The 72,089-nt window shown below is 49.5% G+C and overlaps 1 protein-coding gene across 3 annotated transcripts; it reads right to left on the bottom strand.

The window, feature by feature from the left end:
- Nucleotides 1-28,692: 28,692 nt before the first annotated feature.
- Nucleotides 28,693-54,454, bottom strand: LOC142303832 (uncharacterized). Of its 3 annotated transcripts, none has more exons than XM_075345607.1 (2): nucleotides 54,244-54,454; nucleotides 28,693-41,484 (listed from the first exon to the last, which is right to left on the bottom strand). In XM_075345607.1, the coding sequence occupies exon 2, from the start codon at nucleotides 39,463-39,465 to the stop codon at nucleotides 38,416-38,418; it is 1,050 nt and encodes a 349-aa protein (XP_075201722.1). In that variant the 5' UTR covers nucleotides 39,466-41,484; nucleotides 54,244-54,454; the 3' UTR covers nucleotides 28,693-38,415. The 3 variants fall into 3 exon arrangements, with proteins under 3 accessions (XP_075201722.1, XP_075201720.1, XP_075201721.1); XM_075345605.1 differs by lacking the exon at nucleotides 54,244-54,454 and adding an exon at nucleotides 52,902-53,656; XM_075345606.1 differs by lacking the exon at nucleotides 54,244-54,454 and adding an exon at nucleotides 53,270-53,656.
- Nucleotides 54,455-72,089: the final 17,635 nt, after the last annotated feature.

The raw sequence follows: 72,089 nt of genomic DNA, 5'->3' as shown, positions 1-72,089 counted from the left end.
GTCAATGTGCTGCCCCGTGCTTGGCTGCAACCGAGCCGCTCGGGTCCGGACCTTCAGTGGGTGGCTTGAGGGTCTCCGGACCCGGGGGTCCTGCAGTCACTCCGACCAAAAAGGGGTTGGCGGTTTGGGGACGTAGGTGTACGGGCGGAGCCGTGTTTTAAGTTCGTGACGGTCCCCACGGGATGTGGTGAAGGTGGACACTACCGCTGCAGTTACGGGGCACCCGGGGGAGATGGTATGCAGCAAGTTGTTAACCCCTCCGTGGGCAGGGATGGTGGCCCCGGGACCCGTTGGGGGTGTTTTGGCAGTGCAGAGAGATGGGCGGCCGGAGGGCACTGGTGTACTCACTATTAGAACGAAACACTAGAGTCTCTGGTAAACCAAGACGATGGTGGTCGGTGCCCGCAGCCGGCTGCAGTCGGGTTCCCCCACCCGGTTGGTGGTCTCTGCCTTTCTCCTGCACCTGTTTGTGATGTTGGACTACCTGCACTTGCAGCATCAGGAGTCCGCTCCCCGGCTTGTGGATGTCGGAAGAGACCGTTTGCCCGCAGACGCTGGCCCGTGGGATCTCTGAGCTTTGGCGGTGGCTTTCTATCCCCCTCGTTGGGCTGTTGTCTTCTATGGGACTTTGGGTGGGAAAGAAAGGACCTAAAGTCCAGACCGCAATCAGTTAATTAACTCAGTTCAGTAGTTTCTGGACCTTGTTTCAGGGTCTGAGTACCCCCTCTTGTGCTCCGGTTTCCAAGTCGGTTCCCCGGGTCGGTACCGGCGGGCCACTACCCTGTCCCAGTCCACCACGGTTCCACTGAGCCGTCTTCCCGGCTCCTGCAGGCAGAGGCCTCCGTATGCTTCCTAGCCAAAGGTGCCCGGGCTCCAACCCCGACACCTGTCAGTCTGTCACAGACCTGTCACACAGGCCTGACCTCCTCCACTGCACTCTCAAACTTCACTCCCTGTGAACTCAACTGCACTGTTTTTCCTGCCTCAGGCTCTCTGAACTCCTTGGTGGGCATGTCCAACCGCCTGGCTCTGCCCCCTGGTGTGTCCATCCAGCCCTCAGGTAGGTGACTAGGGTTTTATGTGGTTGGCTGATGTTACCTAGTGAGGGGACTGGTGTTGTGCGGGGCTCTACCTGTGACTACCTGGCTAGTCCAGGGCGTCACATCAACCTCTGCTCCATTTAGGCAGGGCTGAAGGAAAGCCTGTTCAAGCAATCCCTGTTACTCCCAGCAGTTGGATCCCCAGAGTATGTTATCTCATACGGACAGGATAAGGAATAACTTTCACATTTGGGAAAACCCTTAAAATGGTCTATATTCACTAAAGTGGTTGTCCACTAATTGGACAACCCCTTCTCAATCCGAGTGTTTACACCAGTTAAAATAAAAACACTTATATTTACCTCCTTTGCCGGCACTGTTCCAACAGTGTCATTGTGACGCCCTGGACCAGCCAGGTAGTCACAGGTAGACCCCCTGCACAAACACCAGCCCCTAAAAAGGTGTAACCAGCCAACCTAAAAACCCTGAGTTACCCCTCTCAGGTCTTGACTTTCACACCAGGGGGGCGGAGCCAGGCGGTTGGCCACGCCCTCCGAGGAGTTCGGATAGCCTGAGGCGGGAAAAACACAAACAGATCAGTTAGGGAGTAGAGGAGAGTAGTAGCACTGTGTCAACGTCTGTCAGGGATCTGGGTAGGAGCCCAGATACCCTGTGACCAGGAGGCAGACGGTGGTTGCCGCCTGCAGGAGCCGGGAAGATGGCTGGTGGAACCGTAAGGGACCAGGACAGGGTAGTGGTCCACCGGTACCGAACCGGGGAGCCAACTGGAAACCGAAGCACCAGGAGGGGTACTCAGACCCAGAACGAGATCCAGAAGCCACTGGACCACGTCGAATTCACTGATTGAGGTCTGGACCTTAGATCCTTTCCCGTCCCAAGACCCGAAAGACGGCAACAGCCCACCGAGGGGGATAGAAAGCCACCGCACAGGCAGAGAAATCCCACGGGCAAGCGCCTGCGGGCAAACAGGTTCCCCGACACACATAAAGCCAGGAGCGGACTACCGTTGCTGAAGCATAGGCAGTCAATTTCTACCACAGAGGTGCAGGAGAAAGGTGGGAACCACCAACCTGAGAAAGGGGTAATCGCAATAGGAGAGAAGCTCTGCGTCACCGATATATAGGTGCTCAGGGAAAAATATGTCCCATCAAAAGAGTATCCCGGCACACTATTACTCCCCAATAAAGAAAATCATGCAACTGTTCATAAAGCCAAAAATATTTATTTATATTTTTAATTATTTATGTGCTGCAAAAAATGAATTGTTGATTCGTCCAATTTAGTCGACGTTTCGGCTTTAGGCCTTCGTCAGACTGGACTTTATCTGAACATGAACAAAAACATAATCAATTTCATATATACACACAGTTGACAACATGAAAAACAGTTACCAACATCATGTTACAATGTTAATACATGAACGGCATCATAGTTGAGTAGAGACATGTTATATCATATTACAGTACAGTATTGTGGTCTAGGGGATACAATCACCCTCTGTTAATATAATAAAATGCATTTAGCTCGTATACTGCATAGTGGTAAAGACGTGCTCTGAATATCATGGGAAATATCTTTATTGGTGCCCATGTGACAGTGGTAAACTAGGAATGGAAGACCGACCAAAGAAAGAAGAGAAAAAAAGAAAAAAAGGAGAAAAAAGAGAGATAAGAAACTGAAGTGGAGAATCAGTGAAAAAAGATTTAATATTCAAAACGCCTGAAAGGACTATGTACACGTAAGTCAAGGGGGGTCTCGTATGTAACTCACCAATATGGAAATGTCACTATGCAGTCCTAACAAGGCGTTAGCCAGAAAATAAATGGCAAGGAAATTACGTCAAAAGTGACATTAGCTGTAACAGAGAAAAAGGTGTAAGGCCAGATTCATATATACATGAATTAATACGAAGACAGTTAGTGACTAACAGGTACCTGTCATTAAATAGTATGTTCTTGATAATTTATGTTAGCCTTGGATATCCCAAACACGTGTGCCATGTGCCAAATAGAAGACGCAATCACCCCTAATAGGTGGGTAACTGGTTCCTGTGCCTCAATGACAAGAGAACTTCATAAACATAGATGTAAAAACGTCATGTCAAAAGTGAATCCATACTGACTTATACGGGTATACATGTGTATGAGTTGAAATAGGGTGGATAACCCACCTGTAATTACGTGAAAGACGATACTGGTTATTGCTGAGGTGCAGAACAATATCTGATATATGTAGGCTTCTAGGATAAAAAGAAGCAAAACGTGTAATACCATATTCAGTACCATAACATAACGTTGTAAGTGAATAAGGAACGTCAAGTATATTACCTAATGGTCAGGCCGACTATATGTAATGTCTCCGGACAAAAACGGAAATGCCATGGGCTATAACCTTTGGGTCACAAAAAGGGCGTTAAGGAGGTTGCAGGAAAACATCCCATACAACAGCTAAAAGAGGGATTAGGTAAACGCCTTATAAAAAGAATCAAGTTAATTACCTGTTCCTATATCTCTAAGGTGAATGAGTGTTACTACTCAATAGAAAAAGGCAGGTGACTTGTGTATGATATCGCCGGTAGAACCGGAACAATGGCCGTACCTTTGAAACAAAAAGAAGGGGATAAAAGAAAACACATGAGAATCATAGATGACAGAAAGAGAAGAAGGTCGGTAACCATTACTTACTGCGCTGGTGTTAGACGTGCGGTCTGTGAGTGAGCGGTTCTGCACTGGGGATTGCTCAGACGTGCGGGCATTATAAAGGAAGTGTGGGCGTGTGTTAGCATGACAACTTCCTGTCTGTGGAATATAGGAGGTCCGGCCGGTGGAACGCACGCCGCGCGCATGCGCGCACACCGCACGTCACTCCGGCCCGGCCCCCTATCAGTGCGTCACATTGGTAAGCCACTTCCTGGCTGTGGAACACAGGAGGTAGTGCCGGTGGAACGCACACCGCGCCTGCGCAGTGCGCGTCCACGGCCCAGCCCCTTGTTAGTGCGTTATAGGACCTGGCAGAGCGTGCCTGTTTGTTTACCATTATGAGCAAACCACTGTAACACGTGTAGCAGTGTGAGTGGAGAATATCCTAATCCAGAGTGCCATAGGAGATATGGGATAGGTGCATTTATCCATGGGAGTGCTGAAAAGTGCTCATTCTCAGGAAATGCTAACGTTTCTGCAAAAAAGAAAAATACAAGTCAGTGTGACAATAATGTCCGTTTAAATTGGTCAGATACAAACAAGAACATATGTTAAAGGGGAAATCAACCCTTAACACTGGTTATGCCCTATATATGCATATATTTATATATTGTGCCCCCGGTATAATGAAGGAGAGCAGCATAGGTCTGCGACCAATGATCAATACCGATATTAGATCAATTGATAACATATGATGTTATATTAAAACAAGGTCTCATATCTGCGGTTTAGACCATATGGTTCTAACGTACCCAAGGTATGGATCCACCTAGCCTCCCTATCGCGGAGGCGTTTGACCCTATCGCCGCCTCTCCGTATAGCGTCAACCTGATCGATGACCTGGAACTTCAATTGGGATATCCGATGTCCCGCTGTCAGGAAATGATTAGGTATAGGTAGAAGGGAGTTACCACACCTAATGTCTGATTTATGCCGACTGATACGGTCTCGGATATGTTGGGTGGTCTCCCCCACATACCCGAGACCGCAAGGACACTTGATGTAATATACTACAAATGTGCTATCGCAAGTATGGAAACCCTTAATTTTAAAGAGTTTTCCTGTCCTAGTATGCGAAAAGGTATCACCTTTCGTAACATTGGCACATTGTGCGCATCCCAAGCATGGGAAAGTACCTCTCTGCTGTGTATCCAGAAAGGTCTGTCGTGATACCACTTTTGTAGAACCTATATCGGCTCGTACTAATTGGTTCCTTAAATTAGATGATTTCCGATAGCAGAAGAGAGGGAAATTATGAAAGGCCTCGATTTTGGGGTATGCTGTTTTAAGGAGAGGCCAATGTTGGCAGATGATTTTCCTCAAGAGGGGTTGAAAGGGATGATAGGTAGTCACGCATGGTACCCGATTATGTGTTGTACAGATTCGTTTGTTAGTATTCTCTTTGTTATCGGCTATCTCTTGTGGGTAACCTCTCTGTCGAAATTTGAGGCTCATCTCTTCGTGTCGTATCAGTCTTGTCTCTGGCTGGCTTACCAGTCTGTCAACTCGTGTGTGTTGCGATATGGGTAATGCTCTTTTGACATGTTTAGGGTGGTTGCTGGTGTAAAAGAGAAGACTGTTCCTGTCCGTAGTTTTAACAAAGATGTCAGTAACCAAAAGGCCAGTGTCCTCCTTTATCACCAAACAATCCAAGTAATTGATTCGAGTCTGGTCCTGATGGATGGTAAAGGTCAGTCCAGGCATAAAACCGTTTAGATCTATGAAAAATTGTTGGAGGCTACTGTGGTCCCCTTCCCATACCATGAAAATATCATCTATGTATCTGCGCCAAACTAGGGCATGTTTGTTGATGAGTTGGTTAGAGTGAATGAATGTATCTTCGAAAAAGGCCATAAAAATATTGGCGTACGGGGGCGCCATGTTGGATCCCATGGCGGTCCCTTTGCGCTGCATATAAAATTGATCCTGAAACATGAAGTAATTTTTCTCTAAGACTATTTCAAGAAGATCAAAACAAAATCGTTTGTTGTCAGTAGGTAAATTGGTATACTCACTTAGAAACCAGTGTACTGCATCTATACCATCTTTGTGTGAAATACTGATGTATAGACTGTTGACGTCTAATGTGACCAGAGTTGCAGACGTGGGGATATCATGCAAGTCCTTAATGATGTCAAGAAAATGTGAAGTATCTTTTACATGTGATGGTATGAGAGGTATGAATGGAGTCAATATTTTTTCAATAGTCTTAGCTAAGGGGGAAAGTACTGAGTCAGTTGACGCAACTATGGGTCTACCAGGAGGATGGGTTAGGCTCTTATGAATCTTAGGTAAAGTGTAAAACACCGGGATAGTAGGGTGTGGATTGATAAGAAAATTAGCCAATTTCTGCTCTATCACCCCTAGCTGTAAGTAACGTGATACGGTGGCTTTTATAAGAGAAGAGATGTGCAGTGTTGGGTCTCTCGTAATAGGCTCGTAGGTACTCGTATCAGCTAATTGTCCCAGAATTTCTGTGATGTAATAGTCCCGGTCTAGGATAACTGTCGCCCCACCCTTGTCAGCTGGCTTAATGATGATCGTTGTATTTTCTTTAAGATTCTGTATGGCCCTAGACTCCTCAATACTCAGATTATGGTTTAATTGAAAATCATCTTTGTGTATACTATCATTGAGTTTCTCCACCCCACTATTAACCAACGAAATAAAGGTCTCAACTGGGTGGTAGTGTCTAGGTGGCATATATGTACTAGCAATGGCTAGACCCAAATTCTTGGGGTCAAAGCAGACACTGCCACTCAATGGAGGCTCAGGTCTTATACTTTCACCATCAAAATGCACTTTCAGTCTAAGAGACCTGAAAAATTGGTTAAGTTCCTGTTCAACTAAGAAAGTATCATACCGTGAAGTTGGACTAAATGACAACCCTTTCTGCAATACTAAATGCTCTGCGGGCGATAGGTTGTAAGAGGAGATATTGAGGACAAGGTTGGTATTACCTGCGATCGAGTCCATATCCTGCCTTCCCTGTTGTTGGGATATCCTCCTCTTCTCCCGCCTTGTCTTCTTACTGGTGGTCTGCGTTGTTCTAAAAAACTGGGTTGTTGGCGGGTTGTACCATATTCGCCTTCTGAATCGCTGGTTGAAGCATACCCTCCATATCTGTGTGAGCGTTGGAATCTGAATCCTTCCCCAGATCGCCATCGGTATACCATGCCTTTGGCGTAGTCTTCTTGGTCACGGAAAAATTTTTGTCGCTTTTTAGTTTCCAAATTGCTGCGGAAATTTGTTATGAAGTCATTGGCCTTACTTTTCAGTTGTTCCAAATCCGATGCTGATAAAGTTTGTTTGAGTTGTTCCTCAGTGGATTTTATGTTCTCAGAGACTTGCTGAATTTCTTTCTGCAGAAATTCAATTGTTAATGTGATTATATCAATTGAGCACTTATTTAAAATGGCTTCGAATTTATCACAAAAAAGCGGATTTTCTGAGAAGAGGGTTGGTCTGAGGGAGACCCTCAGGCCTCTAGGTATCCTTTTCGTGCGGTGGTATTCCGCAAGGGTCACTAGATGGAGGTCAAGTGCAGCTTGTCTTTGGAGTTCCTTTTCGTAGTCTCTACCTCGTAGCTCCTCAGGTGGTATCATCAAAAACTTGTTGGAGGTAGTTACTTTAGAGACTATGCTCGAGGTTTCTTCGTCATTATAAGAAAAAGTCGAAAAATTTGATTGTGACATTTGAAAAAAGATGCTGGAGTGGGAGATCAGGAGCAAGAGCCAAAAAAATAATAATCGCAATAGGAGAGAAGCTCTGCGTCACCGATATATAGGTGCTCAGGGAAAAATATGTCCCATCAAAAGAGTATCCCGGCACACTATTACTCCCCAATAAAGAAAATCATGCAACTGTTCATAAAGCCAAAAATATTTATTTATATTTTTAATTATTTATGTGCTGCAAAAAATGAATTGTTGATTCGTCCAATTTAGTCGACGTTTCGGCTTTAGGCCTTCGTCAGACTGGACTTTATCTGAACATGAACAAAAACATAATCAATTTCATATATACACACAGTTGACAACATGAAAAACAGTTACCAACATCATGTTACAATGTTAATACATGAACGGCATCATAGTTGAGTAGAGACATGTTATATCATATTACAGTACAGTATTGTGGTCTAGGGGATACAATCACCCTCTGTTAATATAATAAAATGCATTTAGCTCGTATACTGCATAGTGGTAAAGACGTGCTCTGAATATCATGGGAAATATCTTTATTGGTGCCCATGTGACAGTGGTAAACTAGGAATGGAAGACCGACCAAAGAAAGAAGAGAAAAAAAGAAAAAAAGGAGAAAAAAGAGAGATAAGAAACTGAAGTGGAGAATCAGTGAAAAAAGATTTAATATTCAAAACGCCTGAAAGGACTATGTACACGTAAGTCAAGGGGGGTCTCGTATGTAACTCACCAATATGGAAATGTCACTATGCAGTCCTAACAAGGCGTTAGCCAGAAAATAAATGGCAAGGAAATTACGTCAAAAGTGACATTAGCTGTAACAGAGAAAAAGGTGTAAGGCCAGATTCATATATACATGAATTAATACGAAGACAGTTAGTGACTAACAGGTACCTGTCATTAAATAGTATGTTCTTGATAATTTATGTTAGCCTTGGATATCCCAAACACGTGTGCCATGTGCCAAATAGAAGACGTAATCACCCCTAATAGGTGGGTAACTGGTTCCTGTGCCTCAATGACAAGAGAACTTCATAAACATAGATGTAAAAACGTCATGTCAAAAGTGAATCCATACTGACTTATACGGGTATACATGTGTATGAGTTGAAATAGGGTGGATAACCCACCTGTAATTACGTGAAAGACGATACTGGTTATTGCTGAGGTGCAGAACAATATCTGATATATGTAGGCTTCTAGGATAAAAAGAAGCAAAACGTGTAATACCATATTCAGTACCATAACATAACGTTGTAAGTGAATAAGGAACGTCAAGTATATTACCTAATGGTCAGGCCGACTATATGTAATGTCTCCGGACAAAAACGGAAATGCCATGGGCTATAACCTTTGGGTCACAAAAAGGGCGTTAAGGAGGTTGCAGGAAAACATCCCATACAACAGCTAAAAGAGGGATTAGGTAAACGCCTTATAAAAAGAATCAAGTTAATTACCTGTTCCTATATCTCTAAGGTGAATGAGTGTTACTACTCAATAGAAAAAGGCAGGTGACTTGTGTATGATATCGCCGGTAGAACCGGAACAATGGCCGTACCTTTGAAACAAAAAGAAGGGGATAAAAGAAAACACATGAGAATCATAGATGACAGAAAGAGAAGAAGGTCGGTAACCATTACTTACTGCGCTGGTGTTAGACGTGCGGTCTGTGAGTGAGCGGTTCTGCACTGGGGATTGCTCAGACGTGCGGGCATTATAAAGGAAGTGTGGGCGTGTGTTAGCATGACAACTTCCTGTCTGTGGAATATAGGAGGTCCGGCCGGTGGAACGCACGCCGCGCGCATGCGCGCACACCGCACGTCACTCCGGCCCGGCCCCCTATCAGTGCGTCACATTGGTAAGCCACTTCCTGGCTGTGGAACACAGGAGGTAGTGCCGGTGGAACGCACACCGCGCCTGCGCAGTGCGCGTCCACGGCCCAGCCCCTTGTTAGTGCGTTATAGGACCTGGCAGAGCGTGCCTGTTTGTTTACCATTATGAGCAAACCACTGTAACACGTGTAGCAGTGTGAGTGGAGAATATCCTAATCCAGAGTGCCATAGGAGATATGGGATAGGTGCATTTATCCATGGGAGTGCTGAAAAGTGCTCATTCTCAGGAAATGCTAACGTTTCTGCAAAAAAGAAAAATACAAGTCAGTGTGACAATAATGTCCGTTTAAATTGGTCAGATACAAACAAGAACATATGTTAAAGGGGAAATCAACCCTTAACACTGGTTATGCCCTATATATGCATATATTTATATATTGTGCCCCCGGTACAATGAAGGAGAGCAGCATAGGTCTGCGACCAATGATCAATACCGATATTAGATCAATTGATAACATATGATGTTATATTAAAACAAGGTCTCATATCTGCGGTTTAGACCATATGGTTCTAACGTACCCAAGGTATGGATCCACCTAGCCTCCCTATCGCGGAGGCGTTTGACCCTATCGCCGCCTCTCCGTATAGCGTCAACCTGATCGATGACCTGGAACTTCAATTGGGATATCCGATGTCCCGCTGTCAGGAAATGATTAGGTATAGGTAGAAGGGAGTTACCACACCTAATGTCTGATTTATGCCGACTGATACGGTCTCGGATATGTTGGGTGGTCTCCCCCACATACCCGAGACCGCAAGGACACTTGATGTAATATACTACAAATGTGCTATCGCAAGTATGGAAACCCTTAATTTTAAAGAGTTTTCCTGTCCTAGTATGCGAAAAGGTATCACCTTTCGTAACATTGGCACATTGTGCGCATCCCAAGCATGGGAAAGTACCTCTCTGCTGTGTATCCAGAAAGGTCTGTCGTGATACCACTTTTGTAGAACCTATATCGGCTCGTACTAATTGGTTCCTTAAATTAGATGATTTCCGATAGCAGAAGAGAGGGAAATTATGAAAGGCCTCGATTTTGGGGTATGCTGTTTTAAGGAGAGGCCAATGTTGGCAGATGATTTTCCTCAAGAGGGGTTGAAAGGGATGATAGGTAGTCACGCATGGTACCCGATTATGTGTTGTACAGATTCGTTTGTTAGTATTCTCTTTGTTATCGGCTATCTCTTGTGGGTAACCTCTCTGTCGAAATTTGAGGCTCATCTCTTCGTGTCGTATCAGTCTTGTCTCTGGCTGGCTTACCAGTCTGTCAACTCGTGTGTGTTGCGATATGGGTAATGCTCTTTTGACATGTTTAGGGTGGTTGCTGGTGTAAAAGAGAAGACTGTTCCTGTCCGTAGTTTTAACAAAGATGTCAGTAACCAAAAGGCCAGTGTCCTCCTTTATCACCAAACAATCCAAGTAATTGATTCGAGTCTGGTCCTGATGGATGGTAAAGGTCAGTCCAGGCATAAAACCGTTTAGATCTATGAAAAATTGTTGGAGGCTACTGTGGTCCCCTTCCCATACCATGAAAATATCATCTATGTATCTGCGCCAAACTAGGGCATGTTTGTTGATGAGTTGGTTAGAGTGAATGAATTTATCTTCGAAAAAGGCCATAAAAATATTGGCGTACGGGGGCGCCATGTTGGATCCCATGGCGGTCCCTTTGCGCTGCATATAAAATTGATCCTGAAACATGAAGTAATTTTTCTCTAAGACTATTTCAAGAAGATCAAAACAAAATCGTTTGTTGTCAGTAGGTAAATTGGTATACTCACTTAGAAACCAGTGTACTGCATCTATACCATCTTTGTGTGAAATACTGGTGTATAGACTGTTGACGTCTAATGTGACCAGAGTTGCAGACGTGGGGATATCATGCAAGTCCTTAATGATGTCAAGAAAATGTGAAGTATCTTTTACATGTGATGGTATGAGAGGTATGAATGGAGTCAATATTTTTTCAATAGTCTTAGCTAAGGGGGAAAGTACTGAGTCAGTTGACGCAACTATGGGTCTACCAGGAGGATGGGTTAGGCTCTTATGAATCTTAGGTAAAGTGTAAAACACCGGGATAGTAGGGTGTGGATTGATAAGAAAATTAGCCAATTTCTGCTCTATCACCCCTAGCTGTAAGTAACGTGATACGGTGGCTTTTATAAGAGAAGAGATGTGCAGTGTTGGGTCTCTCGTAATAGGCTCGTAGGTACTCGTATCAGCTAATTGTCCCAGAATTTCTGTGATGTAATAGTCCCGGTCTAGGATAACTGTCGCCCCACCCTTGTCAGCTGGCTTAATGATGATCGTTGTATTTTCTTTAAGATTCTGTATGGCCCTAGACTCCTCAATACTCAGATTATGGTTTAATTGAAAATCACCTTTGTGTATACTATCATTGAGTTTCTCCACCCCACTATTAACCAACGAAATAAAGGTCTCAACTGGGTGGTAGTGTCTAGGTGGCATATATGTACTAGCAATGGCTAGACCCAAATTCTTGGGGTCAAAGCAGACACTGCCACTCAATGGAGGCTCAGGTCTTATACTTTCACCATCAAAATGCACTTTCAGTCTAAGAGACCTGAAAAATTGGTTAAGTTCCTGTTCAACTAAGAAAGTATCATACCGTGAAGTTGGACTAAATGACAACCCTTTCTGCAATACTAAATGCTCTGCGGGCGATAGGTTGTAAGAGGAGATATTGAGGACAAGGTTGGTATTACCTGCGATCGAGTCCATATCCTGCCTTCCCTGTTGTTGGGATATCCTCCTCTTCCCCCGCCTTGTCTTCTTACTGGTGGTCTGCGTTGTTCTAAAAAACTGGGTTGTTGGCGGGTTGTACCATATTCGCCTTCTGAATCGCTGGTTGAAGCATACCCTCCATATCTGTGTGAGCGTTGGAATCTGAATCCTTCCCCAGATCGCCATCGGTATACCATGCCTTTGGCGTAGTCTTCTTGGTCACGGAAAAATTTTTGTCGCTTTTTAGTTTCCAAATTGCTGCGGAAATTTGTTATGAAGTCATTGGCCTTACTTTTCAGTTGTTCCAAATCCGATGCTGATAAAGTTTGTTTGAGTTGTTCCTCAGTGGATTTTATGTTCTCAGAGACTTGCTGAATTTCTTTCTGCAGAAATTCAATTGTTAATGTGATTATATCAATTGAGCACTTATTTAAAATGGCTTCGAATTTATCACAAAAAAGCGGATTTTCTGAGAAGAGGGTTGGTCTGAGGGAGACCCTCAGGCCTCTAGGTATCCTTTTCGTGCGGTGGTATTCCGCAAGGGTCACTAGATGGAGGTCAAGTGCAGCTTGTCTTTGGAGTTCCTTTTCGTAGTCTCTACCTCGTAGCTCCTCAGGTGGTATCATCAAAAACTTGTTGGAGGTAGTTACTTTAGAGACTATGCTCGAGGTTTCTTCGTCATTATAAGAAAAAGTCGAAAAATTTGATTGTGACATTTGAAAAAAGATGCTGGAGTGGGAGATCAGGAGCAAGAGCCAAAAAAATAATAATCGCAATAGGAGAGAAGCTCTGCGTCACCGATATATAGGTGCTCAGGGAAAAATATGTCCCATCAAAAGAGTATCCCGGCACACTATTACTCCCCAATAAAGAAAATCATGCAACTGTTCATAAAGCCAAAAATATTTATTTATATTTTTAATTATTTATGTGCTGCAAAAAATGAATTGTTGATTCGTCCAATTTAGTCGACGTTTCGGCTTTAGGCCTTCGTCAGACTGGACTTTATCTGAACATGAACAAAAACATAATCAATTTCATATATACACACAGTTGACAACATGAAAAACAGTTACCAACATCATGTTACAATGTTAATACATGAACGGCATCATAGTTGAGTAGAGACATGTTATATCATATTACAGTACAGTATTGTGGTCTAGGGGATACAATCACCCTCTGTTAATATAATAAAATGCATTTAGCTCGTATACTGCATAGTGGTAAAGACGTGCTCTGAATATCATGGGAAATATCTTTATTGGTGCCCATGTGACAGTGGTAAACTAGGAATGGAAGACCGACCAAAGAAAGAAGAGAAAAAAAGAAAAAAAGGAGAAAAAAGAGAGATAAGAAACTGAAGTGGAGAATCAGTGAAAAAAGATTTAATATTCAAAACGCCTGAAAGGACTATGTACACGTAAGTCAAGGGGGGTCTCGTATGTAACTCACCAATATGGAAATGTCACTATGCAGTCCTAACAAGGCGTTAGCCAGAAAATAAATGGCAAGGAAATTACGTCAAAAGTGACATTAGCTGTAACAGAGAAAAAGGTGTAAGGCCAGATTCATATATACATGAATTAATACGAAGACAGTTAGTGACTAACAGGTACCTGTCATTAAATAGTATGTTCTTGATAATTTATGTTAGCCTTGGATATCCCAAACACGTGTGCCATGTGCCAAATAGAAGACGTAATCACCCCTAATAGGTGGGTAACTGGTTCCTGTGCCTCAATGACAAGAGAACTTCATAAACATAGATGTAAAAACGTCATGTCAAAAGTGAATCCATACTGACTTATACGGGTATACATGTGTATGAGTTGAAATAGGGTGGATAACCCACCTGTAATTACGTGAAAGACGATACTGGTTATTGCTGAGGTGCAGAACAATATCTGATATATGTAGGCTTCTAGGATAAAAAGAAGCAAAACGTGTAATACCATATTCAGTACCATAACATAACGTTGTAAGTGAATAAGGAACGTCAAGTATATTACCTAATGGTCAGGCCGACTATATGTAATGTCTCCGGACAAAAACGGAAATGCCATGGGCTATAACCTTTGGGTCACAAAAAGGGCGTTAAGGAGGTTGCAGGAAAACATCCCATACAACAGCTAAAAGAGGGATTAGGTAAACGCCTTATAAAAAGAATCAAGTTAATTACCTGTTCCTATATCTCTAAGGTGAATGAGTGTTACTACTCAATAGAAAAAGGCAGGTGACTTGTGTATGATATCGCCGGTAGAACCGGAACAATGGCCGTACCTTTGAAACAAAAAGAAGGGGATAAAAGAAAACACATGAGAATCATAGATGACAGAAAGAGAAGAAGGTCGGTAACCATTACTTACTGCGCTGGTGTTAGACGTGCGGTCTGTGAGTGAGCGGTTCTGCACTGGGGATTGCTCAGACGTGCGGGCATTATAAAGGAAGTGTGGGCGTGTGTTAGCATGACAACTTCCTGTCTGTGGAATATAGGAGGTCCGGCCGGTGGAACGCACGCCGCGCGCATGCGCGCACACCGCACGTCACTCCGGCCCGGCCCCCTATCAGTGCGTCACATTGGTAAGCCACTTCCTGGCTGTGGAACACAGGAGGTAGTGCCGGTGGAACGCACACCGCGCCTGCGCAGTGCGCGTCCACGGCCCAGCCCCTTGTTAGTGCGTTATAGGACCTGGCAGAGCGTGCCTGTTTGTTTACCATTATGAGCAAACCACTGTAACACGTGTAGCAGTGTGAGTGGAGAATATCCTAATCCAGAGTGCCATAGGAGATATGGGATAGGTGCATTTATCCATGGGAGTGCTGAAAAGTGCTCATTCTCAGGAAATGCTAACGTTTCTGCAAAAAAGAAAAATACAAGTCAGTGTGACAATAATATCAGTCGGCATAAATCAGACATTAGGTGTGGTAACTCCCTTCTACCTATACCTAATCATTTCCTGACAGCGGGACATCGGATATCCCAATTGAAGTTCCAGGTCATCGATCAGGTTGACGCTATACGGAGAGGCGGCGATAGGGTCAAACGCCTCCGCGATAGGGAGGCTAGGTGGATCCATACCTTGGGTACGTTAGAACCATATGGTCTAAACCGCAGATATGAGACCTTGTTTTAATATAACATCATATGTTATCAATTGATCTAATATCGGTATTGATCATTGGTCGCAGACCTATGCTGCTCTCCTTCATTGTACCGGGGGCACAATATATAAATATATGCATATATAGGGCATAACCAGTGTTAAGGGTTGATTTCCCCTTTAACATATGTTCTTGTTTGTATCTGACCAATTTAAACGGACATTATTGTCACACTGACTTGTATTTTTCTTTTTTGCAGAAACGTTAGCATTTCCTGAGAATGAGCACTTTTCAGCACTCCCATGGATAAATGCACCTATCCCATATCTCCTATGGCACTCTGGATTAGGATATTCTCCACTCACACTGCTACACGTGTTACAGTGGTTTGCTCATAATGGTAAACAAACAGGCACGCTCTGCCAGGTCCTATAACGCACTAACAAGGGGCTGGGCCGTGGACGCGCACTGCGCAGGCGCGGTGTGCGTTCCACCGGCACTACCTCCTGTGTTCCACAGCCAGGAAGTGGCTTACCAATGTGACGCACTGATAGGGGGCCGGGCCGGAGTGACGTGCGGTGTGCGCGCATGCGCGCGGCGTGCGTTCCACCGGCCGGACCTCCTATATTCCACAGACAGGAAGTTGTCATGCTAACACACGCCCACACTTCCTTTATAATGCCCGCACGTCTGAGCAATCCCCAGTGCAGAACCGCTCACTCACAGACCGCACGTCTAACACCAGCGCAGTAAGTAATGGTTACCGACCTTCTTCTCTTTCTGTCATCTATGATTCTCATGTGTTTTCTTTTATCCCCTTCTTTTTGTTTCAAAGGTACGGCCATTGTTCCGGTTCTACCGGCGATATCATACACAAGTCACCTGCCTTTTTCTATTGAGTAGTAACACTCATTCACCTTAGAGATATAGGAACAGGTAATTAACTTGATTCTTTTTATAAGGCGTTTACCTAATCCCTCTTTTAGCTGTTGTATGGGATGTTTTCCTGCAACCTCCTTAACGCCCTTTTTGTGACCCAAAGGTTATAGCCCATGGCATTTCCGTTTTTGTCCGGAGACATTACATATAGTCGGCCTGACCATTAGGTAATATACTTGACGTTCCTTATTCACTTACAACGTTATGTTATGGTACTGAATATGGTATTACACGTTTTGCTTCTTTTTATCCTAGAAGCCTACATATATCAGATATTGTTCTGCACCTCAGCAATAACCAGTATCGTCTTTCACGTAATTACAGGTGGGTTATCCACCCTATTTCAACTCATACACATGTATACCCGTATAAGTCAGTATGGATTCACTTTTGACATGACGTTTTTACATCTATGTTTATGAAGTTCTCTTGTCATTGAGGCACAGGAACCAGTTACCCACCTATTAGGGGTGATTACGTCTTCTATTTGGCACATGGCACACGTGTTTGGGATATCCAAGGCTAACATAAATTATCAAGAACATACTATTTAATGACAGGTACCTGTTAGTCACTAACTGTCTTTGTATTAATTCATGTATATATGAATCTGGCCTTACACCTTTTTCTCTGTTACAGCTAATGTCACTTTTGACGTAATTTCCTTGCCATTTATTTTCTGGCTAACGCCTTGTTAGGACTGCATAGTGACATTTCCATATTGGTGAGTTACATACGAGACCCCCCTTGACTTACGTGTACATAGTCCTTTCAGGCGTTTTGAATATTAAATCTTTTTTCACTGATTCTCCACTTCAGTTTCTTATCTCTCTTTTTTCTCCTTTTTTTCTTTTTTTCTCTTCTTTCTTTGGTCGGTCTTCCATTCCTAGTTTACCACTGTCACATGGGCACCAATAAAGATATTTCCCATGATATTCAGAGCACGTCTTTACCACTATGCAGTATACGAGCTAAATGCATTTTATTATATTAACAGAGGGTGATTGTATCCCCTAGACCACAATACTGTACTGTAATATGATATAACATGTCTCTACTCAACTATGATGCCGTTCATGTATTAACATTGTAACATGATGTTGGTAACTGTTTTTCATGTTGTCAACTGTGTGTATATATGAAATTGATTATGTTTTTGTTCATGTTCAGATAAAGTCCAGTCTGACGAAGGCCTAAAGCCGAAACGTCGACTAAATTGGACGAATCAACAATTCATTTTTTGCAGCACATAAATAATTAAAAATATAAATAAATATTTTTGGCTTTATGAACAGTTGCATGATTTTCTTTATTGGGGAGTAATAGTGTGCCGGGATACTCTTTTGATGAGAAAGGGGTAAAGCGCAGCTGGCTGCGGGCACCGACCACCATCCTTTTTAGTTTACCAGAGACTCTGGTGTATCTGTCATAGTGAGTACAACAGTGCCCTCGGGCCGCATACCGCACCACACCATCTTGCCCGCACTTCACAACCACCGGGCCCCGGCACCATCGCCCCCTGCCCATGGAGTGGTCAACACCAGGCTGGATAACACCGTCACCGGGAGCCTAGTTAACGGCAGCGGTGGTGTCCACATACACCACAACCCGTGGGTGGCGTCATGAACTTACATCTCTAAACGCCACGGCCTCAGCCGTGAACCTTCCCCACTGAAATACCTACACGTAGCGCCAGCTTCCCTTCATAGCGACGTGACCCCCGGGTCCGGGAGGAGCTCGAGCCACCCACCGACGAGCACACATCCGAGTGGCTCGGCAGCCGGCCGAGCCCCGGGGCGGTACACATCGACTCTTCTGGCGTCGCGAACAGGATTGAACCCATCCACTAACCGGGGAAAGTGCGCCTTGAAGCAGAAGCCAGCGGTGACCCGTTGAAAAATTTCCGAATCCGCCATCTTGTCACTATCCCTTGGCGCAAGGTTTCCCGCCAGACCTGTCTTCCCCGCGAAAAGAGCGCGAGAGTTGAAGCCCCGCCCCCTGGGAACAGAGTGGTGCAGAAGTTTGTGCAGCTAAAAAGTGAAGCTGAACAGGAAAAAAGCGGAGTGCCCCGAAAAGACCAAGGGTGGGAGGGTGAAGATCCCGTGCCATGTGACCGAGTGGATAAAGGGCAGGGACTCCAGGACTCTGCTAACCGTTGTGTTCCTGGACCCCGAGTGTGCACCATGTCCGCCCCGTCTGGCAAGCCTGAGATCCCGGAGCCCGCGCCTGGAACAGCGGCGTGGTAGGAAGCCCGGACCGTGGCAATATGTCACTGCACCCAGGCCCAGGTGCGTCTCCTGATGGAGCGATGGACAGCCGAGGTGGAAGAGCTGGCTGCGGTCGCGCGGGGCGTGCGAGGTGGAGGCAGCCGTAGAGGAGCGGGTATGCGACCCATGCCCCTGTGTCCTGGAGGGACCGGCCGCTGTGGCTGAGGGAACCGGTCTGACACGATCCCCTATACTGCCTCCCCCGTTGTCCGTGTCGATCACCGCTGCTCCCCCGCCCGGTCCGCTGCTACCAGCATCAGCAGCGGGGACCGCCTCACCGGCCTGCGAGGATCCGCTTGCGGGAGAAGCCGCCGGCGGGGAAGGAGAAGCTACAGTTCCCGCGTGGGCCGCGGGGACGGCGGGCCCGGAGGTCCCAGTGGAGGCTCCCCGTGCGACAGCTGGTGGCGACCTGCCTGCCGCAGAGAGGATGTCGGCCCCAGCGGTCTGTCCGGCAGCAACGGAGGTAGAGCCCGGCTTGGAGTTGGATGGTGGTGGCTCAGGAGATGACACGGAGTCTATCCCGGAGGAAGAGAGGGGTCCCGGCGCGGATGCCCCGGAGGCCACGTATATCCTGCAGTGCGGTGGTAATGGGTACCGGATGACCCTTTCTAAGCACGCCTGCTGTGTGTTGGAGATGTACGAGGCTGAGGCAGAATCTACTTCCGAGGATGAGGCCCTGTCTGACGTCGGGGGTTTAGTGGTGTCCATCTCCCGGCATTGTGAGTTGCCTGGGCACTTCGCCAGTGCGTGCCCTAGGAGGGCTCGCCTCATGCCTGAGTAAAAGGTAGCGGATCCCGGCTACCCCAGTTGTTTTCCCCGTTGGGACTATGCTGCCTGTCCCCGTTGGGACTTTGCTGTTTTACCCCGTTCCAACATAGACAAGGCCGTGAACTTGCAGGCCACCCAATAACTTTTGGGCTTGTAAATAATTCCCGGACCACCCTTCAGATCCCACAGCCTCCGGAGAGGCAGACTGGAGGAAGGACCAGCGGCAGAGGAGGCTGAGGTCCAGTCACCAATGTAACCGGTGAAAACCCTCCGGGTTCAGGGGTCCCCTGGACATGGGGCCTCTGAGAGACTGCCGGGTAAGGAACTTTTTACCCGACCCGCAAGGGCAATACCCTGGCCTTGACCCATTCCTGGACTGGGGAAAAGGGGTGCTGTCTGCTTCCAAAAGGCAGCATCAAGGCTAGGTTTGCTTGGGTGGGGAACTGGAAGGACCCGTTCCCGTTAAATAAAACTGTTTTTCTATGCAACGTTTAAATATGTGCCTCCCGCAAGGGATGATTCTACAAAAGCATGTTTGAATTGTAAAAAGTTTAGTATACTTGTATTTATGTTTTTCCCGTTTTATCTTTACAGCAAACAAAAATAAACCGGTGATGGTTGGGCAGCCCGCGGACGGTCTGCATTAAACCAAGGGGGAATGTGACGCCCTGGACCAGCCAGGTAGTCACAGGTAGACCCCCTGCACAAACACCAGCCCCTAAAAAGGTGTAACCAGCCAACCTAAAAACCCTGAGTCACCCCTTTCAGGTCTTGACGTTCACACCAGGGGGGCGGAGCCAGGCGGTTGGCCACGCCCTCCGAGGAGTTCGGATAGCCTGAGGCGGGAAAAACACAAACAGATAAGTTAGGGAGTAGAGGAGAGTAGTAGCACTGTGTCAACGTCTGTCAGGGATCTGGGTAGGAGCCCAGATACCCTGTGACCAGGAGGCAGACGGTGGTTGCCGCCTGCAGGAGCTGGGAAGACGGCTGGTGGAACCGTAAGGGACCGGGACAGGGTAGTGGCCCGCCGGTACCGAACCGGGGAGCCAACTGGAAACCGGAGCACCAGGAGGGGTACTCAGACCCAGAACGAGATCCAAAAGCCACTGGACCACGTCGAATTCACTGATTGAGGTCTGGACCTTAGGTCCTTTCCCATCCCAAGACCCGAAAGACAGCAACAGCCCACCGAGGGGGATAGAAAGCCACCGCACAGGCAGAGAAATCCCACGGGCCAGCGCCTGCGGGCAAACAGGTTCCCCAACACACATAAAGCCGGGGAGCAGACTACCGTTGCTGAAGCATAGGCAGTCAAGTTCTACCGCAGAGGTGCAGGAGAAAGGTGGGACACCCACCAACATGAGAAATGGGCAAAGCGCAGCCGGCTGTGGGCACCGACCACCATCCTTTTTGGTTTACCAGAGACTCCGGTGTATCTGTAATAGTGAGTACAACAGTGCCCTCGGGCCGCGCACCGCACCACACCATCTTGCCCGCACCTCACAACCACCGGGCCCCGGGACCATCGCCCCCTGCCCACGGAGGGGTCAACACCAGGCTGCATAATACCGTCCCCGGGAGCCTAGTTAACGGCAGCAGTGGTGTCCACATTCACCACAACCCATGGGTGGCATCACAAACTTACATCCCTAAACGCCACGGCCTCGCCCATGAACCTTCCACACCAAAATCCCTACACGTAGCGCCAGCTTCCCTTCAGAGCGACGTGACCCCCGGGTCCAGGAGAAGCTCGAGCCACCCACCGACGAGCGCAGATCCGAGTGGCTCGGCAGCCGGCCGAACCCCGGGGCGGTACATCACCATTCGCTCTCCCTGGGCTCATGTGAGGCTGTTACATCACACAAAGCCCTGTGCCCAATCAATGTTGGCTTCACTGTCTCCACCTTCGGACAAATCGAACATCAAGAGGATGCTAGAGCTGCAGCAGCTCTCTCACTTCCTAATGATGTTTGATATGTCTGAAGGCAGCGAGAGTACAGCCAGCACTGATTGGGTACAGGGCTCGCGTGACGTAATCTCACATGATCCCCGGGAGAGTGACTGCTGATACTGCTGGAAGCTGAAGGAGCGATGGCAAAGCAGGTGAATATGTGTTTTTATTTTTCAGAAGCAAACACTCAGATTGAGAAAGGACTGTCCTAGTACTGGACAACCCCTTTAAGAAACGTCCAGTTCAAATTATTACACATAACTGAATTTATAGACATCCATGGTTTGATTTCATTGCCTGTGTGGATTGGATAGGTTGTTACTGACATCTAGTGAGAAATTCATGTCAATAGCACCTTTAGAAATATGGTTACTTAGAAAATTGGTGGATATGTTTTATACTTATTTCGCCCCCTGTATCTCTTTGTGTTGCTATATTAGTAAGTAGTCTTGTTGGTCTATTAGCTCTGGATGATTCTGAGATCATCGCTTTTTTAAAGTGACAATGAAATAAAACAGAATACATGTGTGCATAAAAAGTGGTTCAACTGGAGAGGTTTAGGTGTGAATATTTTCTAGAAGTACATAGGTTTCATGCCGCATACTTCCCCAGCCTGTAAATCCCCGCAATGACAATGCTTTTGTTACAGCGACGGCTGATGGCCGGAGATGTGGATGAGATGATTGACAAGTGGCAGTACTTCATTTACTGCTCTCCATGGTGACCGCCAGAAACAGTTTCTTGGCCTGAAAACATGAAAATCATAGTTATGGTTTCAGTAGACAGACAGTCTTATAACTATTGAGTGAACCGGGCTGCAGGTCCAGCGCTACTCATGTTTACCATATAAACTTGCATAATGCAGCCATATTAGCAGCCATTTAATGGGGTCTATTTCATTCTTTTAAGTGTAAGTTGCAGAAACTTTGCAACTTACAAATGTATAACAGAAACTCTAGTTGGATTTGTCGCCTTTCCCCAAGGATTGGGCATTAATGTTGCTGTTCTAGTCCCCTAAAGCACTGCTTCAGCATATTTCTTTTATTGTACCACTCTATGGTGCTTTAAATCTAAGTCCCCTGCCCCTTGTTATAAACTCACCTTCCGCCAGCTTCACCTTCTAACCCTGTCTCTCTGGTCGGCCTCCAGGGATTTGTGACTTGCTGGCAGCAGAAGTGTTTCATGGAGCGCGCTGGAGGTCAAAACTCTATGAGAGCCTCATTCAGGCTCTCATAGACATGCATTAAATATAATGGTGGACAAAAGAAAAACGGGTATATGCCGCGCTTAAGAACCACTGAGTTCTCACTGAGTTCTCTGAGAAATCAGTTGATTTCTTTTTTTCCCTGAAGAAGGAGACGGTCTGTTTGTCTCTGAAACGCGTAGGAATGCTGTAAATAAAAGAGAAATATTATATCACTTCCAACTCAGTGGTTCTTAAGCGCGGCATATACCCGTTTTTCTTTTGTCCACCATTATATTTATATCGTGCCTACGGGGCCGCTGCTTGAACCACGCGGACACTCACATGCCTTTGAAGGAGTTGTGACTGGCACAACCCCACCAGGTGAGTGTTACTGTACCTTCTCTAATATCATATGTTATATCGGGTAAGACCCTATTGCGCCCTTTTGTCTCCCCATTTTAGTTCATAGACATGCATTGGGAGCTTGTGATGTAACTTCTGACTTCCGGATACTAAGAAGTTACTGTCATAAGATGGCACCGTGGGACCGGACCAGCGTCAATAAAAAGTGAAGACTCTGGTAGGTGAGTATATGACAGGAGACTTACATTTTAAGCACCATTGCTGAAAAAAACAACAACGCTGAAGTGGTGATTTAAAGAATATGTAGTAGTTGGGAACTAGGGTGTACTAGGATGGAAAGATGAAGAGAGGACCAGCACTGGACGGACAAGGATTCTAAACTCCCCTCCGTGTTATGCTATAGAATTTTGCATGAAGAAGTTACAGGGAAGGTTGATTGCAGAATCCAAGTGGCAAAGTTTTTAGGTTTGGTCATGTCATGAAGATTGAAATGTGAGCATTGAAAACGTGAGAAATGGAAAGACAATCTCAGCAGAGGACATAGCGGGATGCAAACTGAAGGCTCCAGTTAGGGTGGCTATAGAGGAAAAATCATGAAAAATGTTTTATCACTTTTTATTTCCAGAGTGGAGGACCGCAACAATAGGTCCTGAAGAGAAAATCATGGACAAAGCATATGCAATTATTAGTTATTTGACTCCTATGAGTTAATGATGATTTTGGCCAGAATGAGTTGCAGTGTTTCGTAGCATTAGATAGGTGAACTGTGGATACATCAATTGAGTAACAAAGAAATTGATGGGTAAATAAACTGAGAAGATAACTCTGTAAAGGCTACTTTACACACTGCGATATCGGTCCCGATATCGCTAGTGTGCGTACCCGCCCCCATCTGTTGCGCGACACAGGCAAATCGCTGCCCGTGCCGCACAACATCGCCCAGACCCGTCACACATACTTACCTGTCCGGCAACGTCGCTGTGACCGGCGAACCGCCGCCTTTCTAAGGGGGCGGTCCGTGCGGCGTCACAGCGATGTCACTGAAGCGTCACTGAACCACCGCCCAATAGCAGCGGAGGGGCGGAGATGAGCGGGACGTAACATCCCGCCCACCTCCTTCCTTCTGCATAGCAGCCGGGAGGCAGGTAAGAAGAGCTTCCTCGTTTCTGCGGCGTCACACGCAGCGATGTGTGCTGCCACAGGAACGAGGAACAACTTCGTTACTGCTGCAGTAACGATTTTTAAGAATGGACCCCCATGTCGCCGATTAGCGATTTTGCACGTTTTTGCAACGATGCAAAATCGCTTACCGGTGTCACACGCAACGGCATCGCTAATGCGGCCGGATGTGCGTCACCAATTCCGTGACCCCAACGACTCCGCATTAGCGATGTCGCAGCGTGTAAAGCCCCCTTTAGTCAAACACTAAATGTTTAATGTTACACCATCTGAACTTGCTAACGTATTCCAAACATAAGTAAAGGTTAACTTGTACTTCCACTTTTACATAATTGGATGCATCAGTGGCATATAGTGGAAAAAATATTTTAACTTGGAATATATTACTATTTAAACATTATTAAAGAGGGATTCTGGCATCTATTCTAGTAACAGGACAAGTACATGATATCTCCAAATTGTGCATGCATCCCGGCATATATCTGTAGATGTGATGTCACTGGCCTAATGTAGAGGTGATCATGACTGGAATACCCCTGTAAAATAGTTGTCTTTTTCATGGCTGACAAAATAAAGTTTCTCAAATGTATATTGTGTCTCCAAATAGTATCAACTTTCTCAGATAGACCACTACTCAGGGGCGGACATATCATTGGTGCAGCCTGTCCAAAAGATAAGGAGGCCCATTTCTACCCCTAAAGCAGGTGTAATTGTGCATTTTGATGAGTTATTGGATGGAAAAGGGCCCATATATTGTTCCTGCATGGTAGAACTCTTCTGTCTGTGTCCGCCAGTGCCACTACTAAAAACAGCTGATTGCTGGAAGTTCTGGATAAGGATATGTCATCAATGTAGTAAGCCTGGAAAAACCCTCTTTAAAATACCCCAGTGGTCGAAAAACATTATATAGAGTGCTCTAACTGCTACTACAGGATTGCATTATACAACTGCTGCAGCCAGTTGGCACAGGTCCATTGGGCTTGGCACGTGACCATTGGGCTTGGCACGTGTCTATTGGGCTTGGCACATGTCCATTGGGCACAGTTCCTCCAGGGTAGCACAGGTCTTATTTCCTTAGCTCTAAAGACCCTTTATAATAATTATTCTAAACAGTTTGTAAAAGCAGCAGCTTTAAGCCCAACAGGTTAAAAATGACACCTTAGCACAGGACCAGCCGGTGTGTCGGAAGTATGTGATTTCCCAGCTGTTTATCTTAGTGTTCCTGCTTGCATGCAAGGAGCTATGAATGACAGAAAGCTGTTTTTCAGGGTGTAGCAAGATCATGTTTTCCTAAACCTTGCTCCACCCTTTTCTGGTTGCAGATTCTCTGATATCCACAGACTCGCACGCTATGCTTGTCACACTCACACACACATACATACACATGTAGATGAGATGTCGGAGGTCACACGCGTGCTACATAGTAGTTTCAGCATCACGCTAGGGTGTGAAGTGCACAAATCAGTCAGGTTCAAAGTATTAACTCTTGTGTGATCTAATGTGTCATTAGCAGATAGGAAGCTGATCTGTAGAACAGAAGCAGCCGTCTGTCATTGATTTACAGGTAACCTGTGGCTCTTATACAACTAGAGCATTTGTCCAGGAAATCTATCAGGAGCTGTATAACAAATCTGCTCCTAATAATTCAATAGGGCCGTGCATAAGCTGGATTTACACTAAAAGATAAGAATACTTGTTTTAGAATAATCTTTCCATGTAAACTGGCTGCTGATCACAAGATGAACAGTCAAAATGAGCGTTCATCAGGTGAACTAGTCTTTTGTGCATCATTCTCGGTGGTGCATGGTCCTCTGTAAATAGGACTCACACTTCCAAGAACAATGGCTGCCTTTGTCTTTTACATAGTTACATAGGTACATAGTTACTTAGGTTGAAAAAAGACCTAGGTCCATCTAGTTCAACCTTCCTCCACCAGTTCTACATTTAGTCACTAAGTCATTTATAACCAACAATGTTTTGTGTACTGAGGAAATCATCCAGCCCTTTTTTAAAAGCTGTTATAGTATCTGCCATTACAATCTCTTGTGGTAGGGCATTCCACAGTCTGACCGCTCTTATTGTAAAGAACCCTTTCGTATTTAGGTGTCGGAATCGCTTTTCTTCCACTCGCAGTGAGTGCCCCCTGGTCCTTAGTACTGTCTTTGGAAGAAATAAGTCATGTGCCAGTCCTTTATATTGACCACACATGTATTTATACATATAAATGAGATCTCCTCTGAGACGTCTTTCTTGTAAGCTAAACATATCTAACTTTTTCAACCTGTCATCATATGGGAGGCCTTCCATTCCTTGTAATAGTCTAGTTGCCCGCCTTTGAACTGACTCTAACTTCTGAATGTCCTTTTTAAAATGTGGAGCCCAAAACTGGATCCCGTATTCCAGATGTGGCCTTACAAGTGATTTATAGAGGGGTAACAATACGTTGGGATCACGGGATCTAATCTCTCTTTTTATACACCCTAAAATCTTGTTTGCGTTAGCAGCTGCTGCTTGACATTGAGTGCTGCTGCTCAGCTTATTTGTAATGAGAATACCCAAGTCCTTCTCCGGTTGTGTAGTCGCGAGTTTACTTCCATTTAATGTATACGCAGCTATAGGATTACTCCGTCCTAGGTGCATTACTTTACATTTATCAACATTAAATCTCATTTGCCAAGTATCTGCCCATTCTGACCTCTTATCCAGATCTTTTTGTAATATTGTACTATCCAGGTCAGTTTTTAATATCCTACATAGTTTGGTGTCATCGGCAAAGACTGACACTGTACTATCAATCCCATCCACAAGGTCATTAATAAAGAGAGTAAAAAGAATCGGTCCAAGCACAGATCCCTGCGGCACCCCACTGCTGACTATAGCCCATTTAGAGAATGTACCATTTATGACTACTCTTTGTTTCCTATCTTTTAGCCAATTCCTTACCCAGTTGCATATAGTTTCCCCTAGTCCTTGCATTTGGAGCTTTAATATAAGGCTATTGTGTGGTACAGTATCAAATGCCTTTGCAAAGTCCAAATAAATCACATCAGCTGCATTACCAATATCCAGGTTTGAACTTACCCCCTCATAGAACCCCAACAGGTTGGTTAGACACGACTTACCTTTCATGAATCCATGCTGTTTGTCAGTTATCATATTATTTTCTGCAATATATTTTTGTATGTCATCCCTTAAAATGCCCTCAAAAACTTTGCATACTACTGATGTCAGGCTTACTGGATGGTAGTTGCCTGGATCTACCCTCTTACCTCTCTTAAATATCGGTACCACATCAGCAATCCTCCAATCCTGAGGCACCAACCCTGTTACAAGTGAGTCTAAAAAGATGAGATACAGCGGTCTGTCGATTACGGAGCTCAATTCCCTCAATATTCGTGGATGAATGCCATCTGGCCCTGGGAATTTGTCAATGTTTAATTTACTCAGACGTAGGCGTACTTCATCTTGTGTTAAATTAATTATATCGGGTGGTGGACTTTGATTTTTCACTTGTTGAATGATCCCTGGTACAGTCAGTTCCTTGGTGAATACAGATGAGAAATGCCTATTTAATATCTCAGTCTTTTGTTTGTCCTCTATAACTAACTTGTTATTATATTTTAAGGGGCCGATACTATCCTTTGTTTTCCTTTTGGCATTAATGTATTTCTAAAAGATTTTGGGATTTATTTTAATGTCATTGGCGATTTTTGTTTCAGTAGCTAATTTTGCTTGTTTGATTTCTTTTTTACATTTCCTATTGATATCTTTATACTCCTGCAATGCTTCAAGTCATCTATTGCAGATCACTCAATTCACATGTTGGCCTGTCTATATAAATAGGTTGTTTAGTGCCACCGGTTGGTCTGTATAAATCGATGTAACTTCTGACTTCCGACCAGTCAGAAGTTGCCGTCACAAGATGGCACCGTGGGACCAGTTGGCATCAATAAGAGGTAACTGAGGCCAGTGAGTATAAGAGAAGGGTCAGAGACCATAGATTAAAAGCACCACACCAGCGCTCAAAAACAACAACTCTAGAGTGGTGCTTTACAGTTTACAAGCCGAGATTTCTGGGTGATTATGGCTACGTTCTCACAGAACATATTTTCTGTAGACCATGTGCAGCAGAGATTTGGAGGTCTGATAGTGTTAGCCGCAATGGTATTTAGAACTAGGGATATCATTGTAAAGAAAGTATGTTTGTGTATTGAGATGAGTAGCAGGAATTGACTTGCTGCGGATACTGATCATGTGGCTTCCCACAGCTTTATTTAACCCTGTAAATTTGCAATTGTCACCTCAACTTTATTACACAGAAAAATGTCAGGTTCCTGATCCTGAGATTAGGATACATCTCCATAAAGTGGTGCTAGCAAGTCTCCACAAAACGAGAGGCAGCCCTTCCCCCAATCAAACACTACCCATTTAGAAGAGTCCATTTATGCCGTTTCTGTTCTTGTGACTCGCCCACCCCAGGGCTATGGGACACCCGGTGCCGGGCCGGACTAGTCCGGGGGTAGTCAGTGGTGGCTGGGCCCGACTCCGTACCCTGGTGGGGTCAATTAATATGGCTTCAGTGGGGTTGATTAAAGTTTGTATTTTCGTGACGCCACCTGTGATTTGCGGCTATTAAGCCGCCGCTGCTGTATGAGGCCTCCGGGGCTGGTGGTATGGCAGCTCGGATGGTCTTGCTCCCCACAGGTGGAGTGGTGCCCCGGGGCAACAGTTGGTGCTCGTGAGAGTCTATGGTGTGATGTTGTGTGAATAAAACGGTGCAGGGCCGACAGGCAGTGAAAGAAACAGGCACAAACAGTAGTCTCTTTACCTTCTCCTCTTTTACTTGGCAACAGTTTAGTCCTGGGAGACCGTCACAGGTGGTAAAGGGCTCCGGCCGGCCTGGAAGTAACTGAGGTATCTTTTTGGCCAGATGAGTATGAGGCCTACTCCTGTTCTTTCTTTACTGTTATAGGACCCTGCTCTCTGGTTTAGCAATGGCCCTCTTGCTGCTGGGACCGGTGGTACGTCCCTCTCCCTGTGTGGTAGACTGCGCAGGCCCTCTCTGGTGCTTCTCTGCTGGAGTCCACACCGGGCCCTGGTGATGCAGCTGTACCTTCGGGCTGTTTATGGGCCAGGTGCTTGTGTGACGCCCTGGGCAAGCCAGGAGTCACAGGTCATTACACCACCACACCCTACACCCCAGCTAGGCACATCAGCTAACCCAAAAATCCTTGTTGCCTTCCTCCAGGAGCTGGTGTTCACACCAGGGGGTGGGCCATGCGGTTGACTCCGCCCACCGAGGAGTTCACAGCCCTGGAGGCGGGAAGAACCAGCAGTTTAGCTCAGGGGGAGCTTGAGTGAGGAGCTAAGTGAAGGAGTAAACAGTGAAGTGTAAAGAAAGTGAAAAGTGACAGAAGTAAAGCCTGAAGTTGGTCCGGGTGTGTGCCCCGGGCCGGGAGACAGCAAGGTCAGCAGACGGCGGTGATTGTCCGCAGGGGTGACTGCTCGGAGGTTACTGGAAGGACCGCGGATGGGTGGTGACCCGGCGGTCTGGAGCAGTGTACAAAGGACAGTCAGCACCAGGGCAGGGGCCTCTCGGATCCCGGCAAGGCTAGGAGTCGCCATAATTTGCCAAATCCGTCAGTGAAGGGGACGACTGTCTCCAAACAACCAAGTCCCGATTGAAGGCAACAGCCCAACCATTAAAGCAGAGACACCGCCACCGCCTGGGCACCAGTTTCTGAGGGCCAGCGCCTGCGGGCAAAGAGTAGAGCTCCTCCGGTCCAGCTTGAAGCCGGGGAGCGGGTTACCGGTGGGAACCCATCGCTACCAACACAGAAGCATTAGGTGCAGGAAAAGGGACATCACCGTCACCTACTGGGGAAATCAAGTGCAGCCGTCCGTGGGAACCGTCTTTCCAGCCGTGTGGTTTACCGAGAACTGTGTCACCGTCTCAGGCTGAGTGAGTACCACAGTGCCGCAAGGCACAGCGCTGCCCCCGCGTCCCTGCACCCACCAGGCCCTGCATCTCCCACCTCACTGCTGGGCCCCGGGCTCACCAACCCCTACCCACGGAGGGGCAACACAACAACCTGCTGCTTTACACCATCACTCCCGGGATCCCCATACAGAGCAGCGGTGGTGTCAACAACTCACCACAACCGTGGGTGGCGTCACGGACAATAGTCTATCTCCCAAAACCCAATCCCCTTTCACTCACGGGCGAGGAGCGCCGCTCGAGAACCCCCAGGATCCGGCCCACCGCTCGAGCCACCACTGAGCAGCCGCAGCCGGACCCGAGCAGAGAGGTGAGCGCTGTGCTGACACCCTCCTCCCCGCCCGCGACAACTTGGCGTCACGAACAGGATCTTACCGCTCTGCCGTTGGGTAGAGGTGCGCCTTGTGACCGCCGGAGGTATCCGGCTGAAAAATTTCGGAAGTCGCCATCTTTGGCGCGAAAAGTTCCCGCTCGAGCGTCTTCTCGAGTAGCAGAGGCGCGAAGGCCAAAACTCCGCCCCAATAGAGGAGGGGCCGGAGAGAAGATAAGGGGGACGCGATGGCGGCTGGCTGCATGTGAGAGCAGCTATAAAAGCAGGGACGCCAGGACTCTGCAGACATCTAGTTCCTGGGAAAGGCCGCCAGCAACATGTGGATGCCGTCCCGCGACACCGTAGCCCCCGTGCCTGGAACCGCGGCGTGGGTGGAGATCCGGACCGCGCAGCTCTACCAACGGCTGCAGGTCAAGATGCAGCTCCTCATGGAGGAGTGGGAGACCGACATGGCGGACGTTATAGCAGCCATGCGGAGACGCGAGGAGGAAGCGGAGGAAGGGAGGGTGAGTGACCCACGCCCCGATGCCCTGGAAGGGCCGGTCATCGCGGCTGCGGGACCCGGTCCAAGCCCTCTCCCCCCGCTGCCTCCCTCGCCACCCGTCCCGGAGGCCGAGACCCCGCCATTAGGCCTGCTACCACCGCAACCGGTAGCAATACCCAGCGTCCCCGCCCAGGCGGGCCGACCTGTAGCCGGAGCCCGTAGTCGACCGGAGGTGTTGCCATGGAAGGCCCCAAATACTGAACCGGAGGCATCCCCTGAAAAGTCCCCCGAGTCGGAGCTCATGACCCGCCCCGAGCTGAAGGCCCAGCAGCGGAAAGCCCCTGTGCCCATCCCCCACACCTCGGCTGAGGTGGCGCCGGGTTGTAGCTGTAAGGCAGCGCCCAAGGCCAAGACACCGCGGGACCTGCCGCCCAGATTCCTGACAGTGGGCAACGTCCAGGAGGTCCCGCGGGGCCCGACCCGTGCGCCGGAGCTCTCAGCAGCGCCATATTGGGATAGGGAGCCGGTACCGCTGGGCCTGGAGATCGGTGAACGGGAGAGGAAGAAGGCCGAGCTGGTGGCCTGAGCGATAAGGGAGAAGGAGAATCTCCGCCAGGCCACGTTCCGTGTCCGGGGCCCGCTGTACGTGGGGCAGGTGAGGCGGTTTGATGTCCGTCGGGGCTATGGGTTTATTTTTGAACCGGGCCTGGAGGCCGAAGTGTTTGTAGCCCGGCGGGATGTGAATGCCCACCTGCCTGAAGAGCATCCCGGCCGTAACCTAATGCCGGGCGACATTGTGCAGTACACCCGGCACTGTGGGGAGAGGGGGTGGTTCGCGCTGGACGCTAAACTAAGGGGCAGCCAGGAGTCCCGAGTGAGCGCCGCGCCCCCTCCCTCGGATGAAGCTGAAGCCGATTATCCGGAGTAAGGGGCAGCGGATGCCCGCTGCAGCAGTCCCCGTTGGGACCACCACTAAGTTGTTCGAAAGTTTGCAAAATGATAAGAGAAAATGATTATTGAAGCTTCACCTGATTTTCTACACTGTGATTGGGAAAACCGGCCGTTGCCGGCATCGTTGTCCCCGTGGGGACCGTTTAAAAAGTTGCATGGAGGACTTTCCATGGACAAGCCCGTGAACTTGCAGGGCAACCACAAACGTTAGTGGCTTGTAAATAAGTTGTTTACCGTTACCGTTTTCCGCATTGCCGCCTCCGGAGAGGCAGGTTGGAGGGAGGGCCCCCAGTAGAGCCGGCTGGGGCCCAGCCACCATAGGAACCGGTGCCTACCCTCTGGAGGGGAAGGACAGATCCCGCTCGGGTAACTTGTGCTGGACTGTGGGTCAAGGGGTGCTGCCTGGGTTTTAGGGGCAGCATCAGGGCCAGGTTGCTTGGGTGGGAGAGAGCGGAAACCGTAATCGTGAACCGTTTTGCAACGTTTAAGTAAAGTGCCTCCCGTTATGGGAAGAAGTAATAAAAATGTAAATATGTTACTGTTTTATACTGTTTATATATTTTTCAGAAAAATAAAACCGGTGTTGGACGGGCAGCCCGCGGACGGTCTGCATTTTGCTAAGGGGGAATGTGACGCCCTGGGCAAGCCAGGGGTCACAGGTCATTACACCACCACACCCTACACCCCAGCTAGGCACATCAGCTAACCCAAAAATCCTTGTTGCCTTCCTCCAGGAGTTGGTGTTCACACCAGGGGGTGGGCCAGGCGGTTGGCTCCGCCCACCGAGGAGTTCACAGCCCTGGAGGCGGGAAGAACCAGCAGTTTAGCTCAGGGGGAGCTTGAGTGAGGAGCTAAGTGAAGGAGTAAACAGTGAAGTGTAAAGAAAGTGAAAAGTGACAGAAGTAAAGCCTGAAGTTGGTCCGGGTGTGTGCCCCGGGCCGGGAGACAGCAAGGTCAGCAGACGGCGGTGATTGTCCGCAGGGGTGACTGCTCGGAGGTTACTGGAAGGACTGCGGACGGGTGGTGACCCGGCGGTCTGGAGCAGTGTACAAAGGACAGTCAGCACCAGGGCAGGGGCCTCTCGGATCCCGGCAAGGCTAGGAGCCGCTATAATTTGCCAAATCCGTCAGTGAAGGGGACGACTGTCTCCAAACAACCAAGTCCCGATTGAAGGCAACAGCCCAACCATTAAAGCAGAGACACCGCCACCGCCAGGGCACCAGTTTCTGAGGGCCAGCGCCTGCGGGCAAAGAGTAGAGCTCCTCCGGTCCAGCTTGAAGCCGGGGAGCGGGTTACCGGTGGGAACCCATCGCTACCAACACAGAAACATTAGGTGCAGGAAAAGGGACATCACCGTCACCTACTGGGGAAAGCAAGTGCAGCTGTCCGTGGGAACCGTCTTTCCAGCCGTGTGGTTTACCGAGAACTGTGTCACCGTCTCAGGCTGAGTGAGTACCACAGTGCCGCAAGGCACAGCGCTGCCCCCGCGTCCCTGCGCCCACCAGGCCCTGCATCTCCCACCTCACCGCTGGGCCCCGGGATCACCAACCCCTACCCACGGAGGGGCAACACAACAACCTGCTGCCTTACACCATCACTCCCGGGATCCCCATACAGAGCAGCGATGGTGTCAACAACTCACCACAACCGTGGGTGGCGTCACGGACAATAGTCTATCTCCCAAAACCCAATCCCCTTTCACTCACGGGTGAGGAGCGCCGCTCGAGAACCCCCGGGATCCGGGCCACCGCTCGAGCCACCACTGAGCAGCCGCAGCCAGACTCGAGCAGAGGGGTGAGCGCTGTGCTGACACCCACCTCCCCGCCCGTGACACTTGCAGCTCTCCTGCCCTTCGGATTCGGCTACCAGGGAGTATTTTAGGCCCTGGTGGCCACAGACTCTGATGTCCGAGTCTCTTCTGTGCCTCTCTGCTCTTCCTGCTTCACTGGGCCAAGCTATTCCAGCTCCAGGCCCCAGTCTGCAGGACAGCACTACTCTGCATCTCCTTTCTCTGCTTTCTCTCTACAGACTAACCACTAACTCCTCCCTCAGGTCAGACTTAAGGAATGCTCCCTGGAACTCCAGGTTCAGAGCTCCCCCTGCTGGCCTGAGGGAGAAACTGCGTTGGATGTTGAACTTACTGGCCAATAGACCTCCCAATTACCTCCAGGCTCAGCATTAACCCTTTGGAGGGGCAATGCCATTGTGGCGACCAGGTCCTGGGGCGCCACACTCCCCCTTAGTTAAACTCAGTACTCCCGGACTGAAGAAACAAAAATAAAATATAACATGTTAACATTTCATCCCTTTATGGGAGCCGCATAAATTAAACGTTACAAACTTAAATAAAACTATATAAGAGTCTAGTGTGGCTCCCTGCCGGGTGTCCAATACACTGCTCCATGGGGGACCCGCCGCGATAAAACCCCCAACGTAGGCTCTGGGCGTGCGTCAGAGCATTGATGACCCCACTCTATGCACGCCGGACGGGTTTTTCTTCAGGGGTGCTGAGCACACTGGTGCTAACTATGAACAATTAAAGTGTTGGCCACTCATAGTCCAGTGACCCAGTTGTCCATATACTCAATCATTTAAATAAAAAGCATTTTATACACAACATTTTAAATAACTATATACATTCTAATAGGTACTTTTCTTTTTACTCTCTATACCTTGGAGGGGGCTGTCCCCGAGTGCTACGTTGGGACCTGCGCAGCCCTGGCGTTTGTCCCTGACTGCTTGGAGTGTCTGCTACCTCAGTGCTACGGGTAGGCCTAATCCTGATAGGTATGCGTGATGATTGCCTACATGGTCTGAGAGTCGCCAAGGGTACGACAGGTTCACCACTGACAGGGGGTTGATCCTCCTGTTCCACTGCTGGCGTGTCATCTTGTGTTGGGGCGGACAGTTCCTTAGGTGGATCTGGAACCTCTTCTGTTTCTGGCTCGACCAACTGCGGGAACATCAAGACTGGTACCACTATAGCATTATTTATTCGGGTCCAAGTTTTGGGGAATTTTCCAAGGATTGTTTGGATCATCTCTTCCTCTTTTTCTTGAATTTGGGGACTTTCTTGTACTTCCTCTACTCCCTTTTGGATTTTGCACTGTTCAGGGCATGCTTTCAGGCGGTCTCTAGAAACTGCTTGATAGGTCCTGCCTTCATCTTTGCTTATGAGACATACTTTACTATTGTCAAAGTTGGAGGGAATAATGGTGTAGGGTTCATTCTCCCACTAATCATCTAATTTATGCGCCCTCCGCTTTTTCTTGAGGACATGTTCTCCAGGTGCTACGGGAGTTGCTGGGGCTGTTTGATTATAGTTCTGTTCTTGTTTCGTTCTTGCTTGGGACAGGCTCTTTTCTACGCATTCCTGGACTTTGCGGTCCTGCTGTTGTCGCTCTGTATCCCAATCTTCTATCTCTTGAACCGCTTCAGGTGACACAGTTCCCATCTCAAAGTCTACAGGTAACTTGCCAGGTCTTGCTCGCATCAAGTAAGCAGGGCTGCAGTTGGTCGAGTTTACTGGGATATGGTTATACAGGTCTACCAGATCTGGTAACTTCTCTGGCCATTGGTTTCTTTCTTCCAGAGGTAGAGTCTTGAGCATATCAATAACCACATGGTTCATCTTCTCGCACAATCCATTGGTTTGGGGGTGGTACGGTGTTGTTCTGATTTTCCTACAGCCGTACATGTTACAGAACTCTTGGAACACTCTACATCGAATGCAGGACCTTGGTCAGTCAGTACCCTTTCGGTATAACCGTGAGGTCGACAAAAGTATGCCTGAAATGCTCTAGCTGCTGTTCTGGCTGTCTGGTCTATCACAGGCACTACTACCAGGAAACAAGAGTAATGGTCCACAATGGTGAGGGCGTACACATAGCCTGACCGGCTTGGTGTTAACGTCACGTGGTCCAGGGCCACCAACTCTAGGGGCTGCTTCGTGACAATTGGCTGTAGGGGAGACCTCTGGCTGGCATCATCCTTCCGCCTCAGGTTACACGGACCACAGTCTCGGCACCACTTCTCGACTGTCTTTCTCATGTGCACCCAGTAGAACCGATCGCGGAGTAGGGTCTCCAACTTCTTCCACCCGAAGTGTCCTGCTTTATCATGGTAAGCTGCTAGGACCATTGGAGCATCCCTCTGTGGGACCACTATCTGCCAGATGAGTTCATTCGTTCGCCAGTTGACATATCTCTTGCATAGCTTGCCTTGGTAGGTGAACAGTCATCCTCTCTCCTTCCACAGCTGCTGGGCTTCTTGTGGAGCGTCTGGACCGAGATGGGTCTCAGCTTGTGCTAGCTTTTCTTTGACCAATCACACGGCTGGGTCACCGTTCTGTGTCTCTTCCCAATTATGGTGAAGTAATGGGTTGACCGAGACCTCGTGCTGGCTCGAGCACTTCTTTCCTACAGCATGCTCACACTGGGAAACACCTTGGTGATGGAAAGCCGGTAACTCTATCTCTTCGAGTTCATCCAGGTCTTCTCCAGACTCGGGTAAATGAGGCATTCTGGACAGCGCATCAGCATTGTTATTCTTCTTGCCAGCCCGGTACTTGATGGTAAAGTCAAAGTTAGACAGCCGGGCCATCCATCGCTGCTCCAACGCACCTAGCTTGGCTGTTGCCAGATGTGTCAACGGATTGTTGTCCGTGAAGATGGTGAACTTGGCCGACGCCAGATAGTGCTTGAAGTGTTCAGTCACTGCCCAAACAATAGCAAGGAACTCCAGCTTGAAGGAACTGTAGTTTTCTTGATTCCTTTCTGTGGGATGAAGCTTCCTACTGGCGTAAGCTATCACCTTCTCTCTGCCTCCCTGCACCTGGGACAGAACTGCTCCCAGTCCCACGTTGCTGGCGTCTGTGTACAGTACAAACGGCTGGCTGTAGTCAGGGTAGGCCAGAATTTCTTCTCCCGTGAGAGCCCCTTTTAGCCGGACAAAAGACGTTTCTATTTGGCTTCCTTTCAAATGGAGGGCTTTGCTTCTTAGCCTTCTTTGGCTGGCCCACCGGGAGATCTTGAAGAGGCGCCGCTATCTTGGTGAAACCATCAATGAACCTTCGGTAGTAGCCCACCAGCCCAAGGAACTGCCGCACCTCCTTTACCGTGGTGGGTCTCGGCCAGTCCTTGATTACTGTGACTCTCTCTGGATCAGGTGCCACACCTTCTGCGCTGACCACATGACCCAGGTACTGTACCTTTGGCTTCAAGAGGTGACATTTGGACGGCTTTATCTTCAGGCCATACTCCGACAAGGACTCAAACACTTCTGCTAAGTGCCTCAGGTGGTCTTCGTAGGTCTTTTAGTAGACTATGACGTCATCCAGGTACAATAGCACGGTTTCAAAGTTGTGATGGCCCAAGCAGCACTCCATCAATCTCTGAAATGACCGTGGGGCGTTGCAGAGCCCGAACGGCATACAATTGAACTCGCAGAGACCCATTGGTGTCGTGAATGCAGTCTTCTCCTTGTCCGCCTCTGCCACGGGAACCTGCCAATACCCACTGGTGAGATCCAGGGTGGAGAAATAATTAGCTGATTTTAAGGCTGTTAGTGACTCTTCTATTCTGGGTAGTGGATAAGCATCTTTATGTGTAATGCGGTTAATTTGTCTGTAATCTACGCACATTCTCATTGTACCATCTTTTTTCTTTACGAGTACTAGTGGAGCTGCCCAGGGGCTACAACTATCTCTGATAACCCCAGCCTCCTTCATTTCCCGTAACATTTCTTTGGCACGCTGATACTGTGCTGGGGGTACAGGGCGGTATCTCTCTTTAATGGGATGATGATCACCCGTGGGGATTTGATGTTTAACCCCTTTTACCTGCCCAAAATCTAGGGGGTGTTTGCTGAAGACTCGTACTCCTGTACCACCCGGTAAACCCCATGCTTTTGGTGTGAGGGGGTGGAGTCGGTACCCACATGTAATTTTTGGCACCAGTCTTCCAGCTGTCCCTTGGAGCCATTGTCTTCCGCCTGGTCGGACGGGATCAAGGGTTCCACTGCTTTGATGGTATTGTTACTGACAGTGTACAGTTTTGCTACAGTGGCGTACCGGGGCAATTTGGCTTCCTCCTCCCCACAATTCAGGACGCGGACGGGCACGCTTCCCTTGCGGACGTCTGCTACTTCCCTGGCTATCAGGACTCCAGGCCTATTTTCTGAATACACAGGGTCCACCAGGGCCTGGTAATCTTGACCCTTGAGGCCTATTGCTGCCCGACACCATATCAACATTTCACTTTTTGGGGGGATTGCAATGGGGAGAGGGTCACTTACCCTTACACTGCCAATTTCTCCTCCGGCCAGCTCTACCTGCTGCCTCCTCATCAGGGCTCTGATCTCCCTCTGTAGGGCACGCTGCTGCCCGGAGCTGGCACTTTCAGACGCCTGCTGCAACAAAATTATCACTTCGGCAAGACAATTTTCCATCACATTTGTACCAATGGTTAGCAGTGGGTTAGATTCTTTGCGATCAATATCTACAATTATCATCCCCTGACATGGCAATTCTACCCGCCCCACTTTAATGGGTACTTCCTTATACCCAATTTGAGGCAAGGGCTGACCATTACTGGCCACAATTGTTAAATCATCATCTGGGCCATGGTCAATGTCTGAATCAGCCCAATATCTTTTGTACAATTTATAAGGGATGGTTGTTACCTGGGACCCCGTATCCAGGAGAGCATTCAAAGGGATCCCATCCAGCACAATAGGACGGATCGGTCGTCCTCCCACATACTTGCTGCGGCTGGGGGTTGAGCCGGGCTTCCTTACACCTGGGGGTTGGCTCCTGGCCCCAGGCTTGGCCCATTTAAAGGACAGTGTCTTGCAATGTGGCCCGCCTGGCTGCAGCGGCGGCAGATCGGTTGTCCAGTTGAATCATACCGGTCTGTGTCTTTTCCTCGGGTCGGCGGAATCCTCCTTTGCCGCATCCACGGGACGTCATCTGGACTGGAGGCCAACTCGATTCTTGCAGGTGATGGGGTCACTTGTAGGGACTGCACTGTTTTTGCGAGGGCAGCCACTGTCTTGGTCAGCTCTTGGACCTGCTGTCTGAGCTCTGCAGTGGGATCTTTATCCAAGGTCTGCGCCTCAGCCCCTGCAGCGGCTCGTGTTGCAGGCACCACCCCTGGGTACGTGATAGCAAGAGGCCGGAGGGGTACTGTGTCATTCGGTGTAGATTCTCTCAGTACTCGGATGGCCTGGTCCTTAAACTTTGCAAAGTCCAGAGCAGGGTTCTGCAGGACCATGATACGCAGCTGTGTCCTGTGGGCGTCTGACAGGAGCCCTTCTATGAACTGCTCAGTTAGGAGCTTGTCTTCTTCACGTACACTCTCTGGGTCCACCTGTTTAATTGCTCTCAGGGCCTCCTGCAAGTTTAAGGCATAGTCCCGTATGCTGTCTGTGGCCCGTTGTTTGCACCCAAAGAATCTCATTTTTATTTCTGCTGCGGTGCGGGTGTCAAAAGTACTCTTTAACTTAGCCAGTATCTGGGTCGCTGTCCCTTTATCTGTGCCAGGCCAGGACTTCACTTCATGCTGGGCCGCGCCGGTTAGCTGCCCCATTAATATGCCCACCTTCTGGCTCTCAGTCAGAGGATACACTCTAAACAAGCTGTGCAGCCTTTCTCTGAAGTCGCTCAGGGTATGTGACTCCCCGGAGTACTGCGGCAGCCATTCTGCTCCTGGAATGTACGGCATTGTGATCGGCATTTCCGGCGCTACAGCGGGGGCTGGGGCGACGGCGACTGGGATTACATTGGCCGGTGCTGCTGCGTCTTGAGCTATCACAGCCACCTGTTCTCCCTCTGAATCAGACATCTTCCTCCCCCTTAGTGGACCTTACCAGGCTCCGCTTTCTTTTCAAATTCCCTTCTGGGTCGCGTGGGGTTAACGACGCTCTGCTCTGATGGTGCGCTCCCTTCGCGCTCTTTTTCGGGCACGCCCCCCTTCTTCCTGCGCTCAGCGAGGCTAATGGCGGCGGCAGTTTTCAAACAGTAACACAGTCTTTTAAGCACAGTTTCTGCAGGCGCACAGTACCCGGTGGGACCGGGCACGAAATCCTGTTCGTGACGCCAAAATTGACTCGCCCACCCCAGGGCTATGGGACACCCGGTGCCGGGCCGGACTAGTCCGGGGGTAGTCAGTGGTGGCTGGGCCCGACTCCGTACCCTGGTGGGGTCAATTAATATGGCTTCATTGGGGTTGATTAAAGTTTGTATTTTCGTGACGCCACCTGTGGTTTGCGGCTATTAAGCCGCCGCTGCTGTATGAGCAGTTGGTGCTCGTGAGCGTCTATGGTGTGATGTTGTGTGAATAATACGGTGCAGGGCCGACAGGCAGTGAAAGAAACAGGCACAAACAGTAGTCTCTTTACCTTCTCCTCTTTTACTTGGCAACAGTTTAGTCCTGGGAGACTGTCACAGGTGGTAGAGGGCTCCGGCCGGCCTGGAAGTAACTGAGGTATCTTTTTGGCCAGATGAGTATGAGGCCTACTCCTGTTCTTTCTTTACTATTATAGGACCCTGCTCTCTGGTTTAGCAATGGCCCTCTTGCTGCTGGGACCGGTGGTACGTCCCTCTCCCTGTGTGGTAGGCTGCGCAGGCCCTCTCTGGTGCTTCTCTGCTGGAGTCCACACCGGGCCCTGGTTTTGCAGCTGTACCTTCAGGCTGTTTATGGGCCAGGTGCTTGCAGCTCTCCTGCCCTTCGGATTCGGCTACCAGGGAGTATTTTAGGCCCTGGTGGCCACAGACTCTGATGTCCGAGTCTCTTCTGTGCCTCTCTGCTCTTCCTGCTTCACTTGGCCAAGCTATTCCAGCTCCAGGCCCCAGTCTGCAGGACAGCACTACTCTGCGTCTGCTTTCTCTGCTTTCTCTCTACAGACTGACCACTAACTCCTCCCTCAGGTCGGACTTAACGAATGCTCCCTGGAACTCCAGGTTCAGAGCTCCCCCTGCTGGCCTGAGGGAGAAACTGCGTTGGATGTTGAACTTACTGGCCAATAGACCTCCCAATTACCTCCAGGCTCAGCATTAACCCTTTGGAGGGCCAATGCCGTTGTGGCGACCAGGTCCTGGGGCGCCACACTTGCACTGTTAGAAACTGCAGAAGAAATCTCATCTTTATCTGTTTCTTGTCAGGAGTCTCAGGACATTGGGTGGTGGTGGGAGTAGGCTTTTAGCCACTATAGGTTCTTGTCCCTACAGAGGGAAGAGAACATAGAGTGGTTAAAACCTCTTCATAATTCTGTCAAGAGGGATGCCCTGAAAATGATTGTGCTACAAAATAATTATATGTAATAAATGAGTGTATTTTTTTTCCTGTAGCTCCAATTTTTAATGATCTACATTTCAAAGGCCTTTAACTATGGGATTAATCTGCAGGTTAATAGTGTTTGAAACCTGCCCGGTGCCTGCACAATGAATCCTTCAGAGTTGCAGTCATGGGAGAGGCACCAGTTCAGGTTCATTCTGTTACGCTCACCGGGGAGCGGCGAGCGTCCGGAGGTGGGCCCACTGGACCGTGCACCGGACTCCCCTGAGAAGGCAAACAACAGCGAACCCCTGTACAGCGATTGTGCGGCGCCTCCCCAGAAGGCCTAAATGCACGGCAGCCAGGAACCGGTGGTAGGAGTCTCTGTACGACCAGGCGTAGCTCGGGTACGACGTCTGCAGCAGGCAGAACACGGGTGTGGTACCGGAGATGTTCACTGCGGGTATGGCCGGTGACGTCCACTGCGGGTATGGCTGGTGACGTCCACTGCGGGTATGGCTGGTGACGTCCACTGCGGGTATGGCTGGTGACGTCCACTGTGGGTATGGCCGGAAGGTACAGACGGCACTACGGTGAGATAGAGTATTAGTAACAGGCAGATAACAAACAGGTAACAGAAGTACAAAGGGGCCTGCACACTAGCAGAGCTCAAGTAGAAGTGTTGCTCGGGCGCCTGCTGCCGGGGGAGGTGAACCTAAATACCTATTAGGTAACAGGTGACCTCTGAGGTCACTTCCAGAAAACGGGGCATACCACTTTAAGAAAGGGGGCGTGGCCTCGCGCGCAGCCTAAAGTCACTTACTGCAATTCTGTGTGAGGATGGGAGCCAGGAAGAGGCTGCAGCAGGCCTGGGAGTAGGAGGAGCGTCTGCAGAGCATGGGACCGGTAAGAGGAAGGCCTTCGCTGCCTGGGACTGGGACCAGGAGTGCACGTGGCAGCCATGCTGGGACTGGGCAGATGTGAGGGAGATCTCCCCCCCGGGGTCTGGTGGGACCAGGCGTTACACAGTCACTACTTTGTGTATAGAGTGCGGCAGCTGTAACCGCACTCCCCTGCACTGACTGACAGCTGCTCAGTAATAGAGAAGGCTGTCAGTCAGTGCGCAGGGTGGGGTTACAGCTGTCGCTCTAGATTCACAAAGCGGTGACTGATCCCTCACCAGTTCCTCCCTCGTGACTGAAACCCGAAATGCTTCCGGGAAGGAATAAAGTTAATTTCCTCCTGGCAGCTGGGTTCAATGTGCAGGGCAGGTCTCAAATAATATTAACCTGCAAATTAACCCCATATCTGAATGTCTGTTTTTACACATGATAAGTTTCCTTTAAAGAAAACAAAGAAAACCTGTTAGCCTATTATAAAGCAGGAGATACTAAACATTGTTATAGTTTTATGGAAAAGATTTAGAATAACTTGTATGTTATGCATTTAAATCCTGGCTCATTGTTGGATAATACTCCAGTAGGCAGGCCAGTCAGAGTATATAGATGAGCAGATCGCTTCACACAGCACCAGTCCAGATGCATATGTGACGCCCTGGACTAGCCAGGTAGTCACATACATAACAACATACACCCCCCTCACCCTAGACAGTTACAACAGTCAGACAAAAACCCTTGTTGCCTCCCTCCAGGGTCTGATGTCCACACCAGGTGGGGCGGAGCCAGGCGGTTGGCCCCACCCACCGAGGAGTTCACAGGCCTGGAGGCGGGAAAACAGTGAGATCAGTTTAGGAGGTGAAAGTGAGAGGAGTAAAACGTCTGTGTGTGCCTGGGTAGGAGCCCAGGCACTGACAGCAAGGTTGGCAGACGGTGGTGGCCGTCTGCAGGAGTTGGTGGAACTCTGCAAAGCCGTAAGGCGTTGGCCCGCCGGTACCAAACCGGGGAACGGAGTGAAGCTATGCACACAGGCAGGGCCATCGGACCCCGACTAGGCTTGGAGCCGCCGTCAATAGTCAAATCCGAGTGTGACAGGAACCCCAGGGGTTCCCCAACAACTAAGACCCGACAGAAGGCAACAGTCCAAACCGTGAGGATATACAGCCACCGCCACAGGCTAGAGATCCAAGGGCCAGCGCCTGCGGACAAAACAGGCTCCTACGACACCTATACGCCGGGGAGCGGACTACCGGTGGGCAACCACAGGAGTCAGAACATTTCTAACAGGTAAATATCTTTATTAATAGTATTGATTTAAAATATAGACACCATATGTCTTCCAGACAACAATAAACAAATACAAAGTGAGTGAAGCTTAGTTGAAAAATAGAAAGGCGTGAGAGAATGAGTAATAGATCAGTGAAAGGTATCGGGTTTCAAAGAACCTAGGCTATATCCCTACATAACCCTTCCTACCAGCGGAGGGTGTCATAATGTTTAGGACCCCCCCCCCCCGCTCCAGATGGCTGGCCCTCACTCTCCCTATTTTCTACTGGCTTGTGTCCACCACCAACAACCAGGTGCAGAGTGTGTATTTAGACAAACTACATGTAATACACAATAGCGTTAAATGTAGGTTTTTTCACTGAATAAATATTCAATCCGAAAACTTGATATTTGTTAGAAGGGAGCGACAGGGTCTGCCACACAGGCTCCTGCAGCTCCTCCCGACGCGTTTCCCCCCCTTCTAACGCAATGAAACGGGGTTCATCAGGGGTACTAAGTAGAAGACACTTAAAAAATGGTTAAAGCCAGTGACTCAATAAGTCTTCTAACCAGGATAGGTGCGACAAGTATTACTGTATCCTTTTTCACAAGATCCCCTATTATTCCATCCGGATAAACGGACTTATAAGAGGGGTTATGTCTTTGGACTTACTGATTTCTCCTCAGTAGACCATGGCCCAGCGGATGTGTATTGGTCTCCAATTTACGTGAAAAGAGAACCCTTTGCAACCAATGTGTCAAGGTAGGGGTTGTTCCAGCCTAATACCTGGAGAATTTTCACCACAAGGTTCCTGATTGTTCCTTGGTGAGCAGGGGTTCAACGGATGTATTATATTCTCCAATTTACATGAAGAGAGAATCCTTTGACACCAATATGTCAGGGTCGGAGTTGTTCCAGCCTGATCCCTGGAGAATTTTCACCACACGGCTCCTGCAAAAGAAAAGATACCATCCGAGGAACACCTATGTAGTAACCTGCTGCAATCAGCAATAAATGATAGACCACCGATAAAAGGGAGAAACGAATATATGCCCAAAGAAGTCCTCTAGACCACTCCACCTGCAAAGACCCTATCCGGGTCCCGAGTGCCGATACACATCTGAAACGCAGGGAGTGAGGCTGGAAATCCAGTATATTGCCTGTATCCTAGTGATGTCGGTGTCTTGGGCATATATTCGTTTCTCCCTTTTATCGGTGGTCTATCATTTATTGCTGAGAATCAAAGGATTCTCTCTTCATGTAAATTGGAGAATATAATACATCCGTTGAACCCCTGCTCACCAAGGAACAATCAGGAACCTTGTGGTGAAAATTCTCCAGGTATTAGGCTGGAACAACCCCTACCTTGACACATTGGTTGCAAAGGGTTCTCTTTTCACGTAAATTGGAGACCAATACACATCCGCTGGGCCATGGTCCACTGAGGAGAAATCAGTAAGTCCAAAGACATAACCCCTCTTATAAGTCCGTTTATCCGGATGGAATAATAGGGGATCTTGTGAAAAAGGATACAGTAATACTTGTCGCACCTATCCTGGACAGAAGACTTATTGAGTCACTGGCTTTAACCATTTTTTAAGTGTCTTCTACTTAGTACCCCTGATGAACCCCCTTTCATTGCGTTAGAAGGGGGGGAAACGCGTCGGGAGGAGCTGCAGGAGCCTGCGTGGCAGACCCTGTCGCTCCCTTCTAACAAATATCAAGTTTTCGGATTGAATATTTATTCAGTGAAAAAACCTACATTTAACGCTATTGTGTATTACATGTAGTTTGTCTAAATACACACTCTGCACCTGGTTGTTGGTGGTGGACACAAGCCAGTAGAAAATAGGGAGAGTGAGGGCCAGCCATCTGGAGCGGGGGGGGGTCCTAAACATTATGACACCCTCCGCTGGTAGGAAGGGTTATGTAGGGATATAGCCTAGGTTCTTTGAAACCCGATACCTTTCACTGATCTATTACTCATTCTCTCACGCCTTTCTATTTTTCAACTAAGCTTCACTCACTTTGTATTTGTTTATTGTTGTCTGGAAGACATATGGTGTCTATATTTTAAATCAATACTATTAATAAAGATATTTATTTTGAGGTTTAGTTTATGTGGTTTTCTGGTCATCCTACCTCAAACTTCTATTATTTTGTGGTTTTACATTTCTAACAGGTGCAGGGAAAGACAGCCACCATCAGCCGTCCGGGGAGAGCACAACAACACTGCAGCCAGCTGCGGGACCCGTCCATCCGGCCGTTTTGGTTTACCAGAGACTCTGTCAGTGATTGTCTGAGTGAGTACACCAGTGCCGTCCGGCAGCGCACCGTGCTGTCCCCGCAACCCTGCACCCCAGCCATCCAGCCTCCCCGTTACACCACCGGGCCCCGGGATCACCAACCCCCCTACCCACGGAGGTGACAACATCCTAGCTGCTCCCTACCATCTCTCCCAGGATCCCCGTTACCAGCAGCGGTGGTGCCATCATCACCACGTCCCATGGGTGGCGTCACGAACTCTCTCCCCAAACAAACCATCCCCTTTTCACTCACGGGTGAGGAGCGCTGCTCGAGTCCCCGGGTCCGGCCCACCGCTCGAGCCACCGAACAGCAGCAGCAAAAGCCCCGGACCCGAGCATGGCGAGCGCGTCCCCTCCGCCCGCGACACATACTTACAGGCCATGAACAGGACCTGCCTGATTTTCCAGATTCCTTAGTGTTTGATTTGCTGGCCTTGGATTATGTCACCTGTATATCATTGAATGCAGTATAATGCCCCCAAAGCCCCTATAAACAGTATAATACGCCCACAATGTATGATGGCCCAACAGTACTCTTCACAAAGTATAATGCCCCAAAAGTCCCTCTATACACAGTATAATAACCCACCTCATATACAATGTTTGATGGCCACCACAGTAGTCGTCACAAAGTAAAAAAAAACAAACAAAGCCCTCAAACGCACAGTATAATGTCCAAACCATAGTCCTCACACATTTCAATGTCCCCAAATCCCCCTATACACATAATAATACCCAAAAAAACTCTTAACCACAGTATAATGCCCCCTACACTGTATGATGTGACTCCAGCTTCCTATGCATGGTATAATGCCCCTCACACTGTATGATAACGAGCCATACAAAGCTGTTCCCTATACACATTTTATTGGTCCCTTATATACAGTATAATGCCTTTTATACACAGAGTACCTGTTGGTGTTCAGAGATCAGCATAGCCCCCCCAAGTGACATCACTTGTGAGGGCAGCTCTGATCTCGGAACGCTGCTCTGATAATGCACCCTGACTGTCTGCTCTGCTATATTGCCGTCAGCACAGAGCACACTGTCATTGTCATTGTCAGATCAGACAATGACAATGCACAAAGACCAGCCCAGCCTCTGCAATGAGCATCACTGATGACACTTTGTTTCAGGGAGGGTACAAAGGTGAGGCCTCCTAATGATGCTTTGTTTGAAATAGCCCAGCATGCATAGGGATGACAAGCAAAGTGTCATAGACAAGAAAGTAGGAAAAAAAATCAATAGCAATAAAAAAAGTAGTTAGTGAACTGTAGGGAATTTTTTTTATATAACCATATTATAAATTAGTTTAGATTACCCTATCAAATACCCAGGAATTTGATTGAAAATTAGTTTAGTCTTCTGACAAACCCTTTAAGAATGAGGAGCCAGAGGCAAGTGCACCCTTGCCCCCCAGTTCGCTACTGGAATCAATGATTTTGAGACTGTGTGGTTGAAGTTCGATGCTCACTGATTGGAGCTGTGTGTGGAAAAGAAACATGACACTGTACCAGAAAGCTCAGAGCTGCAGAACCACAGTCAGTAAATCACCGCTCATAATCTCTGACTGGCTGTCTCTTTTTATTACTGCTCTGATTAATGTGGCCAACAAAACTTACAATTTTACTTTCTCACCTGCTGACGGGCAGGATGTGCAAAGTCATAATAATATGCATGTGTAAGGCTGCTTTCACACTACGTTTTTTTAACAAGCGTCATGAACGTTGTTTTGCTGTAAAAGCGGATCCTGCTTTTACAGCAAAAAACGCATGCTAACGCATTTGTTATTTTGCAGGATCCTGTCACTGGATGTTTTATTGGCGGGCATTGGAGTCATGTGATCGGGAGTGAGGGGAACTAAACGTGCCAGACTGGGAGCCGGCTTCTTACAACTGTGGAGGTTGTAACCAAGGTAAACATCGGGTAACTTGCTTGGATACCCGATATTTATCTTGGTTACGAGCGTCTGTACACGTAACCAACGTAAACATCGGGTAACTAAGAGAAGTGGTTACCCGATATTTACCTTGGTTACGAATGTCCGCAGCTCTCAGGTGGGAGAGAGAGACAGGAGAGGGAGGGGGAGAGACAGAGAGAGAGAGGGAGGAATGAGAGGGTGGAGGGAGAGGGTGAGAGAGGGAGGAGAGAGAGGGACTGATCACGCGAGGCTGCTTTCTGGGCATGCTCAGTAGAGCAAGCAGGATCCTGTCTATCAGCATGCCAGCGTTCACCTGCGTTTGCGTGCAGTATAGTCAGGATCCAGCAATTTGCAGTATTTGGACGCAGCTCAAAAACGCTACAAGTAGCGTTTTTGAAAAATGTTAAAAAACTGCAAGTCGCTGGATCCTCACTATAATGCACGCAAACGCAGGTGAACGCATGTTAACGCGAGTCCATTACAAATGCATTGAAATGAAAACGCATTTGCACTGGATTCGCTTTTGCGTTAAAAAAACGTTCATGACGGATGTTAAAAAAACGTAGTGTGAAAGCAGCCTAAGCCGTTTAACAATTAGTACTGTCCAGGAAGTAAGTAGGCACACTCAGCCTTTGGCTCCTCCTTCTGGACTCCTTCCTCTAGTTCTTGCACACAGTGATGGTCCTACTAAAAGCTAAAAGCTCCCTTTGATGCCGACAAATTGGGGAGATTGGCTGTTATGCCTCCCATTAATTACAGCTACCTGTCATATTCTGCCATTGGGCTGGGTTGAGTCCTCTGTTAGTAATAAAAAGAAAAATCAGACTGCTTCCATTGCTCTACCTCATCTGCTGCAGCAGCAGGCCCACAGACTGCCCTGGCCCCACGGGAATCTGCCTGGTCGGGCAGAATATCAGGCCAGGCCTGGAGTCCAACACTCAATCTGATATTGTATAGGAGCTGAACTGCAGTTCTTGGCAATGTCCACTTCGCAGTGAATGGAGCTGACATTACAATGTACACTGTGTCACACTGACATTACACTCTTTTCCACGTGGCATCGAAAGTAAAAATAGCTGATCACTTGGGGTGCTGGTTGTGTACCCCACTGATTGATGACATATGCTAAGGGTAAAGGCCCTGTCACACACACAGATAAATCTGCAGCAGATCTGTGGTTGCAGTGAAATTGTGGACAATCAGTGCCAGGTTTGTGGCTGTGTACAAATGGAACAATATGTCCATGATTTCACTGCAACCACAGATCTGCCAAAGATTCATCTGTGTGTGACGGGGCCTTAAGTGAACTATACCATAATGCCGAACAATCTCTTTAAGAGAAATCATTTTTATGAAACACCTGTAGGAATTTAATGTGCACCCTCCTCACACCCGTCATATTTACTAGATTTTAACCTACGACTCATATAATCATTCTAATAACAGCATTTACAGTTTTAAAACATTTCTGCTTGAGTCTTTTATTCTAATATTCTATATTTAGTAGGTGAAGGTTTGCCACGTTTACACTCTCCTCACCACCCCAACTCCGCACGCTATCCTACTGAAATTCCCTAATCAAGTTGTCTATCTGCAAGGACACTCCGTAGTTCATTAACTTATTAACTAAACAAACTTGCTTTTGCAGGACTGTATGCACGCACATGACAAATGGGAGAAACATTTAACAACACAATTTAGGAGGACAATATCATTTAAAGTAAAATTCAGAGGGAGGACTATATTAACAATGCCATTTTTAAAGCTGGCTTTAAAGGATCCTTGTAATGCTCACAGCCGACGTAGAGGCGGCAACGGGGATAGTGGACCCACTGGACCACCAGGGGGACCTTGGCTTACCCCTTAGAGGGAGGGGTTTAACAAAGTGCCCACTGCAAGGTGGACACCAGCAGCTGACCTCCAGGACAGGTGATCGACTTGGGCACAGGCAGGATGACTGAGGCAGACTGGATAGGTGGGTACAGATAGGAATGGTGAGTACAGCAGGGACAGATAGGTATAGGAAGGCAGGTACAGCAGGCACTTGAGACAGATAAAGGGATAACAAGGCAGAAGCATAGGACAACTAGCTAGGTAAGAGATTGGAACACTGACTAACTAACTAGAAGCGTTGCGCAGGCACCTCCCCTAATGGGGGCTCAGAGGCATTAATTGGAAGAGAAGGACTGGTGTGCGCATGCGCATCTTAGGTGCACTCCCGGGAACCCTGTGTGGCATATACTGGGCCCAAAGGGAAAGAAAGCAGCATACGTGGATGGCCGGGGGAGGATAAGTTGGCGTCTACAACTCTTAAAGCAACCTTAAAACATTTTTTTCAGTGCTGGAGAGATGTTTTAAATCTAAGTCCCCTACCCCCTTTTTTATACTAACCCATCAGTGGCTTTATCCTTTTACTGACGTCGCTCTGGTCCCAATGTGCCATCTTTTGATTATGACTTCTGACTGGCTGGAAGTCAGATGTTACGTCACAAGTGCTCAATGCAACTCTATGAGAGCTACAAGAAGGCTCTCATAGAGTTGCATTGATTTGTTACCTCCAGCGCTCTCCGTGAAACACTGGAGCAGCCAGCAGGTGACAAATTGCCAGAGACCGACCTGAGCGATGCTGGAAACAGCTGAAGTTGGTGGCATTTGAGTATAAGACTGGGGACAGGAGACTTACATTTAAAGCACCACTCCAGCACTGAAATAAGACAAACATAATGCTGAATTTGAGCTTTAATTAGAAGCCCTCGAGAGTAAAATGTTCATTATTAGGCTAACTCCCAATAATAAATTAGGTACATGCCTTCTATTCTGTGTGCAAAAAAAATAAATAAATAAAATTTATACTATAATTTACGCCAATTCCCTTGTGATAAGCTCACCCATCTAAAAAAGTAAAAAAATGATGTGAGCAGCAGAAAAAAGAATAATTAAGGAGAAAATATGAACTTAATAGTTTGATAAATAAAGTTATATATTAATTCTAACATTTACGTCCATTTATATGTTACTCCCATTATTTTAGTAAGATTTGTCATTTTTTTCTTTTTGTGCAACTTTTTAAAAAGTTGCAATACATAAATCTAGTTCAGACCTATTCACTTAGCTAACTGTCTCACCCACTTTGTAAAACTAGTATATAAACTTTGATAAATTGAATCCAGAGTGATAATTTACTGCTTTGGCTAGATTTGTTCTGTTACTGAAATACATTTCTTTTAATTCTTTATTTCTATTATTCTGCTTATAGTAATAGTCTACTTTTTTCTTCCTTATGTAAATTATATGAGCCATATTGCAATATGAGATTTTACAAAGAATTTGATTTTTAATTTTTCACTAAACGTTTTTTTAATTATTTTCTAGTTTGCGTGTATCAGATCAATTCAGTTTTAGCCACTGTATAATTAGATTACTGTATGACTCTACATTTGTTGCTAAAATTGATACAAGTTGCCTAAAAGAGAAGCGGGGGAAACCTATATTCACAAATCATGTGTAGCGCCCCTGAATACATCAGGGTGCTACAGGGAACTGCATCTTGTTCCCTCAGGATACAGGACCTACCCCCCCCCCCTGGTTCCAAGGTCCCAGAAACCGGTTACACCTCCATCAGCACCTCAAATCCCAATCAACCCCTCACATCATGACCTGTAAGTCACACCAGTGGGTTGGTCTAGCTGGAAAAGGGCCACCTACCTAGGGGTCAGGCAGACTGGTGGGAGGGAAGAAAGGAGTCGAGTGAGAGCCCTCAAGGCGAGAGGAGCTTGGGAGTGTTAGCTCCCGGGGAGCTAGAACGACCGTGGTTGGGTCGCAGACAGTAGTCCGGGACCAGAGGAGTTGGGGACTGGTGGCAGTGACATTGGAAAAGGGTGTGACGGACATAGTCTAAGAGGACTGTCAGCACCAGAAAGCCCAAAAGAACTGACCGGTACTGAGCACGACGGGGTACAGGACCCTAGGTCAGGAGTCGATTCAATGTCCTGGCAATTGACCTGCAGAGGAAGGGGACCTTCAGGGACCTTCCCAGAGAGCTCAGAGACTGAGGGCATCAGTACACCGTGGGGAACAGGGTTTTCCAGAGAAAGCAACCCATTAAAGTCCCAAGTGCCAGCCCTTGGGAGCACATCTTCACTTAAAAACTGAAGAGTTTCAGGCTAGAGGGACCCACACAGACATGAAACTGTGCACGGAGGCAGGCTCCGGATTACTATGTGACACCGGTGGGACTGGGTAACGGGTACTTGGACGGGCTTCCCGCAGCAACACAGAGAATTTGGTTTACCTGCAGCGTGTGTGTCTCCTTTATAATCCTCATCTAGCACCACGACTATCCACAGTGAGTACCCTGGTCCCTTGCACCCTGCTCTCCCAAATAATCATCAACACACCTGAGCCTGGGGCCATCCCTACCTATAGAGGGACTAACATCAGGCTGCTTAACTCCATCTGCACCGGTACTCCATACAGCAGCGGCGGTACTCCCATTACCGCAACCCACAGGTGGAGTCACGAACTTATCCCCTGTAAATACCCCCTTTCACGGATCAAAGTGTCCGCCACGATCCCGGATCCGAGCACCCCGACCAACACCAGGGCTGTACACATGTATAGTTTGCAAAAGTCCTGCATGGACTTATAGTACCAGCTCGTGCAGACGATACGGTAGTATTTTCGGTCGGAGTGTGACTCGACAAAACATCCAACAATACTTGGACCAATGTTATTCTATGGGGCTGTGCTCATGTTAGAATTTTTACTCAGACTGAGTGGTCCAAGGAAAAAAATTGCACCATGCACTATTTGCCTATACAAATCGGATCGCACTTGTCCTTTCAAATGTATGGATCAGTAAAGTAAATTGGACTGCACTCAGATGGCAGAATGGAGACATTTTTTATTACCGTATTATTCTCCACATTAGAAAAAAAAACAATTGGATCAGAGTCGGATCAGCATAATTGGACCGTTTTTCTCAGATCGAGAAAATACATTCTTGACCCAAATCTTAAGGGGTTGTCTGGTGTTGCTCACTTCTGCATCACGAAATGAGCGACGCTGGATTAAGCCACGGCAAAGATGCGAGCCTTTGATTGACAAATTTTATACGAGTATACCTGACTTGTTGGATAAGAGTAGTTGTACATTTTCGCAACAATTAGACAAAGCACGAATATTCCAAACACTCATAGATCTTCCATATGAAAGAGATTATCAAAATATGCTATTGCTTTGATACAATTGTGACAATCTGAAAACAGGACCGCACAGAGGATCCATATTTCTGAGATCACTTAGACGACTGGTGTGGGACAAAGCGTGCTAAACAAAAATAGTTTTCTAACAAGGGAAAGCACAAGTTTGTGCATCTGTCTGGAGTCTGTCCTCAGGATATAAGAAGAAATTTCACAGACAGATCAAACCAGAAAGCCATGGAACCCATAGGGTGGAGGGGCGACATGACTAGAGGGAAGGGAAGGAGTGATGGGGTTAATGGAAACAGGAATGGTTTGTTTATAAGGCAGAATAGAGGGATTGGTGGGTAGGAGGAGTTCCCTGGAGGAAGAGGTGGGACAGTTGAGGGGTGTAAGTAAAGGACTTTGACTTACCCCCTCTCTCTTGACTTCCGGATATGGAACGATCTGACTGGAGAGGTTCCTATAAGGTGTCAGGACGTCACCTTCTATTTCTCCATGGAGGAGTGGGAGTATTTAGAAGGACACAAAGATCTGTACAAGGACGTCATAATGGAGGTTCCCCAGCCCCTCACATCACCAGACTTCCGGATATGGAACGATCCGGACGTGCGACAGGATGGCTGCTACCCGGGACCAGCGAATTCATCATGGCAGTGCACGGGCCCCTGGCAGCGCGGTCCCACGCCTTGGCTGCTGGGGGTTAACCTGTTGGCACTTTCCCCTCGCTCCCCTGTCAGCTGCGGGCGGCGTCCCCCCTCCCTCATATCTCAGGTACTTGCCGTGTGCGGGGGGAGCGAGGAGGAGATGTGAGAGCCCCTTCGGGGACCCTCCGCGGTAGGACGTGGGCAGGGCAGTACTCAGCTGCTGCTCCGGCCGCGGGAGGAATCTCCGTCCGGGCCGCGGCAGCCGGGAGGGGGGCGTGGCTTGTCTGCGGCCTATTTCCGGTCCGAGCCGCGGCCTGGATTGCTGGATGCGGCGGCTCCCGGACGGGGAGAGTGCCCGGCGGTGACAGAGGCCAGCTTTACCCCTCGCGGACGGTGGGGGGGGCCGCGGAGCTGCAGCCAGTGGTGGGTCCGGCACCAGGGCAGGCGGGCCTGGGGCGACGGGTGCCCAGGAGGCGTCGGTGAGTGGGGGTGACGGCAGGGGCCCTGCGGTTTCTGCTTGGTCACCCAGATCAGGTTGCAGCTCCCGGCCGCGGCGGTCTCCCCCAGGAGGGGGAGGGCCCAGCGGACAGAGGCTTTCATGGGGCCCAGGAGGGCTGGATGCGGCGGCTCCTGGCCAGGAGAGCGCCCGGCGAGGACGGAGGCCAGCGTTACCCCCCTTCCCCCGTGGGTGGAGGGGGGGTGGCCGGGGGGCTGCAGCCAGCAAGGGGTCCGGCACCAGGGCAGGCGAGCCTGGTGCGACGGATGCCCGGGAGGCGTCGGTACGTGGGGGTGACGGCGGGGACCCTGCGGTCCCCGCCTGGTCACCCAGAGCAGGCGTGCAGCTCCCGGCAGCGGCGGTCTCCCCCAGGGGGGCGAGGACCCGGCGGACGGATGCCTTCTGGGCCCAGGTGGGCAGGAGGCTGGCGGCTCTGGATGGGAGTCTGCTGGCAGCAGGTCGGGCCACAGGTACCCCCTGTCCTTGCAGGCAGCAGGGGGGGTCGGGCCAGAAGATGAGGCCCGCGGTGGCAGCCCGTGGGTCAGGATGGTTTCCGGGGTTGTCGCCGCGGGACAGAAGATGGAGCTTGGAGGATGGTGCCCACGCGGCGTACCAGGAGGACGGCCGTGGTGGTGGCAGCGCTTCGGCGGCGTCTGCATTACATGAGCCAGAGGCGGTCGGCTCCAGCGAGGAGGAGGAGGAAGCAGCGACGGAAGAATCAGACGTCTGGATGGCGTGACTTTTATTCCGGGATACGCCGGGTCGCGGTCGGGTGAGACGGCCGTGGATTCGGCAGGGTTGGGGCGCAGTTGGTGGGGGGGGCGGCTGCGGACACGGCAGCGCCAAGTGGGTTTGTGTTTTGACAAGGTATGGGGTTTACTGCAGTGGTGTATACGGTTGTGGAGAGTGCGCATGCACCGCCGGCGGCATGGACGGGAACGGTGGGTAATAGGCGCAGGTGCGGCAGGCAGAGTGAGGGCGCATGAGGCGGCAGGGGAGCATTTTCGGGCAGAGGCGGCAAGGGCTGTGACAGAGTGAGTGGTGAGGAGCGAAGAGGGGGATGAGGTGGTGCATTGGGCTGACAGTGGTCAAGTGTGAGAGTTATGGGTGCTTCAAAGGCCCGCTGGGGGGGGGCTCACTTGCTGGAGGATGTGAGGGATAAGATTTGAATGGGGGAACGTGTAGCAATAGTTTCGCTGCTCCCCCTGGAACAGTTTCACCTGGATTAGGTTAAGCCAAGTGATTCCAGGAAGGATAAGTAGAGGGAGGGGAGCGCCGGTGGAGGCTCACCCCTCGTACATTTGCAACGTGGCTGCGGGCATTTGCGTTTTTGGCAAGGGTATCGGGGGAAGGAATTGGGTAATTGGTTCGGCATGGTTCGGTTATATGGATCCATTTGGGGTGGCTTGTTTAGGTCATATGGCGGTTTAGTCTGGCTTCAGTACGCCGTGTAATTTCAGCAAGGGAAGGTGTTGCGTGCCAGTATGCGGTAGGAGCATACGGGCACATCCTTATGGCTGCAGTGGATGGCGGCTCCTAGTCAGCCCCCCCCCTTTTGGGGGGTAGTTGGCTGTTCGGGGCGTGGAACCCCGGCGACACGGTCGATGAGGGTTTTTTGGGGGGAATAGAATGATGGGTGGTGCAGATTTGGCGCGGACGGTTGTCTTAAGCATACGTGTTGGGTTGTGGTAAGGAACATAGTAATTCTGCGTCTTTCTATTTATATTGGTGGATCTTTGCCTCCTTATTGGAAGTTTGTGCTGGGCGAGGGGACACCTGGTGGTTGTCAGTGGAAAGAGGGGTCAGGACGTGGCTTTGGGCAGGATGGGTGGGCCATTCGGGGCCCTCCTTGTCATGATTGGGTTTCTCTGTTGGTGGGTAGTGCCGGAAATGAGCTGTATATAGATGTATATATTTCGGCTTGTTCAAAACGTATCTTATCTGGAGGAGTCATCGGTGTATGCCTGCTTGGCTCCAGAATTGTCGGCGGTTTATTATGTGTCGTTGGACAGAGGGTGGGATTTGGTAAAGGCGGTGAGCCGTGGAGCATTGATGGCAAAGGTGGATTTGGAGGCGGCATTTAGGTTGTTACTGGTCCACCCTGCTAGCTAGCAGTTCTGGTGCTGCGGTGGGGAGGGGAGTTATTATTATGCTGATCGGTGGGGGCTAATGGGTTTTGTCCCATTTTATGTTCCGTTGGGGGCGGTTATTTCTTTGTGGAGTGGTTTGTGCGTGGTGTGTCCCAGCTTACACCTCTTATTCATTATAGGTTCATTCTCTTTACATCGGGTTGGCGGGTTGATGATTCGTTGAGGTTGTTTGTTTCATTGCAGATGGTGGTGGATACTCTTTTGGGCCTGTTGGCGCAGGCGAAGACTGAGGGTCCAACGCCAGTGATACAGTTTGTGGGGGATAAAGTTTGATGTTATGGTCAGAGAGGTAGGATTCGTGGGTAATGGTGTGGTCCTATGGGCTGCGATAGAGGCAGTTAGGTCAGCTAAGACGGTGCGGTTTCAGGCGGTGCAGTCTTTGCAGGGGCGGTCGAACCACGGGTGCAGAGTTACGCCGCTGGGGGGCGTGTCTGCTGGACGGCTGGCGATGGCTGCGCCAAGGGTGCAGCCATCGGATCATTTGTGTGTGGTCACGAAGGAGATCAATGACGATCTGATGGTGTAGGAGGTTTTTTCTTACGGCGATTTAGTGGCCGCGGATTGTGGCTGGGTAAGGTAGTGCCTGATGGAACGTAGCTGCGGTACTCGGATGCAGCGGGTCCAGTTGGTTTTCTGGTTGGGCATTGTGGGGTAGCGCTTCCAATCGGTGGTAGTAGTCGGGTTGGGGAGGTTGGCAGTTTTTCCAAGAGGAAGGTGTGCTGTCATTCTGACTATCAGTTGGTGGAGAATTCGATTAATAGTTGGTTTGCTAATCCTGGGGCCAAGGGTGGCGTACTTGCGACAGTTGGTTTCGCAATTGTATGCGTTTAAAAAAGAAAAAAAAAAAAAAAAAAAATGGTATGCGTGGCGCAACCAGTACTGGGGTTCGCCAAGGGAATAGCAGCTGCTTTGTTTCCTTCCAGTTCTGCAGGTCTCGGGAGTTGAGGCCGCGTAACAGACGAGGTGGGCACGGTGTGTCCTGAGGGCTTGTGGAGTCTGGTGTGGCTGTGTTGGGGAGCGGCTCGGTGCCCAGTGACTGAGGTTATTTGGGGCTGATATCCAGAAGTGTGGGTGGCGCGGATAACGTTGTTTGGGACAATGTGTGAGGAAGGCCCGGTGGAGTATTTGGTGGGGGTGTTGGCAGTGGTGATTAACGGTTTTCAGGCTGCTAGGCCGGCGTCAGCAGTGGAGCAGAGGGTGGCGGCTGTGGCTGTCTTGTTGAGGATTAGATGTGGAGAGATGTTTTCGCAGGATCTTAGTGCGCGGCAGGCCTTGAAGGGTTTGGTCGTAAGGGTGTGAGGCAGCGGGATACAAGGGTTCGTCTCCGTTGTTTTGTGGAAGCGTTTGGTGAGTGATTTGTGGTGGCTATGTTCATCTGAGCACGAGCAGGTTTTGTTTCCCTTGTCCAAAACGGTTTGTGTTAGCCTTTTGGGAGGCTTTGAGATTGTGGGGTTGGTCAGCCCATCTACGGTTAGGAGCGGAGGTTGGATGTTGGAGGATGTGTCCGAGGTGGTGCAGTGGGTTGAGCGCCGGCTTTGTCGCTCACCGAATCAGATTAGGCGGGTGGTGAAGGTTGGTGTTGTTATACGCGGTCCCGGGTGCGGAATTTATGTTGTGAGGACGCCCAGGATCATTATTGTGTCGCGTTTGTTAAGGTACCATTTTGTGGCAGCGCTGCAGACTGGATTGCAGGTGGCGGGGGTGGGCGCCCGGAATACTACGGGTCGTCTTCCTTCTGGATTGGGCTTCCACGGAGGCCCCTCGGTGGGCTCAGAAAAGGGGTGGTGAGAAGTATTGGGAGGTGGGAGTCCTCTTGTTTCGGTGTTACGTTGGCCTCAGTTGTTATCGGGTTAAGGCCAATGGGGGCGTTTGAGTCTTTTGGGAGTGGAATGGGTTGGCGTAACAGGTTGGGGTTATCTGTGGGTTTATAACCTCTGGGTTTTGTGGTGAGGGTGTGCCTCATTTGGATATTTGGGCATTCGTTGGTTCTCGGGGCCTCGACGGTCTGAGGCTCGCCCAAATTTTGCCAGTGGGGTCTGGACGGGTCGATGGTACTGGTCCAGTGAGTGGGAGGCAGCGATTAGGTATCTCGAGAAGTTATTTATGAATGTTTTAAAAAAAAAAAAAAAAAAAAAAAAAAAAAAAAAAAATTTGTTGGTTTGTTGCATTGTGGAAGACATACCCGGGCTTAATCGTGGGGTAGTTTTTGATAGTGTGACCGGTTTGGAATGGCGTGTGGCTTGTGCGGTAGGCAGTATCAATCGAGCCTTTATTGGGGGGCGGCGCCTAAAGTTGGTGGCGCTGAACTGGTGGTTTTGGTGATGCGATGGGGGTGCATCTTAACGTTCTTGGTGCTGTTTGTGGACGCTGGGATTGCGTGGAGGTGTGGTACAAGCTTTTGGTGTGTGGCGGGTCCAGGCCACGTAAGGAGTCACGTGCCCTGTCCTGTGGCGGGGGGTAGGTCTGGTCCAGAGGCGGTTGAAGGCAATGGTAACTGGACAGAGAGACACCATCTTGGTATGGTGGCTCCAGGTTCCGGGATGTTGCAGGCACGGGGTTCTGCAAAGTTGGAGGGTTAATCCGTAGGTGATTAATACCTCATCTCTGGGTCGGTGTGTTGCGGCCAGGGATACTGGGGTGAGAAGTGGTTCCTGGACTGGGCCTACTCAGGGTTGTATATTTACTGTATTGGTTACTGTGTTACCTATTGTTATTTGTTGGGGTCGCCCGTTGGACGGCGCCCCCTTGTGTTAGTATGTAAATAATAGGTAATAAAGGCTGCTGTGGCCAATTTTAAACCAAGTCACATGCAGTTCGTGTATTATTTACAGATGGTATTGGTGGGTAACACACATACAGCACGACTGGAGAATCCTTCCTCAATGGTCAAGAAAGCCATGGAACCCATAGGGTGGAGGGGCGACATGACTAGAGGGAAGGGAAGGAGTGATGGGGTTAATGGAAACAGGAATGGTTTGTTTATAAGGCAGAATAGAGGGATTGGTGGGTAGGAGGAGTTCCCTGGAGGAAGAGGTGGGACAGTTGAGGGGTGTAAGTAAAGGACTTTGACTTACCCCCTCTCTCTTGACTTCCGGATATGGAACGATCCCCGCCCACCCTCCCTTGTGTTTAATACCGAGGGGAATTTTGTCTGGGTTGTTTCTTTGTCACAGCAGCGGGGGGTAGGTCTGGTCCAGAGGCGGTTGAAGGCAATGGTAACTGGACAGAGAGACACCATCTTGGTATGGTGGCTCCAGGTTCCGGGATGTTGCAGGCACGGGGTTCTGCAAAGTTGGAGGGTTAATCCGTAGGTGATTAATACCTCATCTCTGGGTCGGTGTGTTGCGGCCAGGGATACTGGGGTGAGAAGTGGTTCCTGGACTGGGCCTACTCAGGGTTGTATATTTACTGTATTGGTTACTGTGTTACCTATTGTTATTTGTTGGGGTCGCCCGTTGGACGGCGCCCCCTTGTGTTAGTATGTAAATAATAGGTAATAAAGGCTGCTGTGGCCAATTTTAAACCAAGTCACATGCAGTTCGTGTATTATTTACAGATGGTATTGGTGGGTAACACACATACAGCACGACTGGAGAATCCTTCCTCAATGGTCATTCCTGCACGCAAACCTCCAAGGAGAAGGGCTCCAGGCCAAGTCAAAGAGAGTTGTGCCTGTCCCTTCTTTGTACCATTCCTCTTCCTCTGTGCATGTAATTGAACTGTAAATCACTAGAACTGCCTCAGGGTTACACAATTTATATTACGGGAAGTTATCTGCACGCACAGTATATAGTATCCCAGGTAGAAACACCTCTACGATAGTGAGGGCTTGCATGATTTAGCCAGCTTCCCTATTCAGAGGGAGGAGCAAGAATCAAGTTTAGAGAACCTTGAAGGGTGTTCAGATTTATTACAAGAAGTAGATTGAACCTATGTAACCAAAGTAATAAACTCATCATACTAAACCATATTGCATGTCAGCTTGACAAGTGCTTGAAGTAAAGATTTAGGCCATGTACCCACATAATGTAAATGCTACATTTTTTCATGTTTGTTTTCGCAAAAAGCCTCTGTCTATGTTCATCTGACAGCCCAAAATAGGGCTTCCATGGACAGGCTTTGCATTGGTTACTTTGACTATCAAGTCTCAGTGGAGCTCTTGCATTCACCCTGTTAACCCTGTAGAGGGATAAGGACTTACACAGGGGCCCTGGGTTGAGTCCTAAGAGTGGTTTCTTACTAGTAGAGTGGGCTGAAATTAATCTTTAGTTCACCTGGTCAGAACCAGGAAGACAGGATAAAATAGTATGACAGAAGAATCATCAGCAAATAGGACTAGGTCAGAATAAGAATAGAAAAAATAAATAGGTGCTAAATAGTATTAACTTTAACTGGTAATTCCCAACAGTAAGCTGGGAGTTTTAGTAGGGTATAGTTGCAACATTCATTGCTGGTGAGAGCGACGAGCAAGAGTGGACCCACTTGACCACAGGTGGAACCCAGGATTACCATTTAGTGGGAGGCACTCAACTAAGCAACCGCCGCAAGGCGGCACATCAGGTGCCACTCCAAGGGAAGTAACTGGGACTGTGGCAGCCTAGCGAAGCACGGGGATAGCAGGACCAGGGTCAGGTAACGGACAGGTAGGATAGGAACAGACAGGACAAACAGAGCTGGTAGGACAAACAGGGCAGAATAGGAACACAGTCTGGAAGGGAACAAGCAGCATGGATACAGGCAGGTGTAGAACTTCTGGGATTTGTCATCAGGCTCAGGTCACCAGGTAAAGGACATCAGTCACAGGACATTGGACACAGGTGCAGTCGGGACAGGACATCTGGAGGAACTTTGGTTGTCAGGGTCCAAGTCAACAGGCATGGATCACCAGACATGGGACATCAAGGACAAGACATCGGACACAAGTGCATCCAGGGTGGCTGAGGCAGACAGGACGACAGGTGCAGGCGGGTATGGACACAACTGCAGGATACAGGCTGGCACGGACACAGATGCTGGTTTCAGGCAAGTATGAACACAAGTACAGGGTACAGGCTGGTACGGACAGGTGCAGGATAGAGGCTGGTACCAGGGAACAGACAGGACAGGTGCAGGGAAATAGACAAGACAGACACAGCAGAGAAAAACTGGTTTCAGATGCAGGACTCATGCTGGTGGCTGGGAGACCAAAGCAAACAGACAGGACCAACACACAGGTTAGTAACTGAATCCTATTGCTTTGCTCTGGCTCCTCCCATCGGGGGGAGGGAGACACTGAAGTACCTGGTGAAATTCAGTGATAGGCTAAGACACCTTTGCAGGGTGTGCAAGTGTCACGCCTGGGGAAGGGGGTACTCTGTCCCGGGTGGTCGCAAATGGGAATGTCACTCTCGTGGCCGTTGCCCAGTCCCTTGCCCTGGAGCTTCTTTTGTAAAAGGGGAGTATTTGCAGGGGAGATAAGAGTTAATGTTCATGTGACACCACCTGCGGGTTGCAGTTAAAGGTGGAGAACTGCCGCTGCTGAATGTGGGTAATCCCAGAGCTGGTGGTGGTTGCAGCAATGGTGTTAGGCCCTCCGCAGGTAGGGCCGTGCCTTGGAGATGTGATAGAGTAATGACGGAGACCACACCAGGTTATCTTGAACAGTCGCTACTCACTCAGACCCTTAGATTACTAGTCCAGGTCCCATGGAGTATCAGTGCTAATGTAGTGACCCAGGTTGCTCTGTCACCGGCACTCTCTGTTGGTTGGGTCCCCATAGCGTGGAGCGTTTGGGGCCCGACTGTCCCTTTTTGGGGTACAGTCTCCTTCTCCGTACGACGGGCAGTGCGGACCCTGTGGGGAGGTAAGTGTCCAAACTCCGATCCTAGTTTACTGCTGATGCCCCCGGATTTATTGGTTCGGTGAAGTCCATGAAGATGTCCTCACCGTGTAGGTGATTTTCAAGCCATGTAGAACTGGCGCCTGATCTACGGCCCGGTGACCCGTGCGTGCTCCGGTCACAGCGGTACCTATCCGTACCTGCCCTGGCGACCTCTCTCCCGTGCCCCCGGGGTCACCGTTGCACGGATCCAGCTCAGGCACGTCCGCACACCTCTCTGTGTGCCACACTTCTCTCTACTGACTGCTGACCCCTCTCACCAGGCTGGCTAATCCCGGGACTCGTTCCTTCCCATGGCGACTATCCCCTTACATGGTTAACCCTCTATGCCCGGTGTGGAGTGGAGAACTAGGATTTTGGTTGTGCTTTGGTGGTATTGTGGCGCCCCTGACCTGGTCAGGCACCACTGAGTACTGCACCCATGCTGGGGACAGTACAAAACAGGTAATCCAGAAGGCTGACCGAGGTGTGACTACACAGGCGCATAGTGATCAGGTCTCACACATTTACCTTTGAGAGGACCCCTGGGGATCCCAGGAGGGGGCGAAGCCTCCATCTCCACTCGAGGGGTGTGGTAGAGAGCCTGGTTGCTAGGTGACGTAGGCAAGAACAGGAGAGGAGGGAAGAGTGAGCCGAAGACAGTTGAGTGGTGAAGTTCAGGGAGGACAGAAGCAGACCCTGTAGCTCTACACAATTCTGACAACGTACGCGCAGTGACTACCGACGGGGGAGATCGGTCACCTGGTAGTGCTGCCCGAAATCCACCCACGACTAAAGAGAGAGCAACGGAGTGGAGAGTAAGGAGACTGTCAGGGAGATACCAGGCCCAAACGGGTAACAGGTCCCGGTGCAGGGATAGATCCACCTGTCCTTTGCCAAACCTGCATGAGGGGGCACTTTACACCCCCAAGACAACACCACAGAGTCCGCAGCCACGTAGCCAAAGTGAGGGCCCATAGCTCACAGGAGGCAAGAAGCCGGAGTGACCTGGTCCAGGCTACAAGCAAACGGGCCAAAAAGAAGGGGAGAGAGGCACCAGCAACTTCCCTGGGCGACCCCAGCAGGGCTTCAAGCAGGGGTTACCCCAAAACACAACGGGCTAAGGAAGGCGAGTTGGTAGCCACCCTCACCAGTCAGCCTGAAGGACACCTGGTTCCAGCCTGGTTCATCCCAGCTACGCCCGGGTTACTCACCCTGCCACCATCAGTGAGTAAAAACCCCTGAAAGACATCCTGCTTGTGCGTGTGAGTCATTCTGCGACTTGTAGTTCCACACACCTACACGGGACCCTGGGGCATGCCTCACTCTCAGGAGGCTATTACAACTGACTGCACCTACTATCAGCCCCAGGCACCCCTAACCTGCAGTGGCGGTCTCCACTGACCGCAATTCTGAGAGTGGCGTCACGACAATCAAAATAGAGGATTTCCTACCTGTGACAAGATCCAGCCGCGTGGAGTCCCTGAAGGTAATGCACCGCTGCACCGACACCGAACCTCGGGGCCCCACACTTCTGGCGTCACGAACAGGATAAGGACTAGACCTGTTCAGACAGGTGACTATGTGCCTGGGCGGTCCGCTTGGAAAATTGGAAGCGCCGCCATATTGCCACCATGAAAAGCGCGCTGAAAAACAACAGCAGCCCGCGCTGGGAGAAGTTACCGCCCACGAAGAGGTGTGGCTACCCAGAGATCCCCTGAAGGGTCCTGGCCTCGCGAGTGATGAGAGCGGAGGCGTTCAGAGACGTCGGGAAAGAAAGGGAGCCGGAAGCCTGCTGCTGAGAAAAGATCTGCAGAGCAGCGACGACACGGTGAAGATGGCGTCTGAAGATAGGAGCCCAGAGCCAGGTTCCGCTGCCTGGTGGTCCTGGGAGCTTGCCCAGTTCAGTAACCGACTGGAAGCGAGGATCGTGCAGCAGATCCGGGAAGGACGTGCGGAGCTGCAGGAAATCGCTGAGGCAGTTGAGGCCTATGAGGAGAGAGCCGCGCTACGAGTGCCCCACAGGACGGCTCAGGTCCCGATGGTGGCACTGATGGGTGAGTCCTATATTGCCCCTGCCAGCGCGAGTGTCCCGACTCCTGCTGCCACGCCCGCGGTCCCTGAAGAGGCGCCCGGCGCGGCAACGCTGAATCAGGCCGCAGAAGCGCCCAGCCCGGCCCGCACAGATCCCATCGCAGCTGCGACGCCAATCCAGGCCGCAGAAGCGCCCAGCCCGGCCCGCACAGATCCCATCGCAGCTGCGACGCCAATCCAGGCCGCAGAAGCGCCCAGCCCGGCCCGCACAGATCCCATCGCAGCTGCGACGCCAATCCAGGCCGCAGAAGCGCCCAGCCCGGCCCGCACAGATCCCATCGCAGCTGCGACGCCAATCCAGGCCGCCGCAGCGATGCCCTGCTCGGCCCGCCAAGACCAGGCCGCTGCCACGCCAGGCTCGGCCCGCCAAGACCAGGCCGCTGCCACGCCAGGCTCGGCCCGCCAAGACAAGACTGTACAATTATTTACCCCGGCCTGCCAGGTCAGAGCAGACACCGCTCCCCAGCCCAAGGAAGTCCCTGCTAGGAAGTCCCTGCTGGGGGAGGACCCCGAATACTGGAAGCTGAAGGCTGATCTAGAGGCCCACTTCCCAAAGGAGATGGTGGACCGGTATCTGCTCCCTCCGCATACTCACAGGAAGACTCCTGCAACATTCATGCCAAAGGGTCCCCCGCCCTGGCCTGCTGATGAAAATCCATCCCTAGCGCTGCCACAAGAGGAGTGCCCAGCAGAACTAAGGGGGAGGGGAGGCCAGGAAGCTGAGAAGCTGACCCCAGAGCCATCAGCAGTGGATGCAGCACCAGTCCAAGAGCCCGAGATGCTGCCGTACTCCCGCTGGGATGAAGAGGGCCCGACATCCTCCGCTGAGGAAGATTTGTCCAGATACCTCACCTGGGAGCCTGCAAGCGGTGAGGTGGCAGCCAGGCAGGACCCAGCCCGCAGGACACGGCGCCGCAGCAGGACAAGGGATCCACCTGCACAGCAGTCTCCCGAGGAGAAGGACGAGGTCACGGCCAGAGACTTAGAGGAAAAGCGGTCCTTGAGAAGGGCCAAATCGCAGGTCAGAGGCCCACTTTGTCGAGGAGTTGTAGAAGACTTCAGTCTAAGGTCTGGATATGGCTTTATAGTAGCATCTGGTGTAAAGGAGGGCATATTTGTAAGCAGGAGAGACGTTAGAGCCCATTTGCCCAGAGGACACCCAGGAAGAGACCTACGGAAGGGAGATTTGGTCGAGTTCACAAAACATCAAGGAGAAAGAGGGTGGTACGCACTGGATGTCATACCATGTACCAGGAACCCCTACAGAGATCCTGCTATCTCTACAACAGATGATGACGACAGGTGCCAAAGCCCAATAGGCAAGAGCCCTGGTAAACAAAAGTAAAGTTAAATACGAAAGTACAGCAAGTTAAAGTTTGAAGTTTGCAACGTTATAGAAAAGTTTAAGAAATGTGCCCACATGAACTGATGTGAGAAAATCCTTTTGCACCTCGTGTATGGACCATAGGCTATGAACTGTCTATAGCCACAAACTCTCGCAGTGTTTATAGTTACCCCAGAGGTACAACCACTACCAGGGAGCACGCCTGTTTATGGGGCCTGGCTCTCCACCACAAAGAGGGTACCTGGTCAGCACCAACTGTGGAGGCCGCCTCTACATCCTGCCAGAAGTGGCTGAAGGCGCGGCTCCACCAGGCCAGGTATACCCTGAAACCACCAGACCATGAAAGCCGCCTCTACATCCTGCCAGAAGTGGCTGAAGGCGCGGCCAACGGGAAAGGCAGATGGGAAGAAAGGTCTGGGGAAGCTGATGGCCCAGACCTGGTTACCAAAAGAAACCGGTGACCTGCCGCCTGAGAGGGTTTAGGGTGGGTTAACAGACTTGTGGGTGGAGGGTGGTGATGTATGGTACCTGATGGTTTTAAAACGTTTTACCATGTTTTACTGTTTTACGCATTTTAAAATGTTGTCTTGCAGCCCGAGGACGTGCTGGTGATAACTAAGGGGGAATGTGGCGCCCCTGACCTGGTCAGGCACCACTGAGTACTGCACCCATGCTGGGGACAGTACAAAACAGGTAATCCAGAAGGCTGACCGAGGTGTGACTACACAGGCGCATAGTGATCAGGTCTCACACATTTACCTTTGAGAGGACCCCTGGGGATCCCAGGAGGGGGCGAAGCCTCCATCTCCACTCGAGGGGTGTGGTAGAGAGCCTGGTTGCTAGGTGACGTAGGCAAGAACAGGAGAGGAGGGAAGAGTGAGCCGAAGACAGTTGAGTGGTGAAGTTCAGGGAGGACAGAAGCAGACCCTGTAGCTCTACACAATTCTGACAACGTACGCGCAGTGACTACCGACGGGGGAGATCGGTCACCTGGTAGTGCTGCCCGAAATCCACCCACGACTAAAGAGAGAGCAACGGAGTGGAGAGTAAGGAGACTGTCAGGGAGATACCAGGCCCAAACGGGTAACAGGTCCCGGTGCAGGGATAGATCCACCTGTCCTTTGCCAAACCTGCATGAGGGGGCACTTTACACCCCCAAGACAACACCACAGAGTCCGCAGCCACGTAGCCAAAGTGAGGGCCCATAGCTCACAGGAGGCAAGCAGCCGGAGTGACCTGGTCCAGGCTACAAGCAAACGGGCCAAAAAGAAGGGGAGAGAGGCACCAGCAACTTCCCTGGGCGACCCCAGCAGGGCTTCAAGCAGGGGTTACCCCAAAACACAACGGGCTAAGGAAGGCGAGTTGGTAGCCACCCTCACCAGTCAGCCTGAAGGACACCTGGTTCCAGCCTGGTTCATCCCAGCTACGCCCGGGTTACTCACCCTGCCACCATCAGTGAGTAAAAACCCCTGAAAGACATCCTGCTTGTGCGTGTGAGTCATTCTGCGACTTGTAGTTCCACACACCTACACGGGACCCTGGGGCATGCCTCACTCTCAGGAGGCTATTACAACTGACTGCACCTACTATCAGCCCCAGGCACCCCTAACCTGCAGTGGCGGTCTCCACTGACCGCAATTCTGAGAGTGGCGTCACGACAATCAAAATAGAGGATTTCCTACCTGTGACAAGATCCAGCCGCGTGGAGTCCCTGAAGGTAATGCACCGCTGCACCGACACCGAACCTCGGGGCCCCACAGTATCGGCACTGGTACTCCAGGTCCCAGGGGGTAGGTCCTGCATCCCCTAGAGGATGCAGTTCCTTGTAGTGCCCTGAGTGGCTCAGGTGCGCTACACAAGCTTACCCTTAAAGGGACAGAAAGCATGCATGTGCACCCCCTAGGCTGGAGACCAGGAAACCCCGCGCAGCATGCCTAGGAAGGAGCTGAGGGCAGACACAAACGTGGGCATCTGCAGGGGGTACAAGCTGGGGACTGCACAACACGTGGATGGCAATGACGGGACGCAAAGGACCAAGTGACACATGGGTGGCCACGGAGGGGCGAGCCAAGGACCACGCAATTCAAGGATGGCCATGTGGAAGTGCAGAGGACCGTGCAGCATGTTGATGGCCATGCAGGAAAGACTAGAGAGCAGGGACATGGTGCTAGGATGCCACAGAACGCCAGCCCACAAGGGAAGCCAGCGCTACAATGGTACTGTCACATTGGCCACAGTAGGAAAATGATTATTCCAGCTGGACAGCACACGCATCCAATACTGCCAAACATGACAACACCATTCATAATAGCCTCTATGGCTGGACAGAACCAGTTTCGCCCCAAGCTTCTGGTCCTGATGTCATATATCACCAACAACACCCAAAAAATGAATATGCTGGCACCTAGTAACTAAAAGAGATGTCGAAGGTCCAGGTGGAGATATAGCAGTGTTTTTTGTACCTTAAACCATTACTTTAGAGAAAATGTCCAGGAGGATATTTCTCAAAATGTTATATGGTGTCACGCTCCCCGGGTCCCGGCACCGTCTGTCACTCACCGCTCCGGTTCCCGGTTCTTCTGCCCGCGGCTGCCCCTCTCACTCTCCCTCCTCTGCATCCTCCGTGCCTTCTGCCCGCCGGTCCCTGCGAGCCAGGACACTGTCTGGTCCCCCTGCATCTCCTGCACCGCTTCCTGCTCTGGTCTCCGGCACACGAGCCTCGCTCATGCGCATTAGGGCGCGCGTTCACTCGCCTCTTCTTAAAGGGCCAGCATCCTGGAAACAGGATATGGTCAAATACAGGTACAGGGTATATTAAGACTTCCTTTCCATGGGGGCGGTGCCTGATCAACGTGTTCCCATAGCTAAGTGTTCAGGTCCATCTGTGTCTTGTACTCAGATTAACTCTGTCTCTTCCGCAGAGCCCCTCTGCCATCCTGACCTGGTCCCAGAGTGCCGATTACCCAGGAGGTGTCCCGGTGACTGTTTGCTGAGGATCCTGCCATCTCCCGTCAGCCTGAACCCATCACCTGGACTTTACCTAGAAGCTCCAGCCTGCACGTCCCGCTGGATCTGGACCACGTCGGCTGTGACTACTCAGCACCTGTACCCGGTTCCCGTCTCCTGTCCTGCCTCCGGTTCCCATTGGACTATTAGTCATCTCCTGTGCCGATCTCTGAAGGACCCATACCCCGTACTCCCTGTGTTCCGGCTGCCGTGCATTTAGGCCCTCTGGTGGGGTGACCAGACAGTCCCTGTATAGGGGTTAGCTCTTGGTTGCCTCTCTGGGGGAGTCCGGTGCACGGTCCCGTGAATCCACCTCCAGGACGTTACATATGGGATGCCATGAGGGCCTGTTTACGGGGGCATTGATACAGGGGATTAGCAGATCTAAGACCCGGTCACGTCAGTTTGGGATATTTCTTTGGGACAGGGTTCAGTCTACAGAACGTCAGTATATAGAATCGGCAACCACTCAGAATCTGTTGGAGTGGAAGGAGGCCCAGAAGTCATATGATATTCACCTCAGGGAAAAGGCCAAGAATAGGCGGATGTTTTCACAGCACACATTTTTTGAAGAGGGGGAAAGGGCAACTATTATTAGCTGTAATAGCTAGGGCACAGGAAATTCCTTTGTTGGGGCGGTAAGGGACTCCACGGGATCTGTGGTGAATGAGTCGGAGAGGATTTTGCAGGTTTTTGCTGACTTTTATCAGCAATTATATACAGTGGTACCTCGCATAACGAGTAACCCTCTTAACGAGAATTTCGCTTAACAAGCAAAGCTTTCTGTAAATTTGTAACCCACTTTACGAGAAAGCTTTGCTGTACGAGCGAAATTCTCACCGCACACACTTTCTGTTCCGTCCATCCACCACACTCTGACCCGCACTTGCAGTCCACACAAACACACACATGTACGCACAAACACACACATACAGTATTATGCTCACCTTACCTTCCGTTCCACCTCCGGTCTCATGGTTCTTGTAGTTCCCGGGTACGTCGCGACGAACTACAAGACCCAGGAGGCATGCTATGGAACGGAAGGTAAGGTGAGCATATAATATAACATGATATGTTTACCTTTCGTTTCATCGCCGGCCTCCTGGGTGCTGAAGTGCGCCGCTTCGCTCCAGTCCACGCTGTGTATCTGCAGCCATAGCGATGAGGGAGGAACTTCCTATCATCGCTAATGAAAGGCAGAGCGCTGGCCAATCAGAGGCAAGCAGCTCTGCCTTTGACGTCAGCGCTCTGGCCGGGAAGTTCCTGCCTCGTCGTTATGGTAACGCGTTACACAGCCTGGCCCCGTACCAGAGAACAGCAAGTCCCAGCAGACCGGCGATGGAACGGAAGGTAAGGTGAGCATATAATATGTGTGTGTGCATGCGTGCATGTGTGTTTGTGCGGATGGTACTCTCCTTTTTCTGTCAGATACATCGGTCTCATTACCATTGGCCATGGAGTTGATTCAGAAGTTTGGGAGATATTCCGGGTTAACTATAAATTTGGGGAAGTCTGTGTTACTCCCTGTAGATAACTTGGATAATATCCCTAGATATGCTTCTTCAGGACTGCAAATCTCCTCACAACTTAAATACTTGGGAATTAAAGTTACTGCCAGAGTGAACGATTACACTAAACTCAATTTGACCCCAATCCTTAAAAAATTTAAGGATAAAGTTGACATATGGACCCGGCTACCTCTGTCGGTGGTGGGACGGGCGAACCTGGTAAAAATGATTTGGATGCCCCAGCTGCTGTATGTCCTACATAATTCTCAACACTGGATACCCCAGAGATATTTCTATAAAGTTAACTCTCTTATTAGGGAACTGATTTGGGGATGGTGTAGTCCAAGAATTAAATTAGAAACGTTATAGAGGAACAAACGGAATGGAGGACTCTCTCAGTGCCGAATCCATTGGCGTACTTTGCAGCCGCCCAAATGCAATATATTCGAGGGTGGGATGACCCAGGGGGGGGGGCGCAAAGAGCTTTATTGCAGCAACACTTCAAGTCATCTAGTCTCTACGAGGTCCTGGAATCAGGTAGATTTCACTCGTCTTCGGAAACTACGCCTACCCTTCTGTTGATACATAAGTTATGGGATAAAATTGAAGATATGCAGGACATCAAGGGGCCTTCGCAGCTTACCTCTGTCTGGGATACCCCATGGCTGCCCAACCTAAATATATTGGAGGGGTTTGGAGGCTGGAGGGGGAGAGGGTTGGTCAGACTTATGCAGCTACTGGACGGGGATAGCTTTAAAGAGTTCTCCACACTACAATTAGAGTTTGGGTTTTTGAATGGTGAATTCTATAAATACCTCCAATTAAGACATGCATACTGTGCTGAAGACAGTTAGAGAATAGGTTTCTCAAGTGGTTCATCTGGTTTAATATCTGTATTGTATGGGGAAGTACTGGACAGGTTAATGCATCACTCACCGAACTCTAAAGGGAGATGGGAACAGGAGCTGGGTCCTATTGAAGACAATCAGTGGGCGGAAATAGTGGAAAGAATACCCGATCTGTCTCTGGGGTAAGCCCACAGATTGTCTCAGCTGTATGTGGTTCATCGAGTCTATCGTACCCCAAAATTTTTGACATAAGTGCCAGGCCGGACCCCACTTGTCCGCGATGTGGGGCGGACTCAGCGTCGATGCTCCACATGTTGTGGTCTTGCCCTAGCTTGGAGGTGTTTTGGAAAGGCGTTACTTCAGTCATTAATAGAGTGTATACCATAGATCTGAGCCTCACCCCCTTTGTATGTATCCTGGGTTATATCGAAGACCTGAAGATGGAGGAGGAGGGTAAAGTGGCGGTTGCCCGTATGTTATATATGGCAAGGAAATTAATAGCACAATATTGGATCTCTGATCAAGTTCCAACCACATCAGTGTTTTTTAACAAGATCAATTGGATGGTAAACCTGGAGAAGGGAATATATTTAAAACAGAATTGTATGGCCAAATTTGAAAATATCTGGGCCCCGTGGAGAAACGACTCCGGTCTGGCATCTAGGGATTTATTTAGGTTCCGATTAGGCTTGTTTTAAACCATGGTATAAATAACTGAAATGTTGTATGGATGCGGGAACTGCAATTTCTTTCTATGGACTCATTGCTTGCTTTTGTCTAACTTTTGGCATGCATGATGTTAACTGGGATGAGAATGTTGATGATTCTGGTCCTCTCGTATACCCTTGGACATTGTATTTTCTAAAGAGAACTGCGACATGTATTCATCCCACGTGGTGAACATGAACAGTCAAATACGTGATTTTTTTTATTATTATTTTTTTTTCACTTGGGGGGAGGGAGAGATGGGGATTTTGGGGTTTTGTCTGATTTATGTATTGTATAAAATCTTTAATAAAAACATTTTGGTTTATAAAAACCCCAGTGTTTTTTGTGCAGAAAATCTGCTGTATTTATCAATTCAAGTGTAAAGTGGGCAAGGGTCTTTGCAGAAATCCTCATCCCACCCCGCCACAGTACAGACATGATGCCCTGGCAAAACCAGGTAGTCACAGTTAGCCTCCGCATTGGGTAAGCGACCCACGCCCCTATGTCCCCCAGGGACCGGCCGACCAGGCTGAGGGGCCCGGTCTGCCCTTGCCCGCCACGCTGCCTCCCTCGCCGCTTTCACCTACTGCTGACACCCCGCTCGGTCCACTGCCACCAACACCGGCAGCAGTACCCATTCCATCGGCCCGTGAGGACCCGCCAGCGGAAGCCGCCAGCAGTAAGCCCGTCACCGCCCCGGCACCCATCCCGGCTCCACACCAGGCCAGCGTCCGGAAGGTGACCCGTCCAACCGTGGACCCGACAGCGATCCTGGTCCCGGAAGGAGCCACGTCAGAGATGACAATGGCCCCGTCAGTCCGCCCGGCCATGGCGGAGGCGGTCCCCGACCGGAAGCCAGTAGCGCAAGTAACGCTGGCCGCTCCCAGATTCCCGGCCTCGGCTGAGGCACAGCGGGGATATGGCTGCAAGGCAGCAAAGCGGG

Source organism: Anomaloglossus baeobatrachus, chromosome 4, assembly GCF_048569485.1.
Source record: "Anomaloglossus baeobatrachus isolate aAnoBae1 chromosome 4, aAnoBae1.hap1, whole genome shotgun sequence".
Lineage (NCBI taxonomy): Eukaryota > Metazoa > Chordata > Amphibia > Anura > Aromobatidae > Anomaloglossus > Anomaloglossus baeobatrachus.
The sequence above is the reverse complement of the archived record's forward strand: the minus strand, read 5'-3'. Positions and strand labels throughout refer to the sequence as shown.

What these genes read in the sequence shown, in the direction of transcription:
- LOC142303832 (XM_075345607.1), bottom strand. Translation starts at nt 39,465, where the DNA reads ATGTCTGATTCAGAGGGAGAACAGGTGGCTGTGATAGCTCAAGACGCA.